This window comes from Pelodiscus sinensis, chromosome 32, assembly GCF_049634645.1.
Source record: "Pelodiscus sinensis isolate JC-2024 chromosome 32, ASM4963464v1, whole genome shotgun sequence".
In the NCBI taxonomy this organism is placed as follows: Eukaryota; Metazoa; Chordata; order Testudines; family Trionychidae; genus Pelodiscus; species Pelodiscus sinensis.
In genome coordinates this window covers 5,548,418-5,610,595 of record NC_134742.1, presented here as the reverse complement: position 1 = coordinate 5,610,595, position 62,178 = coordinate 5,548,418, and the positions used below count along the sequence as shown (strand labels likewise).

The 62,178-nt window shown below is 47.7% G+C and overlaps 2 protein-coding genes across 8 annotated transcripts; one reads left to right on the top strand and one right to left on the bottom strand.

The window, feature by feature from the left end:
• The first annotated feature begins 7,157 nt into the window (after window positions 1–7,157).
• On the top strand, window positions 7,158–35,559 carry LOC102455822 (C-type lectin domain family 2 member B-like). Of its 7 annotated transcripts, none has more exons than XM_075913444.1 (9): window positions 7,158–7,329; window positions 16,123–16,767; window positions 18,552–18,707; window positions 22,419–22,511; window positions 24,317–24,482; window positions 24,919–25,002; window positions 29,476–29,651; window positions 31,002–31,105; window positions 33,009–35,556. In XM_075913444.1, the coding sequence occupies exons 5-9, from the start codon at window positions 24,374–24,376 to the stop codon at window positions 33,127–33,129; spliced, it is 594 nt and encodes a 197-aa protein (XP_075769559.1). In that variant the 5' UTR covers window positions 7,158–7,329; window positions 16,123–16,767; window positions 18,552–18,707; window positions 22,419–22,511; window positions 24,317–24,373; the 3' UTR covers window positions 33,130–35,556. The 7 variants fall into 7 exon arrangements, with proteins under 7 accessions (XP_075769559.1, XP_075769558.1, XP_075769562.1 ...); XM_075913443.1 differs by having other exon boundaries at window positions 16,123–16,926; XM_075913447.1 differs by lacking the exons at window positions 7,158–7,329; window positions 16,123–16,767; window positions 18,552–18,707 and adding exons at window positions 19,532–19,999; window positions 31,767–31,831 and having other exon boundaries at window positions 33,009–33,074.
• Window positions 35,560–39,415: 3,856 nt separating this feature from the next.
• On the bottom strand, window positions 39,416–61,495 carry LOC142823204 (killer cell lectin-like receptor subfamily B member 1B allele C). The gene is made up of 6 exons (XM_075913807.1): window positions 61,294–61,495; window positions 53,647–53,745; window positions 53,128–53,295; window positions 45,997–46,151; window positions 43,935–44,047; window positions 39,416–39,657 (listed from the first exon to the last, which is right to left on the bottom strand). Exons 1-6 carry the CDS (start codon window positions 61,376–61,378, stop codon window positions 39,534–39,536), a joined length of 744 nt encoding a protein of 247 aa, XP_075769922.1. The 5' UTR covers window positions 61,379–61,495; the 3' UTR covers window positions 39,416–39,533.
• Window positions 61,496–62,178: the final 683 nt, after the last annotated feature.

The window sequence follows — 62,178 nt, the reverse complement described above, 5'->3', positions numbered from 1 at the left end:
GAACACCCCCAGACTCTCTAGCCTCCCCATTCCCAGTGTGCTTTCTGACCAGGCAGAGTGCCAGTCAGCTGAGCAATTGAGCTGCAGACACAGTTTTCCTGGCTGGCTTGAGCACAGATCAGCCAGGCAGCCGAGTGTCTGTGATGTGCACAATAGCCCTGCCTGCCCAGTCAGCCAGGTTTGGGAAGGGAATGGTTTCTCTTGCGTATGTTACTTACCGCCTTTGGGTGTGATCTGAGACATTCCTTATTGGTACAAAGAGCTGTATATGGAGGGCCTGCCATCAGTGTGTGTATCTAGGGTTGCCAGATGGTTTGAGAAAAAATACCAAACGAAAAAAAAAAGGACCCCACGAGTTCTTAAGTCTTGCCTCCCTTCACCAGGCTGGACAGCTCCCTGGTAAGCACTAGTGTTGCCTGGATTTTCACCTCCTGGCTCGGAAAAAATCAGAAAATACTGAACATTTTCGAATTTTTTTTACCAGACAGAAGACAAAAATACAAAACTTTCCAGTTCAATACCAGACACCTGGCAACCCTATGTGCATCTCCCCTGTTCTCCTAGTCAAAGTAATAGTTCCTAGAAAGGACATTTTAATGACAGAGTGTGATAAAGTGGGAATTATATTTACTCTGCTTTATGTTGCATGTGAGTTCTACTGTCCTGTAGTAATGCCATGTATGTGCCTCAGTTTCCCCAGGCACTGCACCAGTACCTTGATGGGGTTGGGAATTTCAGGCATGACTCTCATCGAGGAAGACTGCCCCAGTCCCAGCACATGCACAATGGCCCAGGCTCTCTGTAACATGAGTCTAGAAGGGGTGGGCAACCAGGTGACACATTTTGCCCGGGACGCTGGACAAAGGAGGAGACAGTGCTCCATGCAGGGCGGGGACCATTTGCTGAGTGTGTGAGTGAATCTCATCTGGCTTAGAATATAGGGAGGAGGGCCCGGCCCTGAGCCCTCTTCTCCTCAAGATGGAGTGTGCTGACTGCTTCTGGTTCCTGTGCTAACAAGTCTGTTTTTCACTGTATCCCTGTCAACTAATAAACCTGTCCTGATGGCTGGCTGAGTGTCACATCTGGCTGCGGATGGGGGTGCAGGGCCCAGTGGCTCCCCACACCTCAGTGACAGTTACAAAGAACATGTTTCAAGCTGTTTGAAAATAGCCCCATCAGTCTTGACAGCCCTATATTAAGGTGGTGGGGGGCATGTTATCTTATTGGAGGAAAGAACCTAATTAAGCCTTAAGGAACCTAGAGCTAGTTAGGTAAATTGTGGGATAAATCCTAAAACAGGGTGCTATGCACTGGTGGCAGCCAGGCCTATCTTAACTGCACCAGTGGACAGTCCAGAGGTCTTCAGACAGAAAACAATCTAACCCAGAGGGTCCATAGGACAGTGCTGGGAGCCAGGATGCCCAGCCTGAGGGTGAGAAATCTCCCTCTCTGCCTGTGTGGGGGAAGCCAGAGCAAGCTTATTCCATGCCCAAGAAGTGGAAGGGTGGTGCAGGATATATAAGAGGCAGGGCCCCTAGCTCAGTTGGGGTAGCACCACGGAAGCAGCCAGACACGAGCTCTTGGCTGCTCTTGTTGGATTCTGCTGCCAAGCCAGGGAGGGAAGCTGAGGTGTCCCACTTGTAGCTGCCTGCCAGCCCTGTGGCCGAATCAGATGCCAACTGGACTAGGACCTGAGACGCCTGACCTGGAGCGCAGGCAGCAAGTAGCCCAGGGGTTTTCAGCTGATTGTTTGGTGGTTTCACAGTCAGTGGGCTGGGGGAGGATCCCCACTGAGCTGGAAGCAGGATGCTCTGTGACTAGTAGGCTGTGTCTACATTGGTGTGATCTTGTGCAAAAGCATCTCCTTTTGCACCAAAACTTGCTGCCTGTCTACACTGGCCACAAGTTCTTGCGCAAGTAAACTGATGTTCTAACGTATGAAATCAGGGTTTCTGGTGCAAGAACTATGATGCTCTCACTCAGGAATAAGTCCTCTTGAGCAACTCTTCTTGCGCAAGAGGCCAGTGTAGACAGGCAACATGAATTTCTTGCGCAAGAAAGCCCGATGGTTAAAATGGTCATCAGAGCTTTCTTGTGCAAGAGAGCGTCTACACTGGCATGGATGCTCTTACGCAAAAGCACATCTCTTGCGTAAAGACACATGCCAGTGTAGACACTCTCTTCTGGAAGAGTTTTTGCACAAGAACTCTTCCGCAAAAGAGTTCTTGTGCAAAATCATGCCAGTGTAGATGTAGCCGCAGAGTCCTAGGCTGGAAAGCAGTGGAGTTGAGTGGGTCTACATTCCCCAATCACCCTACTGCTAGGGTGGTAGCCTTAGCACGATTTGAGCCCAATGTTTGCTGCCACACCCCTTCCTGAGGGGCATGTTGTTGACCTTGCACTCGTTCTTTCTTTCTCTGTTGTTGCAACCCAGCGTCACACCATCCGTTGCTGATGTCCTCGTTCCTCGACAGGTGTGCCCTTGGGTCACCCTGAAAGGCAACAGCCCATCTCTCCAAGGGGCACTGCAGGGAGACTTGGTGCTATTCTCACCAAATTGTGATTCTCACTTATTTAGCAGCATGCATTTGTCTGGCGGAATCTTTCTTATTGTTTCAAATGTTCTGGACTCTAAGTCGTGATTTCTCTACCTCAGACCCCCATACAAAAGTCATGCTGAGAGAGCCAGGGAAGATGGATTCAACTGGAATGTGGGCTCAAGGGCCTGGAATATGAAATCTGGGATTACAGCCAAGGTCTTTGGGGGACATTAAGGTAACCTCCTCACATCCTAGTACCAAATCCATTTTAGTCATCAGAAACTAGACTTTTATTCTGGATGGATCTTGTCTGATCACCCCTGATAGATGTCTATCTAACCTGTTCTAGAATATCTCCAATGATGGAGATTCTGCAACTTCCATAGGCAATTTATTCCAATGCTTACCTGCCCTGACAGGAAGGTTTTGCTAATGTCCAACCTAAACCCGCCTTGCTGCAATTTAATCCCACTGCTTCTTGTCCTATCATTAGAGGTCAAGGTGAATATTTTTTCCCCCTCCTCCTTATAACATCCTTTTAGATACTTGAAAACTACTTCCAGGTCCCCTCTCAGTCTTCTCTTTTCTAAACTAAACAAGCCAAGTTCTTTCAGTTTTCACTCATAGGCCATGCTTTTTAGATCTTTAATCATTTTTGTTGGTTTTCCCTGGATAGTTTCCAATTTCACCACCATCTTTCTTGAAACATGGTGCCTGGAACAGAACTCAATACTCCAATTGAGGCCTAATCAGTGGAGAGTAGAGCAGAAGAATCACTTCTCATGTCTTGATCACAACGCTCCTGTGAATGCATCCCAGAATTACGTTTGCTTTTTTGCAAATGTGTCACACTGTTGACTCATTTGTAGCTTGTGGTCCACTTTGACCCCTAGATTCTTTCCTCTGCACCAAATCCATAATGAAACTATCTCCAGTCCTGGTGGGGAATGAATGTGCCTCCTCTTACACATTTAACTAAAATATTTTTAACTCAGAAGATAATTGACCATTGGAACAATTTACAAAGAGTAAACTAACTGGATTTCCCTCCTCCATCCCCATCACTAGAAATTTTTAAATTAAGACTGGATTTTTTAAAAAGAAGATCTGTGCTAATTCCAAAGGAAATATTGTGGGACTGGAATCTGGTCCATGTTACACAGGCGGTCAGACTCACTAGGTGATCACGATGGCCCCTTCAGACCTTGGAATCCATGTCAGTCGTGTTTGTCATAATCTAGATAGGCTGCCCTTTAACAAGAGGTAAGAAATCGGTGCTTGTCTTTCAAACCACTCTGAGTTCCAACATTCCAGGAAATTAAATAGCATAAAAATGGTAACACATGGGCTGTGTCTACACTGGCATGAATTTCCAGAAATGCTTAAAACAGAATAGTTTTCGTTATAAGTATTTCTGGAAAAAGAGCGTCTACACTGGCAGGCTGCTTTTCTGGAAAAGCCTATTTTCCGGAAAAGCGTCCGTGGCCAATGTAGACGCACTTTTCCGGAAAAGAGCCCTGATCGTCATTTCCGCGATCGGGGCTTTTTTCCAGAAAAGACTACTGGGCTGTCTACACTGGCCCTTTTCCGGAACAGTGTTCCGGAATAAGGACTTATGCCCGAGCAGGAGCAGAATAGTTTTTCCGGAATAGCGGCTGATTTTGTACAGTTCAACGTCGTTGCTTTTCCGGAAATTCAAGGACCAGTGTAGACAGCTCGCAGCTTATTCCGGAAAAGCGGCTGATTTTCCGGAATAAGTGGCCCAGTGTAGACACAGCTATGCTGTTAGAAAGAAAAAAAGAAAAGGTTACTTTCCAGAAGGTACAAAAAGGATTAATCCCTCCCCACACCCCCATCATAGAGACTCTAGTCTAGTCCAAATTCCATACTCTGTTAGGCTGACAGACACTGCTTTTAATTTATTATTTTTAAGTCAACAGGAAGCAAGTCACATAGTGGCCCTATACGTGAAAGAAAATGTAGAATCAAATGAAGTAAAAATCTTATCTGAGCCAAAATCTACCAAAGAATCTCTATTGATAGTAATTCCGTGCTCCAATATAAGCATATAAGGATATATTGTCGACCATCTGCTCAGGACAGTGATGGTGACTATGAAATGCTAAGGGAGATTAGAGAGACTATCAAATTAAAAAACTCGATAAGAGTGGGGGATTTCAACTATCCCCATATTGATTGGGTATACATCACATCAGAATGGGATGCAGAAATAAAATTACTTGATATCTAAAAAGACTGCTTCTTGGAGCAGCTAGTTCTGGAATCCACAAGGGGAGAGGCTATTCTTAATTTAGTCCTAAGTGGTGCACGATCTGGTTCAAGAAGTAAATATAACAAGACAGCTTGGAAATGGTGATTATAATGTAATAAAATGTAACATCCCTGTGGTGGGAAAAACACCTCAGCAGACCAACATATGGCATTTAATTTCAGAAAGGGAAACTACACAAAAATAAGTTAGTTAAACAAAAATTAAAGTGTATGGTGACAAAAGTAAAATCTCCTCAAGTTGCAGGGAAACTTTTCAAAGACACCATAATAGAGGCCCAACTTAAATGTATACCCCCAATTAAAAAAAAAACACAGTAAGAGAATCAAAAAAGTGCCATCATAGCTTAACAACCAGGTAAAAGAAGCAGTGAGAGAGAAAAAGGCATCGTTTAAAAAGTGGAAGTCAAATCTTTGTGAGGAAAATAGAAATTTCATAAAATTAAGTGCAAAAATTTGGCTACAACTGCTCAAGAGAGAGACGGAGTCATTGTGGATAGTTCTCTGGAAACATCCACTCAGGATACATCTAAACTGCATTTTTTTTCCAAAAGAGGATATGCAAAATCCATGGGAATTTGCATATCTTCTTCCAAACTCACTTTCAAAAGAGGATCTTTTGAAAGTGAAAGTAGTCTGGATGCAGTTTTTGGGGGGAAAAAACCCTTTTTCAAAAAAAAACCCTAACACGTAAACCTTTTTAAGGAAGAGTAGGTTTTTTTCGAAAAAGATGTTTTTCTAAAATAACTCATCCAGACTACTTTCACTTTTGAAAAATGTAGTCTAGACATTGCCTCAGTGTGCAGCAGCAGTCAAAAAAGCAAACAGAATGTTAGGAATCATAAAAAAGGGATAGAGAATGAGACAGAAAATATCTTATTGTCTCTATAAAACCATGGTAGGCCCATATCTTGAATACTGCGTACAAATGTGGTCGCCTGATCTCAAAAAAAGATATACTGGCATTGAAAAAGGTTCAGAAAAGGGCAACAAAACTAATTAGTGTTTTGGAATGGGTTCCATATGAAGAGAGATTAAAAAGACTTGGACAATTCAGCTTAGAAAAGAGGAGACTAAGGGGGATATGATAGAGGTCTATAAAATCATGACTGGGGTGGAAAAAGGGAATAAGGAAAAGTTATTTATTCCCACAATATATGAACTAGGGGACACAAAATGAAATTAATAGGCAGCAGGTTTAAAACAAACAAAAGGAAGTTTTTCTTCACGCAGCCCAGTTAACCTGTGGAACTCCTTGCCAGAGGGTGTGGTGAAGGATAGGACTTTAACAGAATTCAAAAAAAGAGTTAGATAGTTTCATGGAGGTTAGGTCCATCAATGGCTATTAACCAGGATGGGTAGGGATGGTGTCCCTATCCTCTGTTTCTCTGGAGGTGGATGATAGGGGAAATATCACATGAGGATTACCTGTTGTGTTCCCTCCGTCTGGGGCATATAATATTGGCCACTGTCAACAGAGAGGATACTGGGCTGTATGGAGCTTTGATCTGACCCAGTATAGCCATTCTTATGTGTATCTTTGACTAGCAGCTAACAGATTGCAGTTAACTAACTAAAACCCATAGGGGAAATGATTCATTTGAGTGTTTTGAAGTAAAGAGGAAGTGGGCAAAGCAAATTGCTTTTACTAGAATAATATTAAAATTAAAAACTAATCCTTTAAAAAAGTGAACATCTAACCCATCTGATTCACCACACTACATCTAGGTATTAGCGTAGAAGGGAAAGCAAACTCTTGCTTACCAGTGATCCTTCTCCCTCTCTGAACTTGTAAGTGGGAGGCAATAGGAACGGAAATGAGGGTAACACCCTTAGGGGAAATTCAAGTATTAATATTATGGCTTACACGTTTGTATTAACCAATCACAGTCACAAACTTGGGGGTCTGAATCAGTTGCTATGCATCATGGGTCTAAAAATAAGTCTCAAGTTAGTTGCAATTTCAAACTTACCCAGTAAAGGAAACCAGCAAAGTTCATTCTTTCTGCTTTGCACAGGAAGTGTCTTAGAAAAATGCAGCTGCCTTTGCTACCTACAATCCAGTTATTGTTACAAGTTTTAATTTTACAACAGAAGATATTCAACTTCTCTTGCCATTTTCGCTTTAAGTAGACTAAACAAAGTTAGTATTTTAATATTTGTCTATTTTAACTGTTACTGTTTTACAAAATGATTAAAAAGAATAAAAGTATAATGCAAATCAGAGAGGTTATTCTACCTTATGCGGTGAAACCATGTGACAAGCATCTTATGCATTAAAGAGGCAACAGCAAAGACATTGCCACTACTTAAAGGATACTGACGGGTCTTACCCAGACAGAAGTGTTCTTTAGCATGGGGCACTACTGCCAGATTGAATAGCTTCCCAGTTTATCCAATCAATACTTGGACATGTCTTTGGGAAAAGGTGGCATCCAGAGAATTAGGATCTTTCAGAAGAGGAGACTCCATCATAGGGTCTTCAAACAGTTAGAGATGGGTAAGCCTAAACTTGTTTTATTCCTGCACTCTAAAGAATCCCTTGTCTTACACTAGATAGCTGATGCTGCCCTTCTCAATGTCCAGATTTTAATTTGAACGAGAAACAGGTTCAGAAGAGCTAAGAGTTACCCACTCACTCATATTCTAATCTAGGGGCTAAAGATTACACATTCACCTGTAAAAATCCAAAATGGTGAATGTTTTCAACCTTTAGATTTCCGGGACCCATAGATTTCTTCCTGTGGCACCTGGACTGAAAGACAATGTTCGATTCATTGGTGGTATGACTGGTTGATACATGACGAAATTGTTTTCTGAAACTTTGTTGCAACAACAATATTTTTGCACACAAAATGTGCATAATATAAATATTAATGATTTTTTTTCTGGTACCATGCTAGTTATACTATAATTAGAGTATATGATTAGGCTTTAACCCCTTTGAATATGTCTTTACAAAGATCAGTGGTGGCTCAATCTTCACAAATGTCTATCAGTGTATGCACCAATGAACAATTTCATGGAAACTTATTTTATAAATATTAAACAATTTTATTTTGGGATTTGTCAAGCAATGTGGCCAATTATTTGGCAGAACCCAAGTTAAAATTTAGGAGTTCACTAGGCAAATCTCCAAAATATTCATGAAAATAAATTACATTTAATATCTATATTACAGCTACAGTGTTTAGAAAATATAAGACATAATTGCTATGGTATGATTACATATGTATATATTAGTATTCTATAGTATCTATTAATATCATTTCTTATAATCAAACTCAACAAAATATAAAATCAGGCTCTAGTTAAAGTTACATGATTTTGGAATGATTGTCAAAATTATCCCCTGACAAAGGCACTGCAGGGTGGGGGGAGGGTGGTGAGTGTATGTCTACAATGAAACAAAGTTTTAAATTTGTAAAATGTATTTAATAGTAGTTAAAGAAAGTACATGGAATGCAAAATTAGCAAATGCCACTGTTGGATCAGAAGAGGGACATGTCTTTCCAGGTACTCAACAGCACAAAATTCTCAGGGAGGACCGGCCAAAAGCAACTCACAACACTAGGTAGCTGACAGCATGGTTCTTCCTCCGCAACAGCCACAATGTCCTAATATTTGGTTTGGAAAAACATCTGGCTGATTAAATACAGATTCCCAAGCTCTTCACATTTTTTGCACTGCTGCTTTGGCTCTCTTTGTTAAACGTGTTGGCCACCCCTGATCTAGCCCTAATATTCTCAGGACATGCCTCAGACCCTGCAGCCTGGGAGTGAGATCAGGCCAGAGCTCCACAGCTCTACCTGCCACTCTTCAGGCTTGCCCTGGCTCAGGAAACCTCCAGCTTCCCTGGTAGACAGGCCCCACCTGCTCCCCAGATAAAACAGGAGTGTGTCTATCTCCATGCCCAGGGAGCCTTTATTTATACAGCCCTCAGCTGTGCCCTAATTGGCTCATACTAGCCACAGCTGCTGGCTCCACTTCTCCAGTCATCTCCCAGGGCTTGGTGTTAACCCTTAAAGGGCCAGTGCATGGCAGATGACCCATCACACAAGAAATGGACTGGACCTTAAAGCTACAAATGTATACATGATAGGGAATGTTTACTTAGACGTGATCAGGATATTTTCTTTGTGTTGTAGTTTGGTTAAATACCTGTATGCAGAGCCAGCCCGACCCATTCTTGCACGCTGGGCACGCAGCACCACCCCCAGGCTCATGGCACATGTGCGGCCCCGGCCCCAGGCATGCAGCTCATTCTTGCGCCCCAGGCACGCAGCGCATGTGTGGCCCCACCCCCACCCGGCCCTGCAGCACCACGCAGCGCCCCTTACAATCAGGCATCCCGGGTCAGCCTGTAGCTTGGGCTGGCTCTGCTGTATGCTGAGTCCATGCTCTCCCTCCTTCCCTGCCTCCCCCCGCCACATACACACAGTAACTAGGCTGAATCTGTTTTTCTCTCAGTTGCTCTATAATACCTAGCAACCAAGCATGCTTTACTAAGTGTATCTTTTTGTTTTGTTAATAACATTTACCTTTTTTAAGACTGTGATCTGATTCTTGTGTCCTGGAAGTATGCCTAAAACTGCGAGTTCAGCTATCAGAGATTATAGTTTATTTTTTCAAGATCTCTTACGGTAAAAGAACTTGGGGTACCCCCCTGGAAGAAGTTCCTAAGTGACTCTTCCTGGGTTCTAAAAGGTTTTTTTTCTCACTTGGGTGGTGGCAGCATAGCACTGAAAGTCAGGGAATCTGTGCTCTTGGGGAGTTTTTAAAAACAGAAACCTATAGATGCAAAGTATTTTTGAAGTCTTATGCAAGCCCCCACCTTGCACTTGAAGTGCCAGAGTGGGGAACAACCTTGATAAGTGCAGAGACACTTTGGCTTTGTCTAGACTGGCAAGTTTTTCCGCAAAAGCACTTGCTTTTGCAGAAAAACTTGCCAGCTGTCTACACTGGCCGCTTGAATTTCCGCAAGAACACTGACGATCTCATGTAAGAAATCAGTGCTTCTTGCAGAAATACTATGCTGCTCCCATTCGGGCAAAAGTCCTTTTTGCGCAAAAGGGCCAGTGTAGACAGCTCAGATTTGTTTTGTGCAAAAAAGCCCCGATCGCAAAAATGGCTATCGGGGTTTTTTTGTGCAAAAATGCGTCTAGATTGGCACGGACGCTTTTCTGCAAAATGTGCTTTTGCGGAAAAGGGTCCTTGCCAATCTAGACACTCTTTTCCACAAATGATTTTAACGGAAAACTATTTCATTAAAAGCATTTGCGGAAAATCATGCCAATCGAGACGTAGCCTTTTTGGTGCAAGGGCACTGTTTTGTGCACTAGTATCATTTTCAGAGCAATATAATCTCTTCCAAGAGGACAATATGCAAAAATGGGGGGAAGACTGGATATGGACATTGTTGAGTTCATTGCATAAATTGTTGGTGTCATAGATGTACAAAACCAAAATGTATCTTAAAGGAACATATTGTTAAGGGATATACCAAGTAAAAGTGCAACCCTCTGTTATAAGCTAGTAAATGTAACCAGGACACCTTAGATACGTCTAGACTGGCATGATTTTCTGCAAATGCTTTTAACGGAAAAGTTTTTCCATTAAAAGCATTTGTGGAAAAGAGCGTCTAGATTGGCACGGATGCTTTGGCGCAAAAGCACTTTTTGCAGAAAAGCGTCCATGCCAATCTCAACATGATTTGCGCAAGAAAGCCCCGATGGCCATTTTCGTGATTAGGGCTTTTTTGTGTAAAACAATACCGCGTTGTCTACACTGGCCCTTTTGTGCAAAAGCATTTGCACAAGAGGGCTTTTGCCCGAACGGGAGCAGCATAGTATTTCCGCAAGAACACTGACAATCTTACATGAGATCATCAGTGTTCTTGCGGAAATTCAAGCGGCCAGTGTAGACAGCTGGCAAGTTTTTCCACGAAAGCAGCTGCTTTTGCGGAAAATCTTGCCAGTCTAGATGCAGCCCTTTAGTAAACTGAACAGGAATTTATCTTCTCATCAGTAGCTTCAGAGTGGATACGTCTATGTGCGATGTAGCTATGGATATAGTATGACATAAATCAGTTCTGTTTGCAGTATGCACATCAGGGGTGGCCAATAATTTTTGATGGGGGGCTACTCCAAGATTCTGGAAAGTGTTTGAGGGCCTCATTCTTCCATGATATTAATGGAGATGCGGGGGTTTGGAATGGAGGTTCGGTGTAGAAGGAAGCCTGGGGTAAGGGACTGGGGTGCCGGAGGGAGACTGGAGTCAGGAAGGGAGTTGGGGTGGGGCAGGTGGTTATGACCTAGGGCAGGGGACTGGAGTGCAGGGAGTTGGGATGTGACTTAGGGTAGGAGGGGATTGTGATCTGGGGCAGGAGATTGAGGTGCCAGATCTGGGAGGGGGTATGGGTGTAAGAGGGGGACAGAGAGTTTGGGTATGTTGAGTGTGGGGAGTAGAGAGCTGGGGCAGGAAAGGGCTGTGGTGCCAGAAGCAGGCTGTGGCCAAGAGACTTACTTGTCAGGTGCCAAACTAGCTTGCCTGCCTGCAGAGCTAAAAATGTTTGCCAGCCAGCCAACCTGCCTGAGCACCTGGCCATGTCTTCACGAATAACTGAGCCTAGGAGAGGGGACTTGATTCTCCTTAACAGCCTATTATTCCAACAAACAGTTCACATTGGCTGGTTTCTGCCAGAAATCAGCCAATGGGAATGTGCTGGGGGTGGGCCGGCTCCTAAAACTTCCCCCTTCCCCTCCAGTTTTAAAACAGAAACAGAGCCCGGCAGCTGTGTTTCTGCACACCATGCAGGGCTGCATGGGAATCTGTCTGGGGCTCCCCACTGCCTCCACAGGCTGGATCCAGTGGCTAGGTGGGCCACGGGCCGTATTTTGCCCAGGCCTGATGAACATATTACAGTTTCTTATATGTTTAGGATTGAAGAAGGTCATACATTTAACCAAGAATTAGCAATGGCTACACTGTATTGATAACTGCTGTTTTATAACAGGAAACAGAAAAAGCCACCAGTTTAATTCTTATCAAAAAGTGTCACTAAAACAAATCAGGTATGGCACTGCACTAATTAAAACTCATATTAAGATCATTACAGCAAAACCTTATGTGTCCTCTTCATAGCCTTTTTGCCTATTTTCCATCACCTTGAAGATAATGTCTACAATGAACCCAGCAATGTGCCTCCCTTGGTAATGGATCACTCAAATGAAAATTCCACCAGTGGCCAGTTGCTCTAAAGAAGGGTCTCAGTACATTGGTAATTACAATATGTTTATAAGGCGGACACACTGTGGTGTGTCTAGAAGGAAGGTACTGACAAGATCAGTCGTCATTGTTGTTGATAACCTCTCAGGTTAACTATGCAGGAGGCTTGGTTGTGAAGGATAACATGGCAATATTGGCCAATATCCTACTACTGTTTATACATCTTAAATTATCTTTATGGTTGATTGGAGTGCAGGGTCACAGGATCAAATTTTTTCCAAGCCCTTAAGGCACACATACTCATTAAGCTTGTGGCATTTCCCACTTTAGCTATCTGCTATCTATTGGGTTAAGGGTCAAGTCCTCATCTTATGTTATAGGGCTCATTAACAATCACCTTATTAAGGGGGAGCTATAACTGGTGGGCTAGTTTGCCTTTGTTATATTTACTCCAACTGTATTCCAGCTTCGTTATATTGATGTCTACATTTATAGTCTGCATTAGATACAGCAGTAATGCTAGCAACCTACAGGCTTGTATCCTGTAAGACATTAGCTTTGACAAGGCAGTATAAATCTTGGGGCCTGTAATATTAATATAGTCATCTTTGTACAGACTAACAGCCCAATAGGAAACCACAAGTTATTGGGGAGCAGAAAATAATGGGTAAGTACATCTGGAGATGTAATGTGTTTGATACAGATACTGGTCTGTGTGGAATACAGAGAGGAGTTACGGAATAAGTAATCATAGTCATCAAGCCTGATGAGGCTGATTAAGTGGAAGATTCTGGTTACCTAAGCTAACCTATGACCAATTTTGTATGAAACCAATCAAAAGAGGTACCAGGATTGGTACCAATATGGTCCCTTTGAGTGTCCTGGTACAAATACAAATTTATATATTACTCCAAAGTATCCTACTTTGATGGGGAATGAGCAATTTTCCTTATTTCCCCAGGATTGCAGTTAAAGTCATTGAAAAAAAAATTTAAAAACAACAACAAATTGTCCTGTAGCACCTTAGAGACTAACAAAATACATAGATGGTATCATGAACTTTTGTAGACACAGTCCACTTCTTCAGATGAATGGACAAGAGGTCCATTACCACTAGGTGAGGAGGAATGTCCTTCTCAAGTTTCCATAAGCACACTGTATAGGCAAGCCCTTGTGCTGAGCGAATTAGTACAGCTGGCATTGGATCCTCTGGACACAGTGAAATGCTGTTTCTGGTACCATGAGACAAGCAGACTGGTAGGACTGCGAAGTGTTGCAGGCATGGGATGAGCTACAGTGGCTGCAAAACTTCAGAATGAGCAAGGTCACTTTCATGGAACTTTGCGAATGGCGTTCCCTTGCTCTGATGTGTAGGGACACCCAAATGAGACCTGATCTGACAGTGGAGAAGCTCAAGCTTCCACAGAGCAATTCCCATGCAACACCAGATAGCTACCAGGCAACTGCAACTCAATTCAGACTGGGGAAATCTACAGTGGGGGCTATTGTTATACAAGTGGCCAAGGACATCAGTATACTTCTGCTATGCGGAGTAGTCACTCTGGGAAACCTGGATACCATAATGGAGGGCTTTGCCACAATAGCGTTCTCTCGATCTGGTGGGGCAACAGACAGAACATACATCCCCATCTTGGCCCCTGACCATCTTGCCAAGGAAAATATAAACCACAACTGCTGTGTCTAGACTGGCCAGTTTTTCCAGAAAATCAGCTGTTTTTCCGGAAAAACTTGCCAGCTGTCTACACTGGCCGCTTGAATTTCGACAAAAGCACTGACTTCCTACTGTAAGAAATCGGTGCTTTTTGCGGAAATACTATGCTGCTCCCATTCAGGCAAAAGTCCCTTTTGCGCAAAACTTTTGCGCAAAAGGGCCAGTGTAGACAGCTCAGATTTGTTTTGCGCAAAAAAGCCCCGATCGCAAAAATGGCGATTGGGGCTTTTTTGCACCAAAGCGTGTCTAGATTGGCCATGGACGCTTTTCTGCAAAAAGTGCTTTTGTGGAAAAGTGTCCATGCCAATCTAGATGCTCTTTTCCAAAAATGCTTTTAATGGAAAACTTTTCCGTTAAAAGCATTTCCAGAAAATCAAGCCAGTCTAGACATAGTCAAAGGGTATTTCTCTGTGGTTCTGCAGGTGCTAGTGGATCACAACGGCTGTTTCATTGACATCAACATGGGATGGTTGGGATAGGTGCATGATGTGCATATCTTTTGGAATTCCTGCCTCTTACAAAAGATGCATGCTGGAACTTTTTTCTCAGACCGGACAATTAGAATCCGAGAGGTAGAAATGCCAATCGTGATCCTTGGTGACTCAGCCTACCTCTTGCTCCCTTGGCTCATGACCCTGTACACAGGCAGCCTGGATCCTAGTAAGAAGCAGATCAACTACAGGCTGTGCAAGTACAGAATGGCAGTTGATTGCAATTTGGGCATTTAAAGGGAAGGTTTAGGTGTCTCCTAACGAGGTCAGACCTCAGCAAATGCAACATTCCCTTTGTGGTGGCAAAGAGCTCCATAATATTTGTGAGAGCAAGGGGAGGGGGAATTTTCTGGCAGGGTGGGGGGACAGAGGCAGAGCACCTAGCCAAAGATTTTGATCACCAGACACCAAGGCGATAAGGAAAGCACAGCACAGGACAGTGCAAATCAGAGACATCTATCCCTTCTTGTGATCAGTGTAATTAAGCCATCACACACTGCAGCACACCGAATTATGGACTTACTAGCAGAGGACAATGACTTGTCAGATTCAGATGAGGAAAAAAATGAACCTTTATTGCATTGTGCTCTCACAGATGTGATATGCAGAGGAGAGCGCTGCTTTTGGTCTAGGGAAACCAGTACTGAGTATGGGAAATCACATTGTTATGAAGGAGTGGGATGAAGAGCAGTGGCTACAGAACTTTTGGATGTGTAAAGCAGCCATCCTGAAGCTGTGTGCTGAGCTAGCCCTGGAACTGTGGTAAAAGGACACTGGAAACAGAACTGTTCTTGGTAGAGAAGTGCATGGCCATTGCTTTGAGGAAGCTGGCTACTCCTGATTGCTACTGTTTGCTGGAAATCAGTTGGAGTGGGGAAGTCTATGGTCAGGGCAGCACTTATGCAAGTGTGTGGTGCAATGAATTAAATTCTGTTGCCTAGGACTGTGACTCTGGGAAATGTGGATGACATAGTGGCTAGTTTTGCTGATATGGGCTTTGCTAACTGGGGCAGGACAATGAATGGCACACCTATCCCAATTACAGAGCTACCCAAATCTTGCCTTAGAGTACATCAGTAGTAAAGGATACTTCTCCATGGTGCTTAGGTGCTTGTGTATCGCTGAGAGTAATTCAGACATAAATGTGGCATAAATGAGTCCTGGCACCTGGGTGCAGTCTGAGTAGTCAGATACTCAGGACATCTGAGGAGGCCATGCTGTGACCATCACTATCAGGGAGGCTTTGAGGAATCACTTTGACAGCGAGGGGGCCTGATGTTTCTGGGTGTTGGGGTTGCTTCCCTGCCTTATCCCACTGCTCATCCTGAGTGAGGTGTTCCTGTGACACTGGGGTGTTTCACACAACATAAACACTTGGAAACCTGCATCACGTTTGAGTTTATTGATGTCTCAATTTCAAAACCTCAAAGTGAGAGCTGCTTTCACAGGGAGTAGAGTGTGAGGGGAAGAAACCATTGCCTGAGCGAGAGTCTGTAGGCACAGAGCAGGGATGGGGAACCTCAGCCCCGGGGACTGGATGCAGACCCTCGCTTGCTTGATCTGGCCTCCAAGGCTCAGCTCCCCTTCCCCTACCACTCCACTGCAGGGCTGGAGCACACAAACTCTCAGCTAGGGACAAGCAGGCCTCTGAAGAAAACTTCCCATTATTTACCTGGAGGAAAACAAAACTCTCTCCAGAAACTGTGACCATGGTGCATTTTACAGTGGGGCAGGAGGGAAGGAGGGTTGGTTATGGCTCCCCAAGAAAGCACAGCCCACGCTTGTGCAGCAGTTGTAACTGGAAGAAAATGGTGCTAATCCTACACTTGTTAATCCTCCACAGGCTGCCATCTTGCTGACATCCCTGACGAAGGTTAACAAGCAGGCCCGGGATCAGTTTTTCATGGAGAACAGACAGTGCCCCGGTCCTTACGCAGCTGAACTCTGTGCTGCCTTGGTTCCAAGGAAGATTCTACTGCTGTCTGTGCGCACGTCGATGCTCTGTTTGGACATAACACAGACTCAAGAATGGATTAGCCATCTCACAAACACACAGCTTCAGCTTGGCCAGTGCTTGTGTGGCTCCCCCTTCAATGGATGCATAGAGCAGATGATCACCCCAGATGGTACCGTCTGTTCAGCCTTCCAACTCCACCCACCTGCACAGCAACGCACCCTACATCCCTTCTATTGCCTCAAGATGCTGAATCTCTTCTACATAGAATTGCTGAGCGTCCTCCATAACATCAGGACTGTCTTTGCTGCCTGACTTACACGTTGTCATCACCTCTGGGCCCTCCACAATCACTTCATCAACTTGGATTTGTGTTTCCAGGACAAGTATTTCCGGCTGAGTTCCCTGAGAACTCTTCACAGTCTTCTGCGATTTGGTTGTGGATGCCGCACCCAGGAATCCATCCAATTCCTTATAAAACTGGCATATTTTGGGTACACCGCCAGACTGGTTATTTGCCTCCTTCTCCTTTTGGTATGCTTGCAGGAGTTCCTTGATCTTGGCTCTGCATTGTAAGATGTCTGTCTGACACCCCCATCTGTGTTAGACACAGGGATGCATCCGGTCATGTCCCAGATGCCCCATCTACTGCATACATCACCATTTCTACTGCACACATCTCTATGCTAGTAGGTGTGTGGTTACTACTTTGAAGGATGGGTTTTCTCTGCTCAGTGAAAGCAAAGGATGCTCTGTCATACTGAGAGTTCTCGGTTTAATTGTCACTGCTTTGAAATTGTCATGATGGAAACACTGCTATACTAAGACTCCTGTGTGTACTGATGGATTGTTTTTTTATTGGTGCACTAGAAATTGCTGTTATTCGAGGCTGCTTCTTCATATTCCCACTGATGGACATAAAGTCCTCAGCTGATGGAGCCCTTTCAGAATTATGTTATTGGGAACCTCATGATCACACTCTTATGGCAGCGTGGTAGGAGATTGTATCAAGGGTGTGGCTCCTTATCACCACATTTCCTTCCAGTCTATAGGAGTTTCCTTATACCTGTAGTCTAGTTTGACCAGATCTTTGTATCTGTAATCTTGTACTAGGTGTCTTCACTGCAGAGTTAACCTGAGTGACTGGCACTAGGGTCAGAACACCTGGTTTAGCTTAGATTGGGTACAATCAGCCACACTGCAAAGCTACACTCAAATCACTAGGTATGTCTACAAGAGGAAATTATTTTAAAATAACTAAATTCAAAATAATAACTCCTGAAATAAAATCAAAACAGTCTTTTCCCACTATGGGGGAGTCTCAAAATTAGTCCAAGGCAGGCTCTATTATTGTGAACGTGCTACCTCGACTCACAGTCCCAGGAAAAACTAGGGAATAATTACTTCAAATTACTCTGGGGAGTAGATATTTTGAAATAGCAGTAGTGGAGTGTTGACAATAATGCTATTTCAAAATAGCTATTTCGAAATAAATGTTATTCCCCGAGAAAAGTAAGAGTAGAGATTTCAAAATAACCAGCCGTTATTTCAAAATAACATGCTTGGTAGTGTGGACACTCCACTTCTTATTTCAAAATAAGCAGGTTTATTTCAAAATAACTCCCTAGTGTAGACCAGGGCACGGTGTCCTCACTTGTGAGAGTAACTAGGACTTCTCGGGCCATATCCCACGGTTCTTAGTGCTTCAGGAAGGTGAGATAAGACACCTCCCCACACCAAGCCAGTAGTAAGTGGTCTGGTGTCATTGCAGAGCAAAGCATTGCAGTGTAAGGCCCAGATTTCTGGCCACATTCCTCCAGCAACCTCTCCCATGTGATTCAGAGGAGACTGATCTCGCACATGACAACCTGGATGAAGGAGGAGGAGAAGCTATTAGCACTCTCCTTGGGTAGTCCTGTGTGCCACATACAAATCTCCTCACTCCCTTCTCTCCCTCTCCTCTATCCTGGGCCTTCAGACTCCTGAGGGCTGGGAATGTAACTCTGTGCCAGGAAGCTGCGTGTGCTAGACCCAGCATGTGCTAGACACAGAGGGAAGCTGCCCTGCTCCTTAACCCCCTCCTGCCTGCAGGCACCTGCCCTAGAAGTTTCCTTACTGTGCTGCCTGCCTCTGAACCGCATGAGCCCAGATGCTCCCGAGAGCTCTGTGTACCTGCTGTACAGTGGCCGCTTTAAAGCAAAAATTTGGCCTTGCACAGAACACATCTTCATTGTCTTTACAGAGATCTTCCTTGTTCTCTGACAGGTTAGGGTTCACACATTTCCTATAACGTGTGTCCTTGTAACTTTTCATTGCAGTGGGAACAGCAGCCAGACCATTGCTTACACCCCGGGCTTCAGCATGTGTCTGCATGGTGTAGATCCATAGGTGAAATCGGAAAGAGAGGCTGTATTCAAAGAGCAGATGTACAGCATGAACTCCCTCATGGATCGCCAGGAGAGGAGAGCCTGCAGGTGAGACAGCAGGAGACCATCTTTGCCACAACTATGATGGAGCGCCTGACTGTATGTCTGGGGAAGGCTTCCTCTCAGAACTACGGATGTTAGATATTGTTTATTTTAGTAATCATGTTGCCATAATAATTTTTGGTGGTTATTTTTAGCCAGTGCATGACCAGCCCCATTCCTAGAGGGAGCAGTGCGGGGTGAAAGGAGGAGCCAGCTTAAAAATCAGCTCCCTGTGCAGATCAGCTCCCACCTGCAGCCCCTGTCTGCAGGGTGCCCGAGCTCCCTGCAGGCAGAGGCTGCTCTGGCATCCCATGGATCAGGCCCACCATGGAGAGGGTCTGCTCCAGTAACCCGCCTGCTCCCCCATCCTGCTGCCTCTGATATTGCCTGCTAAGCTGTCTCTCCCTCAGGGTATGTCTACACTACCACCCTAGTTCAAACGAGGGTGGTTAATGTAGTCAATCGAAGTTGCAAATGAAGCCTGGGATTTAAATATCCTGGGCTTCATTTGCATCTTGCCGGGCGCCGCCATTTTTAAATCCCCAGTAGTTCAGACTCTGTGCCCGCGGCTACACGTGGCATGAATTTGGTAGTTCAAATTAGGCTTTCTAATTAGTTCCGAGGAGTAACGGTAGTTAGAATTAAAAAGCCTAATTCGAACTACCTACTCCGTGCCGCGTGTAGCCACGGGCACGGAGTCCGAACTACCGGAGATTTAAAAATGGCGGCACCCAGCAAGATGCAAATGAAGCCCGGGATATTTAAATCCCAGGCTTCATTTGCAGCTTCGATTGACTACATTAACCACCCTAGTTTGAACTAGGGTGGTAGTGTAGACATACCCTCAGTGTATTGCTGATACAGAGGCAACAGCATGGAGGTAGTGCTCAGGGGAGTTGGCTTTTAAGCTGGCTCCCTACCTAAGCACTGGCTCCCACCTGTGCCCCCCCCAACTGCCTTTATTGGAGGAAGCATGTGGGAGGGGGGCAGGTGGCTTCACAGAACCAGCACACATGGGGAGCCACCATCAGCCTCAGCCTGGATCAATCCAGACAAGGGGTCCACTCTGACAGCACCGAGCCAGTAAGTGATGGTCCCATCAACACCCCTTCTTGTAGCCCTGCAAACGAGTAACCAATAAGCGAAGCCTTTAACCCTAAAAACTCCTCGCGCTGCTCCTCCCCTCCGCCGCTCCTGGCTCCACGTGATTCTTTCATCCCCGGCACTGGGACACGAACAGGCTTCCTCTTTTGCATCCGCCTCTGGCAGCGCCACGCCAGAGATCCCAGAGCGCTGGGGTAAGAGACTGCCCGGGCCAGGGCTTGGCAGGGCCGGGGGGGAAAGGGCTCCGGTCCCCGCCTGTCTGGGTTCCAAGGGAGCGGGAAAGCCGGGCTCGCTGCCTAGTTGCAGGTCCGCTAGCGGCTAATGCAGGGACTCGCCCGCTTCCGCCTCCGGCCATTGCCCGGCTGCATTGCCTGTCCTGGCGCCTCTGCCTTGCCCCTCTGCCCGGACTGCTGAATGCAGAGGCGACCCAGCCCCACGTAGACCCCAGAGGGGGAGGTTTTCTGGGAGGGGGAAGCTGAGTCCCCTCCCTGTGCCCCAGGGTTGCCAGGTGTCTGGTTTTGAATCAGACAGGCCAGTATTTGAGCTTTCTGTGCGGGAAACAAATGGAGACAATAGAAATGTCGGGTATGTTCTAAATGAGATGGAATGTCCATTGTGATGTCATGTCAGGTATTTTTGTTGAAGCTATCTTGCTACACTAGTGCCCTCATGGTCAGGGGATCATGCGGCCCCCCTGGATAACTGGGGCTGGCGTGGTTGGTGGTGGTGGGAGGGCGTGAAACAGCTTGGTGGGCAGCGGAACAAAGGGAGAGAGGCGACACACACACACACAGTGCATCTACACAGCAAAGTTATTTCGGAATAACTGCGAGTGTCTACACAGCAATAGAGTTATTTCGAAATAACGGACGGATTACTCCAACTTCTGCAAACCTCATTCTATGAGAAATAACGCCTGTTCCAACATAGCTATTTTAAAATAAGGTGTGTGTAGACACTCCACTTCTGCTATTTCGAAATAGCCCCTCACCAGGGCCATTCTGGGGGTATGTCTAGATGGCAGGATTTTTCCGCTTTTTTTTGTGTGGAAAAGCGAACATGGGGAGCCCTGTATTTCTTTTGGGGAGCCCTGTATTTCTCGTTCTATGAGAAATAAGGGTTTCTCAGAAACAGGAGGCTTTTCCTCCGTTTGGCCCCATCTAGACGAGGCCAAACGGCAGAAAAGCAATCGGAAAAAGCTACACAAATTGTGGAGCACAATTTGCGTAGCTTTTTTTAAAAAAAAGGCTATACTGTAGACTTAGCCTAAATTATTCCTCCTAGGGCTCTAAATTGAGATAGCTTATTTCAAAATAGCACGTCTACACTGCAGGGAAACCTCAAAATTAGTCTGAGGCAGGCTTCCCTAATGGTGACATGCTTAACTATTCCAGAATAGCTTATTCCGAAATAAATGTGCAGTGTAGATGTAACCACAGAGCGCCTGGGGTTGGGGTTGTATTGGGAGGCAGGGCTCAGGGTGCCTGGCTCAGCTCCAGCTGGTTTCAACCTGTGGCAAGGTGAACTCTGAACTGGGATCTGTGGGTTTTGAGGTTTTGAACTGTTTTCCGGTGAGACAGAGAAATGTGAGTCTGTGTGCGTATTTTGAGTCAGTGTCAATATGGCCTTGCCGCTTGATCAGTTTCCCACTCACTGCCAAACAATACAACTCATGCCCGAGTGTGGGTAACACATTGTCTGGAAGGGCTGCAGTTCCTCCCGGAAGAGGCGCTGTAGTGTGGGGACCGGGAGATGCAGGAACTCAGCCGGAGGCTCCTCCCACACTCATGGCCTCTCTGAGAAACTGAAACTGTCAGATCAGCACGAGACCCAGGCACCTACATCTTATTCTCCTCCAGTGGAGCACCGCGGGGAGGCAGGCAGAGAACTGAACTAAAGGCTGAAGCCAGTTAAATGTGTAATACAGGCTTCCCTCTGCCCCGTGCCACAAAGGATCTGAGTTGTCCCTCTCTGTGTTAAGCATTTCTAAATAAATCAGGACTCCAAAAAATGAGATTTTAAAATCGGAATTCTCCTCTTTACTTTCTGGTTTCTCAGCCTCTACCGTGGAACCAGGTCACATTTCAAACTTTTCTCTGCATCCACAAAGGCTGGAAACATCACTTCATTTTTTAAAAACTGAAAACTCAGATTCTCCCCTACCTGTTTACCCTAAGGAGCTGGGCTTTGGAAAACACCAACTATCCTAACATCAGAGCTGGCTACAGGGAGTGAGACTTTCTCAGCCATCCAGGGGATTTAGAAACATCATGATTTCTATTACCGCAGTGCCTAGGTGACCTATGTAACTTTACAACCCTTTTGAGCCCTTTTACATTGAAGGGAAGCTGTGCCCAAACAGTCCAGATCTCAGTAGACCAGCTGCCTCCCCTACCACCACCACACTGACAGCTGTTTGCAGGAAGAGGGGAGGTTCTCTACACCTGTAGCTCTTTCTTGATCATATATTTTCTTAGTGGCAAAAACATCCCTACTCAACACCCTCTTCCCTTCGGGCAGCATTTCCCTTTGTGGAGCAGGGAATCACTTTGACATACAATTTCCCTTGGAATGATGTGAGGAAGATAAGGATTTTCCTTCCTTCCTGCCAAGGTGAAGGAATGAAGGTTCCATCCAGATTCTGCTAGCAAATACACAACTGGACTTGTCCAACGGTAGTTGCTATTAACCTCATCTATGCCATATGTGAGTTACTATTCCACTTTGTGACTAAAAGAGGGGTGGTTGTCTGGAGCACACAGTTTGAACCCAGCTGTGGGAGAACGCTGTGTAACCGTTAAACCACAGGCCTAGATTCTGTTCCTACAGCTGCTACTGACTGAGTGACTCTGTGGATCTGGCAGGGGGCTGGTTACCGCCTGTGCCTTAATTTAATTCTCTCTTTGATGGATGTGGGCATGCTCACCCAAATGTATTGATAATACAAGAAAGCAGGGGCAGATATATGGCACGGCAAACGGGGCGGCCGCCCCGGGCCCTGCGCTTCAGAAAGCCCCACGCATGCGCTGTGGCAAAGGGGGGGCCCCACAGAATTATGCTGCCCAGGGCCCCGCAAAACGGTCATCTGCCCCTGCAAGAAAGTATGGATGTGAGTGGTTAATCAGTGACCATCACTCTTCTCCATTCATAGATTTGGAAGAGGAAAACAAGCTTTGCCTCTCACTCTTTCTGCTTTCCTCTGTCTCTGTCGGGTATGCATGAACGGGGCGGGCCACACCCTGGGATCTGCATGCGTCCGCGTGAGTCCGGCTCCCCGCTGGCCAATTCCCTCTCCCCGCCCCCTGCCAGCCAGTTCCTCCTTCCGATTTCCCACGGCCAGCCTCGCTGCCCCTGACTTCCACCCCGACCAGCTTGCTTCCTGCCGGCTGCCCCGCCCCCATTCTCCCCTGGCCAGCTACTCTGCCTCTGACCCCCTCCATCCTGCTTCTCTCCCAGCCAGTCCCTCCCCACTCTCACCCCCAATCAAGGGTGTCCAATTTTTTTTGCACCCTACCCCAGTGATGTACATGGCTGGGGGCTGAGTGTGTGTACGTCACCATCCCTCCCCCCTACTCCTTCTGCCGTGGCACTCAGCTGAGTTCTGCGCCGCTCGGCCGGGCCACCGCGGGGGAGCAAGTGGCCGTTTGGGCTCCCCTGCAGCAGCCCGGCCGAGCAGCACAAAACTCAGCTGAGTGCTACTGTGGGAGGCCCCCTGGCCATGTACGTCACTGCCCCACCTCTCTTCCCCTCCCACTGTGGCCCTCATCTAAGTTCTGTGCGCTCAGCTGGGCCACAGCGGGGGAGCAAGCAGCAACAAGCGGCCATTTGGGGTGTTGCATGAGGACCGCAGACCCCAGACGGCCGCTTGCCGCCACTTGCTCCCCCATCGTGGCCCGGCTAAGCGGTGCAGAAGTCAGTCGAGCACCACAGTGGGAGGAGAGAGCGCCCCCTCAGAGGCAAGACAGTAACGCTACAGCGTTACAGCCTCACAGACACTGGCCTACTATATATATGATAACATTTGCAGAATTTTAAAATATTTTGCACAGAAAATTTAATTTGTTGATGCCAAATACCCTCAGGAATATGGGGTGCTGGGCAGTTTGGGGAGTGCTGAGTGGTGTGAGGGGTCTGTGGGTGGGAAGGCCTTGGGCATAGGGATTTATGGTGATCTCTGAGTGAGGGGCCACTGGGATGGGGGTTACTGATCATGAGGGGTTGAGTGGTACCGAGCAGGGAGGCAGTGTGGTAGGCAGACTGGCAATGCAGGGCTTGTGTTGGAGGTGCAGGTGGGAGGGAAGCACAGGATTTGGGATGAAGGCTGCAAAATGCTGGGCTTAGGGAAACTGTGTTGGAGTAGGGGGCAGGAGTTAATGTCAAAGGGGGCACAGGATTGGGGTCCAGGGGCGGGGAAGCCCATGGCAGCCAAGGGAAATGGGGTGGGCTCCATTCCTGGGGAGGGTGGAAGGGCCACCAAAATACAGTTTGCCAAGGGTGCCTTTTTCCCTAAGGCTGGCTCGGCCCAGCGCCTGCAGCAGCATCCCCGGCCCAAGCGTGGCTGAGACACGATGGCAACAGCATCTGGGGATGTTGAGAGCCGAGTGCCGCTGCAGGCACCTCCTGCTTCAAGAGCCAGTGGACAACAGGGGATTGGAGTGGAGTCAGGTAACGGGGCAGGTAAAGGCACTGATCCCTGGCTCACACAGCGCTGGGCGTGTGGCTGGGCAGGAGCTGTTTGGGCTGGTGGGTCAGACCCCCTGTGACAGCCCTGGCCCCTCTTGGTCTGGCTCCTTCTCCCCCTTCGGCTGCGTGGTACCCCGGTGAGACCCCATATGCGGGGACGGGTTCTGGGCAGGGGGTTGGGGGGTCCTGCCCCTGGAACATCTCTGTGCCCTGAGCTCACTGGTCTGGTGCTGGCCTGGCTGGCAGTGTGGTGGTGGTGGGGGGGGCTGTTCTGCCAGCCCCAGCCTGCCCGCTGCCTGAGCGCCTCTCCCAGAGCATCCGGCGGGAGGTGCAAGGGACGGAATGGGGTATGTCCTAGGGCAGCCCTAGCCCTGGTGCTGTCAGTGCGATGTGGCCCCACAGCCCGGACTGACAGGGCTCTCTGTTTCAGGGCTTCGTTTTAACTACAACAAATGTACAGTCGCCTTGGGAGTCGTGTCCTTAGTTCTCCTCATCACAGTTATTGCCCTGGCAGGTGAGTTCTCAGCCCTCCCTGCCCCCTTTCTGCACATTCCTCCTCCTCGCCCCCTCTCCCCCCAAACTGCCCCAGTCACAGCATCTCCTCCTGGCCTGTCTGGCTCCTGCCCCTCGCACTGAGGCCTTGTGGGGGATACTCCTCCCAGAGCCACCTCCTGCCCCCTCTCAGGTCCTGCCATGGGCACTCTCTGGGAGGGTCGGGTCTGACTGACACTAGCCCCCCCCAGCCCATCTCTGAGCAGGTGAGGTCCCAGTGACTTTCACTGGGCCCCAAATACAGTCACTGACACCCGACTGTGTGTATGTGTGTGCGGGGGGATGATTGACGGGGTGGGGGCAGGGTAGCAGTGAGCTGGGCCCCCTGCCTGCAGCCTGTCGTCCTGAGGTACCAGCCTGGCCTTCCTGTGTCCTTACCTCGTGCCCAGGGACGGGCTGGCAGGTGCTGCCTGTCATTGAAATGAGCAGAGATACCGCCATTAATGTTGTGTGGAACCCACCAATGAATGACCTCTGCAGTGCAAGGCCCCGCAGCGATAGTGACTCCTCCAACTCCACAGGTGGTGTGTGCTGGTGCCGAGAGTGGCTGTTGCTATTGAACATGAGCCTGGCTGTGTCTGCCCCTGGTCTGAAGAGGCGGAGGCGAGGGGCAGAGAGACTGTCAGGGGTGGGGTTTATCTCTGATCACTGGGCCCCTGGAGCAGCTGGCAGAGGGGGATGAATCCAGCTCTGTCTGCACTAGGAATCCTCTGTGCTGATGTCGTGACATTGATAGTTACATTAGTGCAATTGCTCATGTGGATGTGTTGCAGTGGTGCAGAAGGGGGCTTGTCCTGGCGGTCACTGCAGTAAGTTATCAGAGACATGCAGCTCCAGCATATCTGTGTGAGGTATTCGCACTGATGCAACTGCCTCACCACCCTTACACCAACATCAGCTGCCCTCTACCGGAGGGCTGTGAGCAAAGCCAAACTTACCCACACACAGAACATGCAGCTGTGTAGGTGTGGTGTAGTGTAAGTTCCTTGCTGGCTGCTATGCATGGGCTGTGGATGACCCCCACTGGCAGCTGTCTGTAAGCACTGCCCAGCAGGGGGTGCCTTACCAGATGTGAGTCCCCCTGCATCCATACTCTTTCCCATCGCTTGCTGCCTGAAACCCTAACTGTTGTTAGGACTTGCTGTGAGCTCCCTGCTGTTCTGGCCACATGGCTCACATTCCATAAGGTGGGATCTGTGAGCCTGGGGTGCTGGGAGCCCTCAGGATACAGTGGGAGCAGATGGAGAGATGGCACCTGTCAGAGGCTTCCAGAAATGAAGGGCTCCTTGCTGTGCCCTGAACATCTTAGGCACTGCTGGAAGGGGCCCTGGGCTTGGTCTGTATATTACCACATCCAGGTCTGTCATTGGCATCTTCATCATAGTCCCATTACACCCCAGCTCTTAGGGCAGTGACAAAGCTCCTGCACTCTTGTCTGTTTCCAGCAAGTTTTTCACTGGTTTGCTAGCTGTGCCCCTGGTTTTTTCAGCTCAACTTCAACAGCTCTTCGCCATGTTTTCAGGCAGCCTCATTTTCTCTTGGAGTTCTTGGAGTTATCGTGGATAGTTCTCTGAAACTTCCACAGTGTGCAGCGGTGGTCAAAAAGGCAACTAGGATGCTAGGAATTACTAAGAAAGGGATAGAAAATACGACACAGAATATCTTACTGTCCCTGTATAAAACTATGGTACACCCACATCTTGAATACTGTGTAAAGATGTGGTCTCCTCACCTCAAAAATGATATTTTGGCCTTGGAAAGGGTTCAGAAAAGGGCAACTAAAACGATTAGGGGTTTGGAATGGGTCTCATATGAAGAGAAGTTAAAGTGACTGGGACTTTGTAGTTTAGAAAAGAGGAGACTGAGGCGGGATATGATAGAGGTCTATAAAATCATGAGTGGTGTGGAGAGGGCGAATAAAGAAAAGTTATTTATTAGTTCCCATAATAGAAGAACTAGAGGACACCAAATGAAGTTAATGGGTAGCAGGTTTAAAACTAATAAAAGAACGTTCTTCTTCACACAGCGTGTAGTCAACTTGTGGAACTCCTTGCCAGAGGAGGCTGTGAAGGCTAGGACTATAACAGAGTTTAAAGAGAAGCTAGATAATTTCATGGAGGTTAGGTCCATAAAAGGCTATTAGCCAGGGGATAGAATTGGTGTCCCTGGCCTCTGTTTGTCAGAGGCTGGAGAAGGATGGCAGGAGACAAATCGCTTGATCATTGTCTTTGGTCCATCCTCTCTGGGGCACCTGGTGCTGGCCACTGTCGGCAGACGGGATACTGGGCTAGATGGACCTTTGGTCTGACCCAGTACAGCCATTCTTATGTTCTTATGTTCTCTTGCCTTCAGGTGTCCATCTTCATGGCTGCTCGGGTGAGGGGATCAGTTTCCCTCCAAAACACATGGCCAATCCATCTCCAACACCTCCTGGCAATGTTAGTGCTCCTGTCTTCTTGACTGCACTTTATAACTAGATCTTGATTTGAAATTGTTCTGGGCCAAAAGACATGGAGGATTTTTCCGAGGAGGGCTGTATGGAATGGAGACAGTTTGGCTATGTCATACTTTCTCCCCCAGCGCCTTACGGGGTATGTATGAAATGGGAATTTGTGCCTCTGACAGCTGCAGCAGTTCCCTGGAACAAGTGATACAAATCACACACTGGGTGGCAGCAGTGAGCCTCTGTTGCACTGCCCACCTTGCTCAGGGCTGTAAGTTATGGTAAGAGGAAACTGAAGACCAAATTTGATAGTTTTACCCTTTAGGAGGATTTTTTGAACAAACAGGGGCTCTTGTACATTTCAAAGGAGGAATGTGGAAGTGCCTATCAACTAGTCAAGTAGTCGATGGAAATTCCATCGACTACTCGACTAGTAAAATAACATATATTTAACATCCCTACTCTGGCAAGGAGTTCCACAGGTTGTGCATTGCACGAGGGAAAACTTCCTTTTGTTTGTTTTAGACCTGCTACCTGTTCATTTCATTTGGTGACCCTAGTTCTTGTTATGGAATAAGTAAAAAACTTTTCATTCACTTTCTCCACACCTGTCATGATTTTATAGACCTCTATCATATCCCCCCTTAGACTCTTCTTTTCTAAGCTGAGAAGTCCCAGTCTTTTTAATCTCTCTTGGCAGCTGTTCCAAACCCCTAATAATTTTTTTGACCTTTTCTGAACCTTTTCCAATGCCAATATATCTTTTTTGAGATGAGACGACTACATCTGTACACAGTATTCAAGATGTGAGTATCCCATGGATTTATACAGAGGCAATAAGATGATATTGACATTATTCTCTATCCCTTTTTTATGATGCCTAACATGCACCAAAATAAAATATACACATTTAGCAGGTTGTAATTTTAAAAACCATATATCATATGCGGCATTTTGCCTAAAGCATCTTCAAGTTATGCATATTCATCAGCCAATTTTCATAAATCATTGAGGAGGCTGTGATACCAGCACCAATGCCTAAGGCTGAGAGGTTGGTCGGGTAGTGGCAGGTGTGTGGACTGGCTTAGTGACTTTTCCCCATAATTATCCTATTAACTTGCCTCTGATTCTTCATCTGCAACTCTGCCCTTTCCAGGGGCTCTGGGTGGCCCCACAGCAGTTCTCTGATGGCCCCGAAAGGATCATACTGCAGGCAGAGCAACTGGGCCTTTGTAGCTGAGGGGGGAAGAGTCTCTACACAAGTCACACCTGGCCACGGAGGGGGGGGGCACCAGTGTCAGAGGCTACCTTCCATTGCTGCAGTTCTGGCGCCTCCTTGTGGCCGATTGAAAGTTACTTCATCTGTTCAGCCTTGTGTGGTTTTGTGCCCCAGCTGCTCTCACTGTGTCCCTGCCCCCAGGCTTGGGTGATCCTTCCTGCCAGGCAAATGTCTCCTGCGAAGCATCTCCCTCACCCTGCGTCTGGCCGCGCTGGGAGCTCCGGGCAGCAGGCGCTCGGCCTGGCGAAGGGCAGGGAGTTTGTTCCCACCCTCCGCTCAGCCCCCTTCTGGGCACTCCAGTGCAGAGCAGGGGGCAGTGGCCCAGGTGAGCCACGTTCCTCGGGGAACCGGCCTGGCCAACCCTGCTGAACTCGCCTCTTACCCAGCGTCGCTCTCCTGCCTGCTGCCAGCCCTGACCACAGCCACTTCCCTCTGCCACCCCCTTGCCCTGCCCACCCCCTGCTCTGACCCGCAGCCTGGCCCAGTTCTCTGACAAACAGCAGCTGCATCCTTATTGAATGTGAACCAAGACAGTGGTCCAGCGACACCAGGGACAGGTAACCCCCCTCGGGGGCTGGATTCCCAGCGTCCCCCTGGCTCCTTCACTCCCTCTCAGCCCCTTTCGGGTGCAGAGGAGTCTCAGCTGTCTTAGGAGTTCTCTGCCCACTCTCAGGCAGGTTCCCCCTTACCCAGGTGTTCCTGTCTCATTTCAGCGTCGTTACCTGGGCGCTCGCCACGTGTGCCGGGCCCCGCGTGCCCGGACGACTGGGTCGGGTACCGAGGGAAATGCTACCATTTTTCCGAGGCTGAAAGGAATTGGACCGACAGCCGGAGCAACTGCTCTGCCCTGGGGGCCTCTCTGGCTCGTATTGACACCCTGAAGGAAATGGTGAGACTCTCTCATTGCACTGGCCTGGGCTCAGCGGCTGCAGGAGCAGGGCCCGGGCTTTGCCCTGTGGCTGTGGAGCAGCTGGGAGCCCAGAGCCAATGGACTTTCCAGCCCTGCATGTCTGGCCTGGCTGGGCTCAGGGCTCCTTTGGTGTCAGGTGTGACCACTCGCTCCAGTGTGGAATCGCTCCTTCTTGGCCCTCTTCATAGAAGACCATCCCTCTCCAGGGCTGGGCTGGTTCAGGTGTCTGGTGTACTTCATGAGGCGGAAAGGGGATGAAATCCCAGCTCAACTTGAAGAGCCAGAGCTCCGTCCTGGATAGGAGAAAGGGCAGCCAGCTGATAGTGGGGGATGGGATGAGAGAGTTTTTTCTCAGTCTTGGCCCCTCCCAGCATCCCCTGGGCTGATCATCTCTCTCCTTCCCCGGGGAGGGCTGGAGGGAGCCCAATTGCTCTGTCAGGCGAGGGTTTCACACAGAGCCTGGCCCGGCATGGGGGGCAAGCGGTGGGAACTTGGACCCGGCAGCTCCCAAGCGCTGCCCCAGCCCTCGGGAAGTTGGGGTGGAGGGAGCTGGGTTTGGTGGAGAGGGTTAATACTGAATTACCCAGAGCTGGGCAGGGGGAGGGGCAAATCTCCAGCCACCCCCTGAGAACATTCAGACCCCTCTGTGCACCCCTGGGATTCCCACCCCAGCGCTGGGGAGCAGCAGGGTCGGGCTGTAGCCCTTTATTGAATTTAATGTTAATTGTGCTGCCTTGGGCTTATCTTTGGTGGTTACAGTCTCAATTTATCTTTATTTGCTCTGGATTTAGAGCCCATAGGAACTGGTCTGTGTCCCCTAGAAACACAAGGGACACACATTCTATAGACTGTTCACATGGACACTGTTGTGCAGCCTGTGTCTTGTGGCTAAGGCACATGTTAGAAACAATATTTGTGTTTACATGATTTTATCATTTAAATTTAGCCTTCCTGGCTGTACTTGCACTGTTACTACCTGTCGGCACCTCTTTCCCCCTAAGCTTTCGGGTTATTTCTCACTCAGTGTCTTAAATCATCATTTCTTGTCCTACAATAGCCAAGCTAAATTCTTGCAGGCTTCAGGCTACAGGTTCTTGCATTTCAGCTTATCTACTTATGTCTGCTCCTTAGTTCCCCGAAATACTGAGCCATGGTATCCCTTTGTAATCCTACAAATCAACTCTAATTAACCTAATCCTTTAACTTTTATAATCCTACAAGTCAGCACTAATTAACATACACTTGTATATATGTTATAACATTGATCAGTCGTAACCTCACACAATACTAAACAGGGCTCTGACACCCCCACTACTTCTGCTGTTCTAGGCTTTTATGCTGCGTTACAGTGGCAGCTCTGACTACTGGATCGGACTCTGCAGGGCCCCGGGGCAGCCCTGGAAATGGACCAATGGCACTGAATTCAACAGCCTGTGAGTCTTTTCCTCCCCTCTGTGAGCTCCCTGAGCATTGAGATCCTGGTGTCAGAGATCCCAAATTCAGCCTGACACCCCCTTCCATCAGTGCTATGGAACAGCCAGAGAGTGCTCAGGTTCTTGTATGCTCGGTGTATTAGTGATGGGTGAAGCCTTCAGATCTGTGTAGATCAGGGTTACAAACTTCACTTCAGCAGCCTCCTTCTGACAATAAAAACCACCACACTGCCCTTTAGAGGGGGAACCAAAGCCCAGGGGCGGCCCGTGAGCCTGGGCGAGCGAGGCAGCTGCCTAGGGCGCCGCTGGCTCGGGCGCCCAATGGTGACGTCATGGCCATTGACGGCTATCCAGGCAGGGGGCGCCGATTGCGCCACCCCGCCTAGGGCGCCAGCTGCTGCAGCTGGCCTCGGGCTGCTCCTGCCAAAACACTGTGGCATGCAGGGGAAAACATGCTCCGTTTTCCTTAGATATAAATGTTAAGAGAAGGTTCTTTTTCATGTGTCGTTTGCTACATTTGGGTTCAGGGATTTAGCTGAAAGCGGTGAACAGGGGGAGGGAGCAGGGAGAGGAATGATGTCCCTGGCCTCTGTTTGACTGGAAATGAGTGAAAGGGCAGGGCTCACTTGAGAATTCCCTGTTTCTGTTCTCTCCCTCTGAGGCACCTGGCACTGGCCACTGTGGGCAGACAGGGTACTGGGCTGGCTGGACCTTTGATCTAACTGGGTATGGCTGTCCTTATGCTCTCTTATGTTCTGCCACCCCATGGGGTCCATACCAGAAGAAGGCATCTGAATGCACCATTGTCATGCTATCAGAAATCCGCTGGGGTGATTCTGGTGGGGGCTAAGTTGGCCCATCTCTGGGACAGATCATGACCCATCTGGAGCCAGAGATGAATGGTGTGAGGGGAGACCCAGCCTGCCCAGAGTAGTGCTAGTCCTTCGTACAGCCCAGCACCTGGCTACTGAATAAGGAGAGTGGGAGGGTTTGCTTATGGGCCTTGATCCCACCCTGTAACCAGGTGGGAAGTGCTGGCCTGCAGCTCTGATGGAGAAACTCTTTGTGGGTATGTCTACACTACCACCCTAGTTCGAACTAGGGTGGTTAATGTAGGCAACCGGAGTTGCAAATGAAGCCCGGGATTTGAATTTCCCGGGCTTCATTTGCATGTTGCCGGGCGCCGCCATTTTTAAATGCCGGCTAGTTCAGACTCCATGCCCGCGGCTACACGCGGCACAGACTAGGTAGTTCGGACTAGGCTTCCTATTCCGAACTACCGTTACTCCTCGTGGAACGCGTGTAGCCGCGGGCACAGAGTCCGAACTAGCCGGCATTTAAAAATGGTGGCGCCCGGCAACATGCAAATGAAGCCCGGGAAATTCAAATCCCGGGCTTCATTTGCAACTCCGGTTGCCTACAGTAACCACCCTAGTTTGAACTAGGGTGGTAGTGTAGGCATACCCTGTGAGTGGCTGGGTCACACCATGGCCTCTGGGTCTGGGCTCCTGCTTCTGTGCCTGGGGAGCCCTGGCCCCAGCTCTTCTGTGAGGCGTCACTGCTGCTCCTCACCATGTCCCGCTCCCCTGGAACCCGCACCTGAGGCAGTTTGGGGGATGGGGTCAGCCCTGGAGGGGCCTGTCCAAACCCAGTTGTGTGGGCAGAGCAGGAACTGGGATGAGAATATCCTCCCATTATCAATGCTCCATGGAGGCCAGTTCATCTGAGACCCTTGCCTTTAGCTGGAGTGGGGGGAGGGGACTGGGAGAGGGCCCTGGGGCTGGTATGGGAAGGGGAACTGAGGGGCTGGGAATGCAGCAGCTCCGTGCAGTGCGTGAGTGTTGCCCCCTGTCTGTGACCAATGGGAAATGCCCAGCTCCTTTTTGTGGCTTCTGTCTTGCAGGTTTCTAATAGCAGGAGAGGGTGACTGCGCGTATCTTGATGGGAACAGAATCAACAGCCTGCAATGCACCAGTGAGAGACGCTGGATCTGCAACAAACCTGATGTGCTTACAGAGGCATAGGAGGCTGCAGTGAAAGGGGGCAGAGAAATAACAAGAATATTATCAAAATTAGCCCGAGAAGCCAGACTGTTACCTGTGAAACTGCTCCAACCCAGCGTCAGATATGTTTTGCTTCTAAGAAGCACACCATGTTTATTGAAAGTACAGTATGAAAAGCAGCATATGCATTTACCTACGGGCCAAGAAAGATTGCGCATGAGTGAGGAGGTGGGCTTGGTTGATTGTGATTCGGGGCTTCTCTGAGGCTTGACTTTCAGGACCGAATCCAGGGTCCCATGGCAAAAGCCCCCCATCATGTCTGTAAGTTGTCATTGGAGTCTCTAGGTGTTCAGTATCATGCAACCATCATTCACCCTTGAATGGTGTTAAGCTCAGGATTTTCAACAGTTCTCCATTGATGCCCCTTGTCAGGCTACCTATCATCATCTCTTGTTTGTGTCTCACTGTTTCCAGGGTTCATCAACTCTGCAAATTCAATTCTAGCCTCAAGTATGAAGAAGGCTTCCTAATTGTCATCTTGGACATTTGTCATGGCTTAATTCTCCAACTTGGCACTTCAAGTGTGGATATGGGGGCTGGGTAGCAGAATAAACTCTGTAAGTACCTGTCTCCGTAACTCCCAGAGACAAACTTGTCCAGTCTCAGTTTCCCTGAGACCCAAAAGAATGACAGTTGGTTTGCTGCCCCCATCAAGTATAAGTAAAAAAATATAACATATGCCCTTTTCCAAGGAAGAGGTCACTTGAATCTGCCTCCCTGAGGCAAAGCTCTCCCCCCACTCCCCATCCCAACCTTTGTTTTCCTAACACCAAGCAAAATGATCAGAGGGAATCCAAAGAGAACAATGGGGAACGCATGGTCATAGCTATTCTTGAGCATACACAATAGCATAACACTCCTTCGCTGCAACAGCCCAATGGCTTTCTTTCAGGCTGTGTCTACACTACACAATTCTTCCAGAAAAAGCTACACAAATTGCAAGCTGCAATTTGTGTAGCTTTTTCCACTTTTTTTTTTTTTTTGGCAGAGGCATGACATGAGTAAGGGTATGTCTACACTACAGCGCTAATTCGAACTAACTTAGCTAATTCGAACTAAGCTAATTCGAACTAACGGATCCAGACTAAAAAACTAGTTCGAATTAGCGTTTTGCTAATTCGAACTAGCATGTCCACATAGCGTGGACCCTGAACCGGGGTTAAGGATGGCCGGAAGCAGTGCCGGCAGGGCATCAGAGGAGGACTTAGAGCGTGGAGCTGCTGTCTCAGGCTAGCCGAGGGCTGTGCTTAAAGGGACCCGACCCCCACCCCGGACAGACAGTTCTCAGGGGTGCCCCGCTTGCAAAGCAGTCCTGGCTTGGAGTGCCCGGACTGCCCACACTGGGCACATCACAGCACTCGGCCATCAGACCGGCTGCACTTGCCGCAGGCTGCCATCTGGGGAGAGGGGGCAATTGGGGGGCTGCAGGAGAGCTTCCACCCCCAGAAGCCCGCAGAGCCAGCCCAGTCCTCCCCATCGGGGGCTCGTACCCCATTCCTCCCTCACCTCCTTCCACTTAACCCTCCGTAGCCCCCCTTCCTGATGTACAAAATAAAGGACAATTGTGTTCAAAAATAGAATCTCTCTTTATTGAACAAAACTGGGGGAGACTGGGAAAAGGAGGTGGGAGAGGGGAAGAGAGCGGCTGGGAGAGGGGAGGGCAACTAAAATGATCAGGGGTTTGGAACAGGTCCCATATGAAGAGAGGCTAAAGAGACTGGGACTTTTCAGCTTAGAAAAGAGGAGATGGAGGGGGGATATGATAGAGGTCTATAAAAGCATGAGTGGGGTGGAGAGGGTGCAAACAGAAAAGTTCTTCATTAGTTCCCATAATAGAAGGACTAGAGGACACCAAAGGAAAGGAATGGGTAGCAGGCTTCAAACTAATAAGAGAAAGTTCTTCACAAAGCAAATAGTCAACCTGTGGAACTCCTTGCTGCAGGAGGCTGTGAAGGCTAGAACGAGAACAGAGTTTAAAGAGAAGTGAGATCAATTCATGGAGGTTGGGTCCATGGAGTGGTATTAGCCAGGGGGTAGAAATGGTATCCCTGCCCGAAGTTTGTGGAAGGCTGGAGAGGGATGGCACGAGACAAATGGCTTGGTCACTGTCTTTGGTCCATCCCCTCCAGGGTCCCTAGGGTTGGCCGCTGTCGGCAGACAGGCTACTGGGCTAGATGGACCTTTGGTCTGACCCAGGATGACCATGGTAAGCTCAGGGCTCAGGGTCGGGGGTCTCAGTGGACCACCTTGATTTTCATGCACACCTGCTCCTGGGTGGCCAGGCTGGCAGCTCTCCTGCCCTAGACAGCCGCTTTTCTGTGCCTAGTGCGGAGGTTGTGGATGAGGTCCAGGATGTCTGCACAAGACCAGGCGGGCACCCGCCTCTTGCGGTCCTGGGCAAGCTCCCGGGAAGAGGGGGAGGGCTGAGGGGCATCGGGTGGCTGGCTTGAGCCGTGCCAGGTGCAGGGTCTGCTGGCTGGGTGCTGGCAGGCTTGCACCTGGCACGAGCATCGTAGCCAGCCCGTGCCCCTTTAAGGGGTCCCTGGCCGGGAGGGGGGCAGACGAGTTTCCCTGGTGTTGGCCAGAGTGGCCACCAGGGAAACCTGGGGAGGGCTAGCCTCCCACTAGTTCGAATTAAGGGGCTACACACCCCTTAATTCGAACTAGTAAGTTCGAACTAGGGTTAGTCCTCGTAGAATGAGGTTTACCTAGTTCGAACTAAGCGCTCCGCTAGTTCGAATTAAGTTCCAACTAGCGGAGCGCTAGTGTAGCGCCTATCAAAGTTAATTCGAACTAACGTCTGTTAGTTTGAATTAACTTTGTAGTGTAGACATACCCATAGATGTTTGGGCAAGTGGCAGCATTCAGCATACAGTAGTCCATGCAAAAGCAGATTTCTCCATCTGCTTTGGGAATTAGGGCTACCAGAGAAGCACATATTCTCCGAAGGGCGAATTACACCCATCTCTACCATGTCCTTGATCTCCCTCTGGGTATGTCTACACTACCCCCCTAGTTCGAACTAGGGGGGTAATGTATGCATACCGAACTTGCTAATGAAGCCCGGGATTTGAATTTCCCGGGCTTCATTAGCATAAAGCCGGCGCCGCCATTTTTAAAAGCTGGCTAGTGCGAACTCCGTGCCGCGCGGCTACACGCGGCACGGACTATATAGTTCGGATTAGGCTTCTAATCCGAACTATCTGTACGCCTCGTGGAACTATCTAGTCCATGCCGCGTGTAGCCGCGCGGCACGGGGTTCGCACTAGCCGGCTTTTAAAAATGGCGGCGCCGGCTTTATGCTAATGAAGCCCGGGAAATTCAAATCCCGGGCTTCATTAGCAAGTTCGGTATGCATACATTACCCCCCTAGTTCGAACTAGGGGGGTAGTGTAGACATACCCTCTGTATAGTTGCATTGGCCCTTTGAGGCTGTGCTGCAGGGGGCGGGGTTAACTGGTTCCATTGGTGCTTTTCGGGCTAAATAGCCAGGAAGTGATTAAGGATGTGTTGCTGCGAGCCTGGCTGCACTTTCTGTGGTCTGCCATCCGGGAGGTCCATTGGAGGGCTGTCAGTATTCAGGAGGCCCTGTGGGAGAGCTTCCACTGTGAGGAGCACTAAGAGCCTCCCTGGTCTGCCCCACTGGGGGCTTGTGCCTCATGTCCCTGCACTTCCTCCTCCTTTCCCCCCCCCCCCCCCGATGTCAAATAAAATACACGTATTGTCATGAACACAAACTCTCTTTATTTAACAAAACGAGGGGGGGGGAATGAAACTGGTGAGACTGGGGAAAGGAGGCGGGAGAAGAGAGGGTGGGAGAGGGGAGGGGGAAGCTTGGGAGGAGGGAGCTGGAAGGGGGAAGAAGGGAGAGGGGAAGCTCAGGGCTCAGGGTTGGGGGTCTCATCGGACCAATTTGATTTTCACTCGCACCTGCTCCTGGGTTTGCATGTGGCCTGTAGTGGCCAGGCTGGCAGCTATCCTGCCATAGACGGCCGTGTTCTTCTGTCTAGTGCGGAGATCATGGATGTTGGGGGCAACTCCCCCAAACCTGAATAAGATCCGTGATCTCCACCCTGGACGAGGAAGGCACCCACCTTCTCCGGGCCCTGGCAGGCTCCTGGGAGTTAGCAAACTGCTCCTGGGGAGCAGTGGAGGGCTGGCTGCCAGTGACTTGCTGGCTCATGTTTTGGGGCCACTGGGTCGGGGGCAGTGACTGCTGGCTCTGGGCTGGCAGGCTTGGAGCTGGCACAGGCATTGTGGCTAGAGTCTGGGGACGGGGCGGGGGGGGAGGAAGGGAGATTGGCCACCAGGGCACCCTGGGAAGGCTGGAGGCCCCCTATTTCAAAATAAGTGTCTACACAGCACTTATTTCAAAATAGCTATTTTGAATTTGGCATTATTCCTCATGGAATGAGATTTACAAAATTCAAAATAAGTGCTCTGCTATTTCAAATTAATTTGGTTTGGCTGTGCAGATGGTAGGAAAGTTATTTTGAAATAACTTTGCTGTGTAGACATACCCTTCAAGGCTGTGTCTACACTGGGCCACTTATTCCGGAAAAACAGCCGCTTTTCCGGAATAAGCTGCGAGCTGTCTACTCTGGCCCCTTGAATTTCCGGAAAAGCAATGACGATCTACTGTAAAATTATGCTGCTCCCGCTCGGGCAAAAGTCCTTTTTCTGGAAAACTGTTCCGGAAAAGGGCCAGTGTAGACAGCCCAGTAGTCTTTTCTGGAAAAAAGCCCCAATCGCGAAAATGACGATCGGGGCTTTTTTCCGGAAAAGCGCGTCTACATTGGCCATGGACTTTTCCCGGAAATACTTATAATGGAAAAATGTTCTGTTTTAAGCATTTCCGGAAAAGGGTGCCAGTGTAGACATAGCCAAACTGTTTTAAACCTGGTTTGAACCTGTTGTAAGGCCTGAGAAGGGAATGTGAGGAGGTAGGTAATGACTGGAGGAGATTTGGTGCAAAGGCATGACCTGTATATGCATGCAACTGTAAGTGGTCAGTGGGAAAGGAGTGATTACCATGTAAGACAGTGCAAAAGACATTACCTTTTGTTTGAGAAGTTGCAAAAACTTTTCCTGAGAGTATCCTAGAGATTTTTGCCCTGGAATGCATTCCTGAATAAAGCTGGTTGCTTGAGAAGGGTATCTGGAATTGATTTGATAGGGGTTTTGGCCCCCATCTAAACCCTCGGATTAAAATTCTCCATCAATTCCCAAGAGCCGCTACTAGAGGACACCAGACTCTGCTAAACCCTGTCCTAAAGCACATAGCACCCAGCGGAAAGGCTTTTTCTACAGCCCTGTGACCTCCCCATCCCATTCCACATGTGATGACATGTTGTAGGCCACTCCATCAGACGTTTCCCCCTTTAAATGACCTTTTATCACCTTATAGCCGCTGGGTGCAACTTGCATGCAAATCCCTGCCCGGGCCTTGCTGTTTCAATGCAAACTCCCAGATTCTAGCAGCCTCAGTCTCTCCCCAGCCACAGACCTGCCCGGCCCTGCTCGCTGGGGAGTTTCCTTCAGTGCTTGGGCATGAGAATGGAATCTCTGCTGCTTTTCCTTGCCCTGTCCTCTCCCAGGTGTGGCTGGTCTAGTGACAGTGAAGCCTAGAGAGACCCTCACATTGACTTGTGCTGGCTTGAGTATATCCATCGCTGACCGCAGCTATGCATGGAACTGGGTCTGGCGGGGTCCTGGGAAAGGGCTGGAGTGGATGGATACATGTACCCATATAATGGAAATACACACTGCACCCCATCTTTCCAAGGCTGAGTCACCATATCTGGGCGCAAAAAGGGAGAACACCATGATTAACTGGTTGGGTGGCTACCCCTCTTTGCTCCAGCTAGAGCCAGATCATAGTGAAGCTGTCCCTGCTGTGTTCCAGCTCCAGCAGGCCATACTAACAAACGTGCACAAATAAATAATTTAAATTTTAAATCCAAACAGCTGTAAACGCTGTGTATTGTGCATCTCAGACTGCCTGCCTGTTTGCATGATGCAAATTGAGAGATTGCTGCTTCCTATAGATTTCCTCATTTTGTGGATTTTGCAGACAGCCACAGGACGAGGGGGTTGTCTTGTTAGCCTAGATCAATCCTTTAAATCAATATTGGAATGCAGAAACACAGTGGACTCTTCATTTCAGAGGCAAACTGTGTCATGAAAGAAGAGTCAGAGACCGTCTTGCTGTAAAGCACCACAAAGATTAAAACTATGAGAAGTCCTGTGATAGCTTAGGGTCTAACAAAAAATATATAGAATTGTGAGTATTTGGTTAGGCAGGAGACTAGTTTGTTAATTCAGTCAAGGCTGTAGAAGGCAAACACGGCTCCTTCGTCTCACTGTTATATCACAGCAGCTTCCTTCTGGCAAATCCATCTGAAACTACCACCGCACTTCTGAGACTCAATCCTTCTGCCTCTGATGCAACCACAGCTGTTCCCATCCACAGATCCTGAGACCGGGAAGCTGCAGAATGAAAGAGTCAGTGTCACTGTGATTCCTTGTAATAAGGAAAGGCCCTTAAGTTTCATATATTTCCTCCCCCTCACTCCACTGGGAATCTTGACTTTGGGTTTATCCTTCACCTTGGTCACTTCCTGGCAGAGCGGCTGATGAGCAGATGGCCCAGGAAGTGAGAGGAGTTGGCGGGGGGGGGGGGGGGGGGGGGGGTCTCCAGCAGAACATGAGATTCCTCCTGGATTGTTCCCTGCTGGGACTTAGAAGCTAGTTCACTAAGTCCCTTGGTGAATCCAGCCCCAACTATTCCCGTGGATGAGTACCCAGTGCTCTTTGATTGGCAGCAGCCACCTTGAGATCCCGCGTCTCAGCTTCCCTTGAAAACAACGTCTGAGCCCCAAGGATGGGAGGAAACTCGCACTATGCGCCCTGAGTCACAGACCCTGCAGAGAGCCTGGGGACTCATCCCCGGGAATAGTTGGGGCTGGATTCACCAAGGGTCTTAGAAGCTGCTTTAGGCACCTACATACAGAAAAACATGTTTGTAACAAGTGCTTCGGGGTGTTTATCGTGCCCCTTCCAATGGTGTGTGTGTGGGCAGCCGGATGGTTTCCCTCTAGCAGCGCCTGTCAGCTCAGTCCAGGTTCCTCCTAGAAGTCCCACCTCCATGGCACAGAATCTAGGGTCCTGCTCACCCACTGCCCTTCACTTCCCTCTGGCCATGTTGCTCTGACAGAGGGGTAGGTGTGCGGTACTAGAATGGACATGAGCAGCCCAGCTCACCGGACAAGTTACAAAGGGCCAGTTGCCATTTTTCCTTCCGCAAGGGATTGTTCACATTCCTTCCAATTAGACAATTACCCAGGCTGAGTTGTGGAGAGGGGGCAGAGCTCACAGCTTGGCTGGTGGCAGCACGGCTCTGCCCCATGCTGCATGGTCTCTGGCCTGCTGGGCAACAGCAGAATGGGAGGTCAAAGCACGTATGGGTGACCATGCTGCAGCTCTGCCAATTGCCTGTGTCAGATCCCGGGCCAGGAACACGGCAGTGTCAGGCCTTTCACACGCCAGGGTCTTGAGCTCAGATGTTCTCCTGACCCATGTTATAATTACCAGCCAGGCTACATGCCAGGAAAGGTACAGCATAGAACTTGTCAGCCAGAGTTCAAACGGTGACCCCATTAGCCTGCTAAACACCAGATGAAGCTAGATAATTTCATGGAGGTTAGGTCCATAAAAGGTTATTAGCAAGGGGGTAGAATTGGTGTCCCTGGCCTCTGTTTGTCAGAGGCTGGAGAGGGATGGCAGGAGACAAATCGCTTGATCATTGTCTTCAGTCCACCTTCTCTGGGGCACCTGGTGCTGGCCACTGTCGGCAGACAGGACACTGGGCTAGATGGACCTTTGGTCTGACCCAGTACGGCCGTTCTTATGGAAAGCCCTTGCTGTGTGAGGTGGAGGAATCATCCATTATCATGGGTGTGAATGTAAGTGCTGGAAATGGGAGACACTCTGAAGACCAAACTGTGACTCTTTTCCATTTAGCCAGGTAGGAGCCCTAGTGGAGGGTTTCATACTGCCTAGGAGAACATCCCTGACTGGACCAAACAGGTGAGTTCCATCAGATTGAGCCATGGAGTTTCCACATGGTAAGGTGCAGCAATTCAAGGCTCAGATGCTGGAGATGACCCTGATCCTGAATTATCAGGTCCAGGAGGAACAATGAGGTGACTGGCCTTTTCACAGACATTTCCAAGGGAGAGGCACACCAGTGCTGGTAAGGGTAGACTGGAGCTGTCAATATCACTGAGGCCTCGACTCTTCCAATTTGAGGAGCACTTGTGAAGAGGAGAGATGGAAGGAAGCACAGAGATGGGGTGTCCTTTCCTGGGAAGGAGGAACACATCCAGGATGGAGGACAGGCTGTGATTCAGGAAGGAGCAAAACCACAGGAACTTCCTGTTGTGATACAAGGCAAACAAGTCTCTCTGGGAAAACCCTCCCTGTTGGAAGAGAGTGTTCACCATGTCAAAGAGCAAGGATCATTCACGGCCATGGAACTGTGGTGGAGCCTGCACTACCCTGCCTTGGCAATAAATGGTGCTGTCTGTCTTGTCCAAAGTGTCGCTTTCTGGCCTCTCTCAACTCTGGTGTGCCCAAAGCATGCAGGCAAGGCTTGGCTTAAAGAAAGCTAGTCTATGTCTAGTGTCTAGACTACGGAGTTTTTTGGGGATAAACTCTGCTGCATCCAGGGAACATGTTTGCTCTTCCACTTATCTTCTTCTTTTCTTTTCTTTTCTTTTCTTTTTTTTTCTTTTCTTTTCTTTTTTCAGAAGAACAGATGTGCTCTTTTGGAAGCTCTGTCCTCCTTGTTCCACAAAGAAAAAAAGATTGCAATTTGCATATCTGTTTCTGATAGATCAGTGAAGTGTTGACATAGCCAGGGAGAGAGAAAGTTGGAGGGCTCCATTGTGGGAGATAGGGGCCAAATGGCTGGTGTGGAGCCTCTTCCAGTTCACGAGATGCTGCTGGAAGCTAGAGCCTGTTGCTGAGCATCTGCTGGGGCTTGGATCTAGCCGGCTGCTTCAGGGGCTGTTGATTGTCTCTGGAGGGGAGAGACTCTGGCTGTGCCTGTGGCTAAGAAGGGCCTGCATAGAAGGTGCTGTAACTAACTGTAGCAGTTTTGGAAACCACTTCCTGGGACATAGTACAGAAAACAGACTGACTCTGAGTCCAAAGAGAAGCAGAGTGATGTGTCCAGTGACCCAGATCTGCTGGACTGCCTTGCCTGGACTGACTGCCTGGCTAGGGCTGACACACACAGAACCTGCCTAGTGCTATCTCCACTCCAGCTGCAGACCTGCAGTGCACCCAGTCAAGCAAGCATCTGGGACTCTGAATCCAGAGGAGCGCACATTCTGGGGTGAGATAAATAGTGGCAGTGCACATGCCAATTAAATAACTTTCCTTTATCATTGCGTACTTTGATTTTATTCACTTTTAACCTGTTAAATCCCATTTCTTTAAGTTGTTAAGTAAAGGTGGGTTAGTTCTAATTGAATCCATTAGATCTACATTATTAATAATGGTTGTTTTGGAATTAGATCCAAAATATTACTGTAATAAGTTTATTCTTGGAGACCCCCAAGGTACACCACTAAGGACATGTCTAGACTACATCCCTCTTTTGAAAGAGGATGCAAATTAGACAGATCAAAATTGCAACTGAAGCCGGGATTTAAATTTCCTGTGCTTCATTTGCACAATGGCAGCTGCACGTTCTTTGAAAAAGGGCTTTTCGAAATTAAAACCACCGTCTAGATGGCGTTCTTTTGGGGAAAAAACAGAAATGGCAGAGGTTCTCAAGATACTTAAGAACCTAACACCCCTTGAAATGAGAGGTACCGAGCGACTCTAGTGAATTCTATGCTTAGGTTCTGTGCTTCAGTTTTCTGATCTGTAGCCCTACCCAGCCTCTCCAGGGCATGAGAAGATAAGTAAAGATTGTAAGGTGCTCAGATACTAGTGCAATGGGGGCCATACAAGTACCTTAATCCCTGTCTATATTAGGAGGTAAAGTTATACAGGAAACCCCATGGGCGTCCGGTAACCTAGGTGGGGTAGGCACAACCTTCCCAATCCGCCAGGCATGGCCCTGCCCACACTCCGCTCCCAGAACACCTGCAGTAGATGTGCTGAGGGTGAAATGTTGCTGCCCCTGAATGCCTGCAGTCCCTCTGTTCCGGGGCCTGGGAGGCTGGAGCTGCCTGGCATCCTCCCTTCCCCATGCTCTGGGACAGGGAAAGCGGGGGTGTGCATTCTCACCCCCTTCCCTCCCCATGGTGGGGGCCCTATGGTGGAGGCAAGCGCTCAGCTCCCTACTCCACCTCTTCCCTTCCCTCTAGTGGGGAGGCGGAACTTCAGCAGAAGGGGCGGAGCTGTAGGTGGGGCTAGCAGCATGCCTCCCTCAGTCCTATCTTCACCAACTGCCCATGGGAAACCCTCTAGTGCAGACACAGTTATGTCCACAAATAAATGCTTCTACCAGTATAACTTATGCCAGTTCCTCTGATCTGCATAAGCTACACAGCTGTCAGCGCAGGCATGTTGGTAGAACTGCAGCTACCCTAAGGCCTTTACTGGCACAGTAACAATGCTCTTAACCTATGTAGCTGGGCTAGTAAAACTTTGAGGTGTGAGCCAGTTGCAAGACAGACATTGCATGTTTCATAGTAACATGTTACGCAATGGGAGCTTTTCTAAAACAGGAAGCGTCAAGCAGCACTCACCGGGCTGGATCTAACGGGGAGCCGTCCACCCAGGTCCACTTCCCCCCGGGGGGTGTCACTTTAAGTCCGATCCAGACATTTTTTCCATCTTGTGTCACATTCTGTATGAAATCCTGTGAGGGGCAAACAGACAGGGAGGGTGAATTGGCTGTAACAGACACTCCCGTTAAATGCCAGGTCTGGGCTCTGGTGGCTCTGCCCGTAATGCCAGCAGGCGAACCCATCAGCAGCTGAGCCAACTCACCCTCACCCTGAGTGGGCAGGGTCCCAGCGCAGTAGCAGAGAAATGTGTCTCTCTCTAGGCAGACCTGGTAATATGACAATGTGCCTGCATATTTTATGGAATATAAACATGCATAACACAAATATGCTCCATGAGAAGTACATCACAGGACTTTTAAAGTTGCAATCTGTGGAATCTGTGTATTCTATTTATGTGTGTGTGTCTGTCTTGTATAACATGTTAGAAACATGAAGTTTGAACCTGTTCTATTAATACAGATATTCTAGTGAAAGCCATTAGTGATACATGAGGAATGCAACGCTTGGTGTTCAAGTTAACAACTTTGTACATAGTTTTGTTTTCCTGTAAGCCTGAACTGTGGTTAGTCCTACAAAGACATACAACCAGGTCACCAGGTGCTGGAATCCATCTTGAATTCTGTACATTTCTGGGGCGTTGGAGGGGAAGGGAGGTGAAAGAAAGAGTTCCTGCTCAGGAAATTCTATTTATGGGGTGGAAAACAAACAAAGGATCTGCTGCTGGCCTTTGAACACTGCCTCCCTCGCCGTAAAGAGGATGCACATGAGGAAATCTGAAAACAAAGAACCGGAACCACACAAGAAGCTTTAGACCCAGGTCAGGGAAAAGATTAGCTTGGACTTGAAGGATTTTACCTAGAATAAAGACTAGGTAACAGTGTTAAATATTAGGCTTCTCTGTCATGTTTTGCTTATTGTAGATGAGTGACTTAGAATCATAGAATACTAGGACTGGAAGGGACCTCGAGAGGTCAACAAGTCCAGTCTCCTGCCCTCATGGCAGGACCCAGTACTGTCTAGAATCTGATCATCCCTGATAGATGTCTATCTAACCTACTCTTAAATATCTCCAGTGATGGAGATTCCACAACTTCCCTAGGCAATTTATCCCAGTGTTGCTTTGATCTGTTTTCACTCGCAAGCACTTAAATCCCACTTTTTACACTTAATAAAAACACTTGTGTTTCTGTTCAAACTCAGTATTTATAATTTGTTACAGGTGTGTGGGGGGTGTGGCACAGAGTGAACTTAGGGGCTTTCTCTGTGTAAAACTTCTGTACAGAGGAAGACCAGATTAATTAGGGGTTTGGTCCCTTTTGAGGGCTGTGCTCCTGGGTGCTGTGGAGGCCCTAGAGCTGAGCCCTCCCAGAGCTGTGTCTCAGTATCTGTGTTGCTCTGCTGGGGGGTGGTTGTTCCAACTCTGAGCCTTTGCTGGGGAGACAAGAGCTTCTGGCCCAGAGGACAGGGGGGTGGGGTGATGAGCTCAGTGGTATGATCAGCACACTGGGTGACAGTCTCAAGGGGGTCTGTGATATCAAACCTATCACAGCCAGCACCAGTCCTTAGTGTCACAGGGTGAGCTGACCTTTTAAGTGAGTTCTAGGTTCAGCCTCACCTGTGAGCAGGGGCACAGGTGCTGGAAGCAGGTGACCAGGAGCCAGGCTCTGTAGGGCACAAGGGCAGCCCCAGGTCGGTCAAGGCAGAGCGAGATCTGCTGGGGGTGTGAGGAGCTCTGTGCAGAAGGGCCCTGCTACACTCTCAGGCAGGGCTCAGGGGTGCAAAGACTGCAGGAGCCAGCTGGGCAGTGCGGGGTAGGAAGCTGTGGGGTTCTGGTTCTATGCTGTGTGTGCATCAGCCAGGTGCCCAGCAGGGGAAAAACTCTTGGTGTGGAGTTTGGTGAACTGGGAAAAAGGCAGCGGAGGGGCAGAGCCGGGCTGGATAAACCCTGCTGCCCTGGGACTGTAACTAGTGACAGGCGGCTCTCTCCAGCTGCACTTGTATTATTCCTGCATTTTGTTACCAGCTCCTCCTGGCTCTGGAGCACGAGCAGTCGCGAGCGCTTCCCCCAGCAGTCGTCCCGGCTCCAGTTCCAGTTGTTAGGCCCTTTCGACAGCCAGTAGCACTTGTCCCCACGCAGCAGCCAGTCCGTGGGGCAGAGTTTGCACCCGGCGCCCCCTGCAGGGAGAGATGGGAACAGAGGTGTCATCAGTTCTGAACGGGCAGCCGGCTGAAAACTCTTGTTCAAAGTTCTAGTTTAATGGAAAACGCCGTTTGACCTAAGTGCAAGTTCATATTTTGGTTTCCGTTTTTCATTCTCTGATCAGAGCGGGAACTCCAAATGGAAATACTGATTTTATTGGAGGAGAGGGAGGATTTCATTCAGTTTTGCAAGAGAAGGAAACTGTTCCCGTCTAATAACTGTTGTTCTTCAAGCTGTGTTGTTCATGTCCACTCCAGTCAGGTGTGTATGTACACACATGTACAGAAGCGAGAAGATTTTTCTCACAGTAGCTAGCCATAGGATCAGTATGGGCATTCTCTGGAGTTGTACCTTTATGGTGCCCAATACAGAGGTCGGCCAACCCTCCACCCCCTCAGTTCCATCTTGCCAGCTCCTCCGACAGAGGGTAGGAGGATGAGCTATTGGAATGGACGTGAACAACCGCTACGAAAGAGGTGCGGCCATTTGTTTATTCTCCTCTGAGCGCTTGTTCATGGCACTTCCAATCAGGTGACTCCCAGGCCCAAGCTGAGGTGGTGGGTTGGAGACTTTTGCTCATCCAAAGGCCACATCGCCTCCGGCCTGCTGGGTGATCACACAGGGCACAGCGAACGTGTGGATAGAGGCTTGCATCATCACCCTGCAATTTCCTGAGTGGGAGCCTGGCCCAGGAGCGCTGTCAATGCTGTCTGTGCTGTGGCAGTGTGCACAGAGATTGGAGGTGCAGGAGCCCATGAGGCTGTATCTGTCCAAGACTGCCAATGCCGAAAGACGTGGAGAGCCAGGGCAGCAGGTTTGTATCATTTTTGGTGGTGCCCAGAATGGGTCCAAGTCCCCCCGCCCCTGCCTTGTAAGCTGGTCCATAGCTGTAAGTGGGCTCTGGGTGGGAATAAGGGGTTTGGAATATGGAAGAGGCGAAGGGATGGGCAGAGCATTGGGGTGCCGGCACAGGTGGTGAGTTATATGGGCCATGAGATGATCAAGTACCATGAATAGTCAGAGCTGGGGACTTGGCTCTTGCAATATTTGGGGGCAGGTCTCTCCCCTGCCTCAGGGTGGCTGCTGACTCTCTCCTGGGCCCATCTGAATGCTGCAAAGGTGCCACAATTGAGCAGTGGGGAGGCAGCAGCTCACAGCCAATGGCCCCTGGCTACTGTTCCCGTACGTAGGAAGGGAAGAGGTTGTAACATGATTGGCAGCTCTCAACTCCCTCCAATGAGGGGGCTTCCCATGAAGCAAGAGGAGAGGAGGGATCTCACACCTGGCCAGCTGCTGTCTGAGGGGGTTTCTGGGGTGAGTGACCCCTGACCCACAGTCACCATTTCTACCCCATGCTGGGCAACAGGCATCCCCATCCCCAAGCATGAGGCTATGATGAGGGGCAGCTTGATACCAACCTCCTTCCCCTGCCCCCAGCCACTACTCCTGCCCCACTCTGAGCAATGGGCACTCACAGCTCCCTCACCCTCCAGTGTGAGGCTACAGTGAGGGGCAGCTTGGGCATTGGGGGCAGACCCCATGGGAAGGTCTGGGGTAAAATGTGGGCAGCTGGGCCAGGGGGTGCAGCAGGAAGGGGAAGATGGGTATGAGAGGGGGACCCCACAGAAGGAGAGGGGTGCTGAGGTAGGACACAGAGGATCGCACAACACAGAAACCCCTCCACCCTCCCACAGCTGCAGGGACACACCTGTTGACAGCCGGAGTGAGTGAGTGACCAGAAGCCTCCCTCACCCTACTGCACTATCGGCAGGGCCACCTGAGGTGTTTAAATCTCCTGGGGGCAGGCGGGTCTGGAGGAGCACAGGGGACAGCAGCAGCCAAAGACACCCACCTCCCCAGGAGCCATTGCCAGAGGGGGGTTCCCCAGGTAAGCCTGGTACCTCCAGCCACTCATCCCTGAGTGCACTCTGCTCCCTCCAGAGCCTGTAATCGCTCCCCCCATCCTGCCCCCAAATTCCCTCTCCCCCTCCAGCTCCAAAACTTGATCCCAAAGCCTGCATCCAACACCAGCATTCCCTCCCTGAGTCCGCACCCCAGACCAGCACGCTCTCTGGTCTTTTCCATCCATGTGTGGACACACTTCTATGTGCACCGAGGCAGGTGCCAATGTGCACCACAACGCAGCTGTGGGCACTCTGCCAATCCTCTGGGTGGCGCTGGAATCTCCCTCAGCAGCCGCAAGCCTTCCAAGCCCTTTCAGGAACCGTCTGACCACTGGCTATGGAAACACCTGCCCCTGAGTACCAGCTTGGTGGCGAAGTGCACTCTTATCCACGCTAATGAAAGCCGGGCTGCTTCAGCTGTGGGGATAGCCCAGAATGAGCAGCATTGGGGCTATCATCGGAGATGGATGTTACTGGGCCAACCAGACTGGGAATCTCTTCCACTTGGCAAGGTAGGTAGCTCCCATTGAAGGCTTTCTTCTGCTAGGAAGGTCTCGTCTGACCTGGCCTGAGCAGGAAAGCTCCATAGAGTTCCAGCACAGAGCTTCCAGGCCGTAAGATGGAGCAACTGGAGGTTCAGATGGTGGTGGTGACTGTGATCTTGTGTCTGGTGGTCTAGTAAGAATAAAAGGGTGACTGGGGCTTCCACTGACATTTCCAAGAGGGACGTGTACCAGTGGTGATGGGCCAGGCTGGTGCTGTCAATATGACTTGTGCTCGCTCCCTTTGGGTCCTGAGGAGTACCTTGAGAATGAGCGGTGTGGTGTAGCCAGACAGGAACCCCCTTGTAACATCAATTTTTGCTTGCCTGGAGCATGCAGGGCACACAGAACAGAAGGCCCAGGCTGCTGTGACTGTGAATGGCTGTAAACAGATATGCCAATTGTTGACCAAGAGGCTGCCAAGGAGTGCCCTTAACTTAACCCATATTGATACGAACACACAGCCGTCCGCGGGGGGAGGAATCTCTTGCCCAGTAAAAAAAAAAAAAAAAATGCCTAGTACTCAAAATTTAGTTATCTCTCTTGCAAGTGTAAATTAACTTGAAACTTGCTTGTAAGAACTGGCGCCACAAAACGGACCAGTAGAATTTGGCATCTTAGATAAGAAAGAGGATACGGGCCCCCAGGGGTATAAAGATGGGTCCAGCAGCATATTTACTTTGAGTGTCAATCTACCATCTATCTGCTGGTCGGGTTAGGTGTTTAACCTCCCGAGGTTCAACGGGGACGCCCACCTCATATTCGTCTTTCCTAGGAATTGAGCTTGACCCGCTGGAGTCGAGAGGCACAGAAAGGGGTAAAAATTGTACCTGGATGTGGTCCTTTGTCTTAAGTGTACACATAGACTTAGAGCTCTTTAAAGATTAAGCTGTCACTTGGTATCATTATTTCTATTTTCTATCTTTATTTCCTTTGTAACCATTTTTAAGATCTGTATTTGCTAACATTTAAGAAATAGAGCAATAGCCATTGTAACCATATGCTTTTTTATAAGTTTTTTTTAATAAACCTGTAACTGTTTAAGCTTTAACCTGACTCCTTCAGTTGCTGTAACAGAACCAAGCACAATTTAAAAGAACTTCAGCCGGTCATAAAGGACAGGTATAGAAAGAGCTTGGGCGTTTGGATCGTGCCACTCCCAGGTGATAGATCCGTTGGGGCATCTCTCAGTCTCCCAGACTGCCCGTTGAGAAGGGATTCTGAATCCTAGCAGCTAAAATCTGAGGTGTAATAAGCTCTTCCTATAAAAGGGGCGTCTGTTGGCCTGTTGGCTACCCTCTGCGAAGGGACCCGGTCCTAGCAGTAAAGACACGGACGTTAAACCTTTTCTCAGAAACACACACACACACACACTGCCCTGACCGTCGGCTGACATGTGGGTGGAAAGGCATTCAGGGAGGGGCCACCCAATGCAGAAGGAATGTATCTGTGGCTCTCGCAATGAGAATTACTCTGACCACTAGAGGTCCCTGCTGCTGCTTTACAGGAACAGCTGAGCATTAGAATTCATTTTACTTACACTTTGGAGTTTAAAGTGCTGCCGCAGAGCTTTAAAACAAAAGTGTGGGCAAAGCCTCAGAGCTGAGAGAGAGCTCTCTCCAAGCTCCATGTTCTCTGTGGGTATGTCTACACTGCACTCTACAATCGAAATCAGAGCCGCAATTTGTGCTATACGTCACCAAATTCTGAAATAAAGAGCTATTTCGAGCCATCCTTTATCCCTCGTGAAACAAGGTTTACAGGGATGGTGAAATAGCATGCCCATTATTTTGAAAATTATTTCAAATTTGTGGACGCATTCCTTGGACATCGGGCAGCTATTTTGGGATACCTCTGGTATCCCGAAATAGCATTTCAATGTTGATGTACCCCACCTAAAAGAGGGTCATAGCTCCCAGCATAGGGTGTCCAGTACAGCACTGTAATTTGCTGTGTTGGGGGGAGAGGGGGATTTCTCCCACCCTGGAGAGAAAGTTGCAGCAGCATAAAGTGACAGTGTAAAAAAGAGCCTCAGATTGCAAGTTCTGTGGGGCAGGGACTCTCTTGTTAAGGTGTGTGTGTGTATGTGTGTGAGATTTGACCCTCGGTTGGGTCATTTGGCACTGCTGCAATACCAATCAATAATGATTCAACATTCTTATTAGAATAGGAGAGAGGGGCCACAAAAACGGCCTTGTGCTAAGTGCTGCACATACCGGCAGTAAGATGATCCTTGCCCCAAAGATCGAACAAACTCAACATAGGATGAGAAACAGGTGGAGATACACAAAGAGGAGCCAATAGAGTAAAATACCCAGATCAGTACAGAAAGAAGCAGCCGGAGCATTTATCTTGCACCCTTGCATTGGGACTGGTGACAAATAACAATGACAGGAGTGGGAGGTGTATAGTACATCACTGCTCCACCTAAAGCATTAGGCCAGGGTGGCCATGGACATCGGGTATAATAGGCAAGGGAAGGCTCTGCCTTCCCAAATCACCAGTCTGGCCCTGCCTAAACTCCACCCCAGAATGCTTGCTGTAGACATTCTAGGGGGGGAAATATTTCTGCTCCCAGAGCCTGCCCTCCCTATGCTCCGTGTTTGGGGAGACTGGGGATGCACTCCGTCCTCCCTCCTAGTGCTTGTGGCTGAGGCACGCACCCTTTTCTCCCTGTGGTAGGGTAGAGGGTGGGGAGGCAGTTCGTCTCCCATAGAAGAGGGGGGCCTGGGGCGTTGACTCCTGGCATGTTAGAGAGTTGGCACCTGTAGCTCCAGCCTCAGGCTATGTCTACACTGCGGGTGTTTTGCGGAAGAGGAAATGCAAACGGAGTGCTCATTTGCATATCTCGTGGTGTCATTTGCATAACTTCTTCTGACCCTTTTTGCAGAAGAGGTTTTTGCGATAAAAAGCTCCGTGTAGATGGGGCCATTTGTCAGAAAAAAATCCTTTTTATGCAAAATCTCTTATACCTCAAAAAATGAGGTTTACAGGCTCTTGTACAAAAGGGTTTTTTTTTTTTTTTGATAAATGGCCCCGTCTACACAGGGCTTTTTATCGCAAAAACCTCTTCTGCAAAAAGGACTGGAAGAAGATATGCAAATGAGAGCATGAGATATGCAAATGAGCACTCCGTTTGCATTTCCTCTTCCGCAAAACACCCGCAGTGTAGACGTAGCCTCAGAGTCAGCAAGGAGCTGCATTGCATATTAATTTCTGAAGAGCTGCATGCAGCTTCAGAGACACAGGTTGGCCACCCCTACATTACATCATATTAAAAAGCACCTGATCTATTTGACAACACCCTGCTGTCTGGACATTGTTCTCCTGCTGTCTTTCTAAGAAGAGCTGATTGACAAAAAGTTGCCTCGTTGCAACATGAAAATCTTCACAACTTGTTACATTTAACTTTTCTAGTTGTTGACGTAACTTCCTGCCTCCTGAACATTTGAGAAAAAAAAGAACCCCATTAGCCCCTTTTACCCTGTCAATTAGCAGTGTTGCCATCAGACATATTTTTATCACATGTCTTGTGCAGGGCCTCATTATGACTTTCGTGGGCCCAAGGCACTTTTGTCTTCATGGTCCCCTTCCTCCATAAAAAAATATTAAAAATTATTTTTGATATAACTTTAAATACTTCTAGCACTTTAAAGACTAACAAGATGGTTTATTAGGTGATGAGGTTTCGTGGGCCACTTCCTCAGATCAAAGTGGGTCTGACCCACGAGAGCTCCTCACCTAATAAACCATCTTGTTAGTCTTTAAAGTGCTACATAGTCCTGTTTTTTGTTCCAGCTACACCAGACTAACATGGCAACATTTCTATCACTTTTTAAATACTTCAACATTTTATTTTTTTCTATTTTAGGCAAAATGTAATAGATTTTTGTGGGCCCTAAAAGTTTAATTTTTTTCTGAGGTGAGAAAAAAATTAAAACATTTTCTTTGACCATAAAAGTTCATTTTTTTTCTTCTGATTTTTAAAGAAATTAAAACATATTTGTGGGCCCCTAAAAGTATTGTGGGCCTTAGGCACTGTGCCTACTGAGCCTTCTGGATAAGTCGGCCCTGGTCTTGTGGAGTTTTAGTGTCTTCTTTAAAGTCCCAGCTCCTGGAATTATGGGATTAGGTAAGAATCTCAATTTCATTAAAGAAAAGTTTCTGGTCCTCATAAATCTCAGAAAAGCCTGACAGTGCAACCCAAGTACAATTTCAAGGCTCAGAAGTTAGAAAGCAAATATAAAGAACCCCAAATTATAATTTTCCTAAAATAAGCCAATCTTGTGATTTTTCTAGGCCTGACTTGTGGGTTTTGAATGCCTGGGGGTTTTTACACTGGCATAATGTACATAAAGGGGCCTCAGTATGAATCTTGTCCATTGTATTTCAAGCTGACAGTGTCCTTTTAACATGGTACCAGGGCTTTCAGTCATGGTGAGAGTGCTGCAAACTCTTTAAGGGAGAATGAGTTACGGCTCTGGGACAGTAGGAGCTGCAGTTACCTGCCAAGCTGCCGTTGGGGGGTTCACATAGAATTGATTTCAAGTGAGACCGGAAATCCTCCAGGCTGGAGCTTCCTTCAGTGCTATTGACAATTCTGGTTTCATTCTTCTCCGATGTATTCTGAGCTCCTCTGCACTGTCCTTCACAAGAGCAATGGAACTGGGAAACTTCAAAACAACATCAGCATCAATGAAAATCACTGCTATTGAAGCTATGTAGAGATTTTTAAAAAACAATTGTGGAGGGTGTGTAAGTCATCAGACAGTGTAGTATTCACTACACTGTATAGGTGAATTTTGGTCCCACCATCTACACGTAACAGTAAACCTGCCTTAGCCAGATCATACAAGTTTCCTGAATCCAGCTCTTAACTATACCTTGTTCCTGTAACATTTTGACCTGGTGGTGATGTAATGCCCAGGGTTTCATTTGCAAATGGACTGGAATCAAGGACGGAATGTCATTCAGATTTGGGAATGAGAAGAGAGTTCACAGATAAACAGATCGGAGCTACTTACCCCAAAGCCCCAGTGCTATCACAGCTATTACCAGGACGATGATCCCAGCCCATTTGACCCCTACAGCGATGTGATGCCACCGGGGACATGGAGGAGAACCTATGAGAGACAATGTTTGGAGAAACATCAATCAGCCTCCAGGGTAGGGAATAACACTAAAACTTGTTCTTCTCTTGCACCCTATTGCAATTTCTTTACCTACCACCAGGAGTAGCATCAACAATGGCAGCTTCTTTCGCCTATTTCTCCCAGAGTACACGTCCACATCTTTCCCCACACTGTCTCTTATGCATGGGTGACCCTCCCAAATCATTCTTCACAGCCACTGCTCCGCATAGCATCCTTACTTTTGTTTCCCCGTACATGGCACTCACTGTAAACTTCCTAGTAGTAAGAGATAAGCAAGTAGCCTGATCATGATACAGTAATGTAGATTTCTTCATTTAAAAGCAACCAGTAACCAGGACAGTTGGTTACATTTTCCATCAGAGTGGTTTTTTATAGAAAATTGAGGTTGAGTCTACATTTTTTGCTAAAAGTGTTTGCTTTCTGCAGAAAATTGGTATTTTTTTAAATAAAAATATTCCCCAAAATCAAATATTTGATTCTGAAATGTAGGGTTGCCAGATGGTCTCCCAAAAAAAATCAAGCACATGGGCTAAAAATTTGTCAACAAAAAAAACTAAAAACACTGCCACGAACACACATGTTGGCTACGTCTACACTGGCCCCTTTTTCAAAAGGGGCATACTAATTTTACAGGTCGTAATAGGGAAATCCGCGGGGGATTTAAATATCCCCCGCGGCATTTAAATAAAAATGTCCACCGCTTTTTTCCGGCTTTTAGAAAAGCCGGAAAAGAGCGTCTACACTGGCCCCGATCCTCCGGAAAAAAGCCCTTTTCCGGAGGATCTCTTATTCCTACTTCAAACTCCTCATTCCACGAGGAGTACAGCTAGTTCGGATTAGAAGCCTAATCCAAACTAGCTACCCCGTGCCGCGTGTAGCCGCGTGGTACGGGGTTCGAACTAGCCGGGATTTAAAAATGGCGGCGCCCGGCTTATGCAAATGAAGCCCGGGAAATTCAAATCCCGGGCTTCATTTGCAAGTGTGGTATGCCTACATTACCCTCCTAGTTCGAATTAGGAGGGTAGTGTACACATACCCTAACAGATTTATTGGAGCATAAGATTTCATGGGCAAAGACCCACTTCATCAGATGCATGTAGTAGAAAGTCCAGAGGCAGGTATAAATATACAGGCATAAGAAAAGAGTACCAATCAAAAGTAAGGCTAGAGATAATGATGTCAATTCAGTCAGGGAGGATGAGGCCCACTTCTAGCAGATGATGTGGAGGTGTGAAGAGAGGAGAAACTGCTTTTGAAGTTGGCTAGCCATTCACAGTCTTTATTTAAACCTAAGATGATGGTGTCAAATTTGCAGATGAACTGTAGCTCAGCAATTTCTCTTTGAAGTCTGTTCTTGAAGTTTTTTTGCTGCAGGATGGCTACCTTTAAATCTGCTACTGTGTGCCAGGGAGATTGAAGTGTTCTCCGACAGGTTTTTCTATATTGCCATTCCTGATACCTGATTTGTGTCTGTTTATTCTTTGACATGGGGACTGTTCAGTTTGGCCGATGTGTATAGCAGAGGGGCATTGCTAGCACATGATAGTGTATATTATATTGGTAGGGATGTTGGAGTAGAGACCCTCTACATCCATGGTGGCTAGGATAGTGTTTTCTTGAAGATCACCTGTGCATTGTAGTTTTTTCAGGAAAACAGAGGTGTCTTAGAGATAGCTGGGAGTGCTGGTGGTGTAGGGTCTGAGTAGAGAGTCCACATATCCAGACAGTCCTGCAATGAGAGTGCCAACGACTGAGATGATGGGTCGTCCAGGATTTCCAGGTTTGTGGATCTTGGGTAGTATATAGAATAACCCCGGGCAGGGCACTAAGGGTGTGTCTGTGTAGATTTGTTTCTGTGCTTTTGTAGGGAGTGTCTGGAGCAGATGATGCAGTTTCTTAGTGTACTCCTTAGTGGGATCTGAGGAAAGTGGCCTGTAGAATGTGGTATTGGAGAGTTGTCTGGCAGCCTCCTTTTGGTAGTCAGACCTATTCGTGATGACAACAGCGTGTCCTTTATCAACCTCTTTGATTATAATGCCAGAGATGTTTCTGAGGCTGTGGATGGCATTGCGTTCTGCATGGCTGAGGTTATGGGGCAAGCGATGCTGGTTTTCCACAATTTCTGCTTGTGCACATCAGAGGAAGCAGTCTATGTATAGATCCAGACTGTCGTTTCGACCCTCAGGAGGGGTCCATGCAGAGCTCTCCTTGTGCTGTTGGTGGGAGGGTATCTGTGTGTCAGTGCTCTGTTCAGTGTTGTGTGGAGAGTATTCCTTGAATCGGAGATGGCAAAATTAGGCTTCCAGATCACCACAGAACTGTATCATGTTTGTGGGGGTGGTGGGGCAAAAAGAGAGTCTCCAAGATAGGACAGACTCTTCTGCTGGGCTGAGTGTGTAGTTGGATAGATTGATGATATTGCTGGGTGAGTTAAGGGTACCACTATCGTGGCCCCATGTGGCAGGTAGGAGTTTAGACAGTTTACAGTCCTTTTTCCTCTGTAGAGAAGTGAAGTGTGTAATATAAATCTCCCATCTTATTTTAGTAAAGTCCTGCCATGTGGAAGTTTGTGTGGAAGGTTGGTTTTTTATATAAGTCTCCAGATTTGAGAGCTTTTTCTTGATGTTTTCCTGTTTGCTGTACAGGATGTTGATCAGGTGGTTCCTCGGTTTCTTTGGGAGTGTATCTCTCACCATAGTCTGTGCAGTATGTCAAGAAATCTTGTGTCAGAACAACTATGGGGGTGGTGCCATCAGTATCTGACTCCTCATTGTCACACTGTAGGTTAAGGACTAACTTGACTGCCACTTGCGACATGTTAGTGAGACCTATGAGCATTTTCTTCAGCCGTTCAGTTTCTATTGCTACACACTGAAGAGGCAGAACGTGCGGCACAAAAACCATTTGGAGATGGCACCAGAAGCAAAGGGGTTGATGGGATATGAAGCTATGCAGTACGGGACATTGGCATAGGACCCAGGATGCCCTGCAACCGCTCCCCCCACCTTACACAAGCCTGAGTAATGGAAAAGGGCTCTAAGGGATAACTGCCCAGAGTGCACTGCTCCAAAAGCAGCTGCGATTGCTACAAGTGTGATCACACTACTGTGTGTGCTGAGAGTGTGAACACACAACAGTAGTTTTCCTGCAGTGCTCTTTGAGCATCACTGTAGCTGCTAGCGCTGTATATCTGCCAAAGTAGCTATAACCTCCCCCCCACACACACCTGTAAGTTTCTCTGTAACTTACTTCTTTTCTTTCCTATCTCTCTCCTTCTGCCTTCTGTGTAATAAGAGTCTGGCTTAGCCATCCAACACTGCATTGCTGTGAGCCTTTGACCAGAGAAAGACAACTAGCCATAATGCCCTAAACAGCCTGATTCTGGAATGAGTTTTCCAGGAGTCTGATAAGCTGATAAGCAGCAACAAGGTTACAAGTTAAGAGTTAACACAAAAGATAGAAGTTGCATTTTCTAATTTTGCTGCTCTTTATCTCCCTTTGAGTTTGTACTATTTTCTCTTTTAAAGAAATAGGATCAGACTCCAAAAAACAACATTGACAACAACTCGAGCCTGACTCAATTGACATTCTCTCTTTTTCTTTCAAAGGACAATCATTGCCATCTTGAAACTAAACTCAGACTATGTTTTCGAACTGCATTCACTAGCAAAGGGGTCTTTGTTCCTGATGAAACTTGTGACACTCTTATGGCTATTCACAGAGTTTATAATCGATACAGACTACTTAAATTTCTTTCTTTTGTAACCACTGTTACTTCTGAGTCAGTTCAAATATTGCATTCTTCCATTCATAAAAGTGGATCTTTGTGTGTGGATTTCCACAGACACTTACTTTAGTTCACTATTTTGAACTTTACAGAACAAACTGTTCTGGAATTATAAGTGGACAAAAATAGTGGAAATAATTTTTGAAAAGTGAAACAATTATTGCTTGATATATACGTGCCAAGCACAATGAGGTGTCAATTCCAAAGTAGAACCTCAGGTTCTTAGCACCACATCTGGCAAGTTTCATATTAATGAATGCTAATGAGTGGTGGTGGTGGTTGTGTTTTCTGTCTTTCTTTGTTTTAAAATGGCTTCTCGATTTTACTTTAAAGTTTCTAAGTAAAATTATCTTCTAGCTTCAAAAACAAGGAGCTGTTCTGTGGCACCTTAGAGACTATCAAATATATAGACATAGACATAGACATAGACATAGACATAGACATAGACATAGATAAGTTTTGCCCACAAAAACTCATGATATTATACATTATCATGAGTTTTTGTGGGCAGAACTTACTTTGTCAAATGAGATGAGCTTGATCTGATAAAGTGGATGATGCCCAGGAAAGCTCGTGATTATATATATATTTGATGATCTCTAAGGTGCCAGAGGACTATGCGTTGTTTTCAAAGTTACAGACTAACAGGGCTACCCCTCTGAGACTTCTAATTTCAGACTAACAGGAATTATTCTAGGTTAAAAGAAGAGGGGTTTTAGGAAATGCAAGTGGAAAGATCAAGGTTTTCTGTATATTGGAATCCATCTTCCAACTTTAACTACTGGATTAAGTCAATATTGTGACAATGATTTTAACAGCAGCTTCTGAGACTTTTAATGTCAGCCGTAGACCTTGATCCTGCAAAGATTTCAGCACAGGTGTAATGTTAAATGTGGGAATGACTCCTTCGGTGGCATAACTCATGTGAGTGAAGTTAAGCATCTGCACGTGTAGTCCTTGGGACGACCCGCAGCACAAAGCTCTGTGCTCTGGCCACGAGCATTTGGAGGATCAAGCCCTAGTTGTAAGACAGGAAATACTGTATTGCCAAGGGTGTTGGTGGATTCGGCATCACTGACAAGCTTAAAATCAAGACTGAACACATTTTTTTTAATTGTATCCTTTGGTATATATGGTTGTGACTACTTTCTTCCACTATTTGATCTGAGGAAGTGGGTCTGGCCCACGAAAGCTCATCATCTAATAAACCATCTTGTTAGTCTTTAAAGTGCTACATTGTCCTGCATTTTATTGTTACCCAGATCTGCTCTGGGAATTATTTTGGGGAAATATATGGGACCTCAGACTAGACGGTCCCTTAAGGCCTTTGACTCTGTGAATTAACTAAATAACTGCAACTAGAAAAGCAGTTTTAAAAACAAATTCAGCTCTTGGATACATCAGTATCTGTTTGGAACAATCTCATTGACTTGTATGGAATCACTCTGCATTTACACTGATGCAACAAGCAGAATCTAAGTCCTAAAACTTTTTTCAAGAATAGATCAAATGCTGTCAGCAAATAATATCACAAGTGCATGGATACAATTTTATAACGGTTCACAACAAAAATTAAATTTGATTAGATAGCCACATATTATGCTAGGCATTACTGTGATGCCTAGCAAGACCTGTAGGAAAACATCAGCTTTTAATAAAATTGTATCATAGAATCATAGAACTGGAAGGGACTTCAAGAGGTTATCGAATCCAGTCCCCTGCCCTCATGGCACGAACATGCACTGTCTAGATCAGGCACATCTATAAGAAACTATTTCAAAAGCTATACAGTAGCGCAGTTATGTTCATAGCAAGTGTAAAGCAACACACTTCAAAGTATAACTCCGGTCATCTGAAGAAGTGGGCTGTGCCCATGAAAGCTCATGATCCCACCTACATGTTTTGTTAGTCTCTAAAGTGCTATCAGACCATTTGTTGTTTTTTAAGTTAATGCAGTTGTAGTTATTCTTAAGGAAGAAAAACGTATGAGATAAAAGGCTATACAAGAATAAGTGACGGTAACAACGATATCGTATATTTGATTATATGTCACAATTTATATAGAGCTTAATGAAATAGCTGGGCTATTACAGTGGGATTTTTAGAATGATCTAAGTCACTTGAAAATGTTACCCTTCATGTAAATCTATACCCCGACTGTACTTATGGAAGATATAGCTCTTTAATACTTACATTATTTCCCCCAAACAGCCTACAGAGTATCAAGATTTTTAACTAATTTAATTTATTTTTTCACAGGAATCACAAAGAATGTATGATACTCGCTTTCCATCCTTTAAAGGAATCACATGATTCCTTGTATTTTCAATATTCCTAAAACACTGATGACACTACAGTCCCTACCTCCTCTATCATCTTCCCCTTGACAGACTCTCTTAATTCTGTGCCTTTGTTAAGCCACAATGCAATAATTCACAGTCTCTCCTGCACTCGGAAACAGTTCACATCCTCTCTGTCCTTAGAACATTTTCCTAGTTTTGTGTCCATTTCAGCATCCAGAAAAAAAATCCTCTTTGCTATCTCAGTCATTCCTATCCACCCATTGGCCAGTTTGCTCCTTTCTTTCTCTTTTCAGATCCCTCTCCCTGCATTCCTCATTTGCTGGGTTTCCCTCTCCCTACTTAGCTCACTATAGAGGAAAAACTTAAAACACAACAAATAGTCTAGTAGCACTTTATAGACTAACAAAACATGTAGATGGGATCACGAGCTTTTGTGGGCAAATTCCCCTTTATCACTGTAGAGGTGAGTAAACCCTTCCTTCCTGCTCCAACAGTCAGTGGGCTGGCCTAAACCAACTGGCACTCCAGGCAAGGAACATTTTCAGTGTCCTCTCCCTACCCCTTTGTTATACTTTTCAGAACCTTATTTTTAATTGCATTTTGTAGCCATTTCACCTTCAACTCAGCACCCCCTAAGCCCAACACCTCAGGCAGTTGCCTGCCCCTAAATCCATCCCTGCCCATAGTGCTGTTATCCGCCATGTTTTTGTGACCCTCTGCACATAACAGGCTCCCTACCTAATTTCAGATTCCACCTTTTCTCTCAGAGGTATGTGAGTTTAAACTTTCTCTCCAATAAAACAAATTCTAATCTGTGAGCCTCCCACATTCCTTGTGCTCAATCATTCTTTCTCAGACTCACCCAACGTACTGTTCTTTGCCCCCCAACTATAAAACGCCAGTCATCTGAAGAAGTGGGCCGTGCACACGAAAACTCATGATACCATCTACATGTTTTGTTAGTCTATAAAGAGCTACCAGGCTGTTTGTTGTTTTTTAAGTTTATCCTGTACAGACTAACTCAGCTACTCCCGAAGCGTTTTACTGTGTACTGTTACCTCAATAGCTGGTTGGTCCGCCCCAAATATGTATGAAATCAGTAGGAAGGGTGTCATATAAAGAACAACTATATTCCGTTGCACTCGTATTTGCATGTCAAAGACTAAGAAGTTTTCTGTGACATGCTGCACTCACAAACTGAAGTGCACTCTATTCCCTTAACAGAATTCAGTTGCCAAATGCTGAGAGTGGAACAGAATTTCACATAAGCTAAGTCACATCATACATAAAGCACACAGCTGGCTTTTGGCTTTGGACACAGTTTCTCTAAATTGCCAATGCTGCAAGTCAAAAAAAAATCTTAGGAAAAAAGAATCCTAACCAAAGACTGCCCATTTTGGTGCAAAAATAGAAACTAAATCCACTTACTGAGGTTCTGAGAGCATTGTGGTGGCCTGGAAGAGGAACCAGCTCCAGGAATATTCAAATCAGCATAAACTACTTCTCCAGCCATGGCAAGTACAGAGAAAGGTGTGAGCGTACAGCAGGAGGTTTGTTCCTAAGAGCAATCTCATGTATATGTCTGCCCTCTGCTGAGCAGTAGCACATCTCTGTTCTGGTCTATGCCGGATCGTAGACCACGATCATCACCAAAGTACATGAGACTTCTAGCAGTGCATTAGGCAACGTGACTAACATCTGTCACATGTTTGTTCTCTCATCACCTCCCCAGAGGGAGAAATGTGCACTGGAGCCTTGGTTTAGTAAGGTGTGAGAGGGTTTGTTTTGCTTTTTCATATAATATACCTCTTGTGATGTGTTTGTATTAGAGATGGCAAGATCAAGGACATGTGTGGAAGATGGTGAGGTTTGTGATGGTCCTTAGTTCTGCAGGGAGTTCGTTGCAGAAAACGTTCTGTCTCCTTCCCAGACAAGCTTAGCCCTTAGGGTTGTGAGTTCCAGTGAGCCAGACGAATGGAATTGTCAACTGGTCTGCTTCCCAGAGCTTTAGATGATTATTTAGATACCGAGGGCCCAGGCCACAAAGGCCTCTGAAGACAAGGCCAGATCCTGAACTTGATAGAATCATAGGACTGGAAGGGACCTCGAGAGGTCATCGAGTCCAGCCCCCTGCCCTCAAGGCAGGACCAAGCTCCGTCTACACCATCCCTGACAGATGTCTATCTAACCTGTTCTTAAATATCTCCAGAGAGGGAGATTCCATCACCACCCTTGGCAATTTATTCCAATATTTGACCACCCTGACAGTTAGGAATTTTTTCCTAATGTCCAATCTAAACCTCCCTTGCTGCA

Coding starts and splice junctions, on each gene's coding strand:
- LOC102455822 (XM_075913445.1), top strand. CDS start 24,374: ATGGCAACAGCATCTGGGGATGTTGAGAGCCGAGTGCCGCTGCAGGCA. Junction 24,483..24,918: donor GGAGTCAGGTAACGGGGCAG/GTAAAGGCACTG, acceptor TCTCTGTTTCAG/GGCTTCGTTTTAACTACAAC. Junction 29,652..31,001: donor TTGACACCCTGAAGGAAATG/GTGAGACTCTCT, acceptor CTGCTGTTCTAG/GCTTTTATGCTGCGTTACAG.
- LOC142823204 (XM_075913807.1), bottom strand. CDS start 61,378: ATGGCTGGAGAAGTAGTTTATGCTGATTTGAATATTCCTGGAGCTGGT. Junction 53,296..53,646: donor GATAGCACTGGGGCTTTGGG/GTAAGTAGCTCC, acceptor GTTGTTTTGAAG/TTTCCCAGTTCCATTGCTCT. Junction 44,048..45,996: donor TCCAGAGCCAGGAGGAGCTG/GTAACAAAATGC, acceptor TGCCCCTCACAG/GATTTCATACAGAATGTGAC.